Source organism: Erigeron canadensis, chromosome 7 (assembly GCF_010389155.1).
Source record: "Erigeron canadensis isolate Cc75 chromosome 7, C_canadensis_v1, whole genome shotgun sequence".
Lineage (NCBI taxonomy): Eukaryota > Viridiplantae > Streptophyta > Magnoliopsida > Asterales > Asteraceae > Erigeron > Erigeron canadensis.
The window spans coordinates 19474938-19547026 of NC_057767.1; the positions used below are offsets into that span (position 1 = coordinate 19474938).

Sequence of the window (72089 nt, forward strand, 5' to 3'; positions counted from 1 at the left end):
GGAATGAATTCTCATAAATAAGTACTCTCCCCCTTGATGTATGCACTGGAGCTTCTTGATAAAGTGTTGTTGCATGACTTGAAGATCTTGAATGAAGTATCTTGATGAAGACTCTTTTGAAGCTTTACTTCTTTTGACTTAGATCTTCTAACCAATCTTTCAACTTTTTAACGCTTCGATCTTTGTCACTTCAACTTGAACACTTTGGAGAGTAAGCATTTGAATGAAGTTTGGATAAGTCTCTTATGAAAAATTCATGCTTCCCCTCAATTCATGAGTATAAACATTTTTTAAGCATTTTTGAACTTTTGAACCATCTTGAGAGAATATCCTTTCATCGTTACTATTGATGAAACACAGACTATCATTCCATTCTTATCATTTGAAGACAATACCAAATTCATCTCCGAAGTAAAAGCTCAGTTGGCAAAGACTATGCCAAAGTCATTTTATAAGCCCAAGTCAACTGAGTCAAGGACACTCAAATATTCATTTTGGAAGTTATTTGATCCTTTTCAATTGACTGAAATATTTGTATTATGAAGACTTTTCTCTTTGACATCACAAAGAATTTTCTCCCCTTAACACTTTTTGAAACAACCAAACACAAACTTTTCTCCTTGGAGTCTTCTCTTAATCAATATCAACCATAATATTTCCTCCCTCATAATGACAAAGTTGGAAAACAATATCATTATGCAAACATTGATTGATAGAGAGTTAAAAGAAATAACACTATCCAAAGCTGGAATTTATGCACATGGAGAAATATCGACTATCAAAACATCAACCCAAACCATTGACCCAACCCAAAAAATCCTAGGGGTGACTAAAATGTAAGGTTGAAGTTGTTGGTACAAACGTTATAGCATGGTGTTGGTATTTTATGTGTTTGTGAGATGAGAAATGAAACCGGATAATAATGATCCGTTTAGCATTTTCAAAAATTGAAAGGATTAATGAAATGACCGATAGAAATATATAACATTTTTCGGATTTCCTATGTGTCATTGAGATATGCACAAAGCAAGTCTCTAACACAGTTCGGTCTACTGCTTTTCAACCACTAGATTGCTTCAAAGAATATAAATCATGGTTAGTACAGCCGAAGCGTTCGATAACCACATATATTATCCTTAAAAGACTTTTAGAGAAAACCGAGGTCACATTTAGACTTCTCGTTAACTCAATAATCACATAAATGCAATTACGAGACCTACGTTCAACGTTGGAAAAGATGTTAGCATTGGTAGGATTTCCATTTGATCATCGTGGAATATCAATTAAGATATCACTACAAATGTTCCGGCTATATCACAAAGATAAACAATAATATCACAAAGATATGACTTGAATGTGTCCTAAATAAATGAATAACGATCAAATGAATGACCAATCAAGATAGCTCTAGACACAACGTGATCAAATGAAGTCGGCGACCGGAGCAGAGTGTCGCCCTTTTCAATATCAAACATCTTCCAAATGAAGAGTTAATAGAAATGTGAAAATCTCCGTGAGAAATGAAGCAAGTATTTGATAAGAAACACTTGAGTGGTTAGGTAAAGATGTGCATCACTTCACTGGGTCCATGAAGACTTCTTCAATATCGAGATATCATCAAATGGCATCTGATAGAAACGTGTTTTACCCGACGATTTGAGAGTTTAGGGAAGGGTATCATTTCTTTTAACCCTTTTCTCACAACATATCACCTTAACCTCTCACTTTTCGACTTTACTCCCTCCATTCTATTTGCACGAAACCATCATCACTAATGACAGAAGTGAATACTCCGGGGTTAGAACTCATCGGTGATGATGAAGTTCATGGAGTGAATGAATCGCTCATGTACAAACTAATCACCGAACTTCAATTGATTTAAAATCATTTGAAAATTGGATTGAATTAAGAGTTTAAGAAAATTGGAAATGAAACTGAAATTTGGTGAAATTTGGCTATGTATGAAATGAAACTGAAATTGAGATTTGTTTTTGGATTGAAGTAAAGGAAATGAAATGAATTAATGAAGATTGTTTTGATTTTTGAAAAATGAAAATGAAAGTCTTGTGAAATGATCTTGGCAAGATCGTTTTAGGGTTTGTTTGATTTTCGAGAATTTTCTAAGTGTTTTGGGATGATTTGGACAGAGTAACAGTATGAATTGGAATGAAAAGAATTGAGTAAAACCAATCTAGAAGATTAGTTACCCAAGAAGTGTGTGATTTCCAATCACAACAACCTCAAATGATCAACCAAACCACACCAAAGTACAAGAACAGTGGGACGGTCTTGAAAAGAAATGGGACGGTCTTGGTCACGATCGTCCTATTTCACATTGTTGGGCGATCTTGGTCAGGATCGTCCTAGGTTCTTGGCTTAAAATCTTCAAGTATCAAACACTTTCCAAGTGTTTGAATTGACCAAACCAATCCGAATGGATTAATTAGCCACAACAAACACTTCTCCAAACACAAACACTTGTCAGAACGATCTTGTGAGGATCGTCCTACAAGCCACAAAATACTAGAAGGAAAAATGAAATGTTCAGAGACTAGGACGATCTTGGCAAGATCATCCTAGGGCAGAATCGTCCTTGGGTCTTCATCTTCTTCAACAAAACAGTTTTACACATGAACTCCATTAACAACTTCAAAAAGCTTCAATAACTTTGATTTACTAGGAGTTAGAACTTGAAATCACTTGCAAAATGTTTGTTTTCACCTTAGCAACACACCGATTAACAAAATTCAACACAAAACACAACATATTCCAAACCCAAATTTTGAGCCAAAATCCAAAAATTCAAACTCGAGATTTAGATCGAATTGGAACTTAAAATTTGATAAGATTATGTTTTCAACTACTAGGAATCTATTGGTGAACAAATATCTATGATTTTATGTGATTTGGAACGTGAAAATTGATAGAACAGTGATCAAAAAATAACGAACAAAAAAACTTTTTTAATTTTGATTTGTGACTGAATTCAGTGATGGATCGAATCAAAACGATGTTTTGCTCTGATACCACATGTGATAACACGATTTCTAGCACCGAATTCACGTCATCAATGGCGGTTTTGGTGAGTGTTTGTTCTTGGTGTTTGTGTGTGTTTTTAGAGAGAAAGTGTATGCATGTGAAAGTAAAGTTGCTGATTGGAATTAATGTGTGAGTGTAAGGCTTTCAAAGGTTCTAATTCTTAAGGTTATGAGGGGTATTTATAGGCTAACTATACAATTATGCTAATTATCACAATTAGCCCCTCAACCTTAGTATCATACACTTATGACTTAACTACAAGAAAGTCCTCTTGTCTAAATTACAATTTATCAATATTTTGGATTTTCAACAACAACAAAACTAATAGCTAATAATAACTCCTGTTAAATCAAAATAATTAAGAATTCACTTTACATACGTTTACCATTGACTATTATTTCAAAATCTATCTGAAAAATTATAAATTAACTCTAAAATATGTTTAATTAAAATTCTTAATATTAATCTCCATAAACCAGCCCATATGATTAAGCCTATCTTAAGTAAAAACAAATCCATGGACACTTACAATATTACTACCTATTGAAAATTTACATACACAACACATTACCCTAAAATTTATACGAATGTCTATATACATAATAAAAACAAAAAAAGAAAAAATATATATACATGTACATTATGAAGCGACGCCCGTTTCTAACTTTTCCCTTTACATACTCAACAATTTAGGGTTTTCATTCTCAAACCTACAAAGATAATCAATTCAAATTCAATTTTTACATACTAAACCAATGTCATCTTCATCATCGTTCATCAGCCCAGAAAATAAAACCCACAAAAAATCCTCACACAAAAGACAGTAGACTAAGCAGACAATTCTGGAAATTAAACCAAATATGCAACTATCAAAATCAAAATTCAAGAGCACGAACCTACAGGAAAAGGTAACTTGATGCAAAACGCCTAAAAATTATGATTCATATTTCTTTATATATAAAATCAACAGATATATGACACTCTGTATATGGTTAAATTACCTGCTCATGGACTCTTCAGTGTCTTTAATAGTTTCAATGTTTTTTTTTTTAATCACAAGAGTTTGTAAAATTAAGTCTCTTTTTTGAGCATTAAATTACAACAGATAAGATGATGAAGCATGACTTACATGATGCTTCATCAGAAGACGAAGAAGACAATATCCCATTGAGTAAAAGAAAGTCTATTGTGAAACATACAAGAACAATCAATACACCAGTGAAGCTTGGAACTTAAGAAATCAAATGAGAAAGGAAACGGTATCAACATCTAACCCTATTGGTTGTTTGATGTTATATGTGAAACAATGACATAGATATAAACCTTTAATTAATTATGATATTAAGTGAAATTTGGTACTTATATTAACTTAAATAGGAACCGATAATCACTGTTGTTTTGAACTTTAAAACAACTTATTATAACGTTTGAATGTGGTCATGCATAATAAACTACCAATGCAGGAGTCAATTGATAAGTGTACATACCTGAAATTTATATACATCCTCAATAGAAACTGAGATTAATTAACCATTGTGATGGACATAACGTTCCATACATGACCAAGTCCTATGCGGATGCATGATATGAACATTCATGGAGAAGATTCTGAAGACGAACAAGACAAGATGATAAAACGATTCGTCCTCATGAAGCAAGAAAACAAGAAAAGTAAGTATTCTATATGCATCCCCACAATCTAAGTAAATCATATAATTATATTCCCACATCTGAATTAGCAATGCACTGAATTCGAAATTACTTGATGGAAATGTTTTCTATAACTTAAAAGATAATACTTAATCTCTTTTGCACATATCTTGGTATATTGTATAGAAACTGAAGATCGGCCTAACAACAAATCCATTAACATCCCCCAAATCAATGAAGATGAAGATCTGGATACCGACGTTGAAGAAGTTGACCAACCAGAGACTGAGGTGGAAGAAGAGAATAATGATAATGATCAGCAAACCAGTTCTTCAAATGCTAAACTCTCCGTGCGCAGGCAATACCTTTTGAGGCCAAGAAAATTCAAAGCTCGAAAGATGGAGCCAAGCGAAGAAGGAGAATCGTTATTCAACCCCATTATTATCATTTAGTAGGTATTGAATGATACGAACAAACAATGCAGTAGGCATCTTTTGGTTTTTTGAAGCTGTTTTACTAAGACTTTTTTGAATGGTAGTATATTATAATTTCTTTTGTTATGACGAAATTTTATCCTAAATCTACACAAAGCTTATATAACCAAATTAACAAAACAAAAACTTCTTATTATTAAACATACATTGACACATATAACCCAATCACAGCTAACATCATTTAATCACATTGACGATCATTATCAACTGCACCTGTGTTAATTGCCTTAAGATTTCCAAATCATAAGAACTTAATAGATTAGGAACTTCGTAAGTATCAGAAGCTCCATCGCCCCAAAAGATCTTAACACTATTAATTTCCTCTATGAAACTAAATCCTTTACACTTTCCTATTATAATATCTTTTGATATCCTGTTACATTACAATGAACTTTAAAACTTTACGTCATACTAATTCAAATCAACTTCTTCTTTCAAAGGACATATAATCAAATTAAGATACAAATACTTCTTATTATTAAACATACATTGACACATATAACGGACTACATACCAAGAAACAATCAGTCCTAATATGCAAACTTTAAAAACTGATCTTCCAATTTGTTCATACGACCATATGCATATTATGTTTAACCCAACATCATTTATGCTGAATAACTGTAACACCCCGACAGCGGCGGAAAACTCGGGATGTAAGATAAAGCACATGCGCACATGGATGTTACATAGGAATACTAAATGAGTGCTTAGGATAAACATAAATAGTCAATTTCATAACCCAACAAGCATAGTAGTAGTTATTACACACACAAGTTCAACAAAGATGATCAAATCAAGTACGAAAGGTTCCCACGCAGGGGATACGATTGGGCATATTGCCACCCAACACAAAGTACAAGCATGCAAACTCCAACCCTAAATCCTGAAGTCTGCTAATAGTCCCATGCTACCACTCCTAGCCACGATTAGCCTGATTACCTGAAAGGAATACTTAAAAGAGTCAACACAAAGGTTGGTGAGTTCGTAGGTTTGAGTATAAACAAGTAGTATAAAAGCATTTTATACCGCCAATAGATCTCAAGTATTAAGTCGTATGTAGTGGCTAGTGACCAACTTGCACATAAGTAAGCGAGCACACACAATCCTCGATAGAACCGGCTAATAGTATCAATAGAGCACACACAATCCTCAATAGGACCGGCTAATAGTATCAATAGAGCACACACAATCCTCAATAGGACCGGCTAATAGTATCAATAGAGCACACACAATCCTCAATAGGACCGGCTAATAGTATCAATAGAGCACACACAATCCTCAATAGGACCGGCTAATATGTAACAATAGAGCACACACAATCCTCAATAGGACCGGCTAATAGTATCAATAGAGCACACACAATCCTCAATAGGACCGGCTAATATGTAACAAGTAGTCAAATAGCCAAAGAGTAGTAAAAGTAGTTACGGCATGTATAAAAGCATGAGTAGTATTCCTTTCACCACGAAATAAGTAAAGAAAAAGGGCTACGAAGACTCACAGTGATCTACTACAAGCGTAGTTCTACAAGCACAGGGTATAAGCACAGATATAGTAAAATATATCTACTCGAATCCAAGTATGTCTTGATGTCAACCTAATCACAAACCATTGAGCATAGATGGATACATGTATTAGTTCTCGTGATTATTTATTTACTAAGTGTCCTTGATGTACTGATGATTTGGTTCACTAAAGATCCTTAAAGGTTTGACTCAACAGTGTTTTTCATACACTAGACTCGTAATGAACGTCTTTAAACTCGCACTTTGATAAAAAAGATCGAATATGTATTGATTATACCTTAATTAGGGTTTCCTTGTACATGATAGACTTGGATTACAACGAAGTATAAAATCTGATTTCTACAACTAACGAAAATAGACTTTAAATTCGTAAGGTGTATCTGAACGAAGATAAACCTTAAATTCGTAAGGTGTATCTGAACGAAGATAGACCTTAAATTCGTTAGGTGTATCTGAACGAAGATAAACCTTAAATTCGTTAGAGGACTTAAGTTTGTTTGGAGCTTAAGTTCGTTTTGAAGCTTAACTTCATTTTGGAAGACTTAAATTCGTTTCTAGGATACTAAATTCGTTTTAAGTGTTTTTAGGACGAATTTGGGACTGTTCAACAAAAACGAGGGTTTTGAAGATTAAGACACGTTTACGACCCAAATTTGATCACGAAAAGGTTACTAAACACTTTTAGACACAAACCCACTAACTTTTAACACGATTTTTACACCAAAAATGGACCAAATCATCAAGAACATACACTTGAAAAGTAAACTTTTATTTTGATGAAAATCTCAAAATTTGCTGTCATTACCTGAAAATCGATACTAGAAATATGTTTTGATTATCACAAGGAAGCTAAAAATGCAAGAAATCTTGGTTTAACAACTCAAAATCAAATGATGAATTTTTGTGGGTGAAGATGGTGAATGTATGTGTGTGTTTTTAGAGAGAGAGAGAGAGAGGTGAGATGGGGGGGGGGGAATGGTGAAGAAGTAGAAAAATGGGGTTTTCTAAGGCGGATAGATCTTCATGTGAGCACATATTCGAAACTAGAACATATCATGGATTTATTTAAATTATTTCTAAGGCGGTTGTTACAATAACGTTCAATGTCAACAGCACCACCTATACCATCTGCCTCCTTATTCAATAGAAATGTCACCCTATTCAGGATATCTTGACGCAACTGTGTAAACAGGGGAGTTTCATCACCATTATTTGATCTCACCTATGTTAATTGCCGTAACAAATGCAAATCATATGAACTTAACAAATCAACAACTCGATACAAATCAGAAAAACTATCTCCCCTAAAAATCTGAACACTATTTATTTCTTCTAAAAAAATCCATCCTTTCACAATATTATATAAGTGTTCATTACCATATACACTCATAATAAAGTTCATCATAATCTGCTGCCAAAAACATCGTCCTCAATACACTGAGCAACCTTACTGACTGACACATCTATCTCGCGCTTGCAAACCAATACTTTCAACATCTCTTAAGATATTTTCGTCTAATCCAAACACCCTGTCAATTGTTCTAACAAAAATACGTCTTCGATTCCTCAAAATAAACACATAACAATGCCACTTTCTACTATAATTCCATCTTAATACAAATCCTGCCATGACACTTTGTCTTCTCCAAACAGACTTAGCTTTCAAAAAGCTTAAGATTATAACAATGAAGAACTAAAAAATGGAACTTACATGACTTAGCTTACAAAAACCTTAACATGATAACAATGAAGAACTAAAAAACGGAACTTACATGGTAACCTCTATGACAATAAATATATTCATTATGCAAACACCCTTTTATTATTCCTCCATGCAATATAATTGAATTACTCCACTATTGATTCATATCAACTTTCTAAACGAAATTTAGAACAATGTACTACAAATACACACACGTTAAAAAAACTTACATGTACGCCAAACCAATATGATCAACAACACAAAACACGAACCATCAAACTTTACCAGCAAAGCCGTGCAACGCATGGGCTCTGCACTCTAGTTAGGAAATAAAAATGGTTTCAACTATCCACAATAACTTTAAAATCATAAGTTCTCATATTGTTTTTACTTATTAAGTTATTAGCTAATACTCATGAGCTAGTTATGGGTATGTGCACTAGGTGTATCGGGCAAGCTATGGAGTACAGCCTGAGTTCTTTTGACCCGTAAGGACAACGAAAGTTACCCTATGTTTTTTAGTAATATGACTTTCAGCTAAATAAGCTTACCACCCAAATCTTGTTTTCTTTTTCTGGCTCTATCATTTGACATATAGCAGAATCATTACTCTAATTCTTTAACGTACGGTAGTTTCTTCGGTAATCTTTTTGTATCTCTTTAGCAACGACATTAACCACGAGGGTTTTGCTTGATCCCCTTAACCAAAGTTTCATACTCGTTTAATATCCATTTAGAATATATATATATATATTTATAGGGTAAAGTTCATGTAAGAACTATTTGAATTAAAAGAACCATGAGAACCTACTGTGTGTATATATATATATTATACTTCCATATTTATCTACAATGAATCTACTGTACATCTTCATACAATGTGATCTAAGACCACTCGATCTGCTTACATTAACAATTATAATATACAATAATTACTAACAATTCTATAAAGGTCAAAATCTTTTATTTCCATCCCCAGCGATTAATAAGTACTACATTATATTCAATTATAATTATTGACCATTGTCAAGTTAATTATATCCTTTAAGTCTCAATAATATAACTTCTATATATATATTTAAACAAAAACTCTATTAATAAGGTTTTAAGTTTCTATTTGTTTTAAATTTTAACATTTAAACATATAATCCTTATTATTCTCCTACATTCAAACATATATTTTCTTACAATTTTATTAGTTGACCGGTTACGAAAACACATTTTGGATTCACGCGGACACCAATAAACACTAATTAACTAGTACTTGTATTTATGTCTTAAAACATCTTAGTGTGATCAAAACTCCACCATCCCACATCAGTCACCACAAGCATAGCCACATTGACACTTGTGTCATGATACATTTACAATTATGTTCCGGACCATAATTGTAACTATATCCTTTCACATGCGTATTTGTTTCATGACTTGTGTATCAACGGTTTTACCACCTCCTTTGACAATTTCTTAAATCTAATATTTTCACACTTCATCTTTATCAAGTTATTGTTGCTAACCTAGTGAGCTTGATAATAGCGACGACAACACATGTCACAATAATAAACTTCATTTACCACCTCTAAGACCTACATGAAACAACATCAAGTCACAACAATAAACTTCATTTACCACCTCTAAGACCTACATGAAACAACATCAAGTTTTTAACGGTCAATCTTACTACTTATTTACTCCTACAAATGTACAACTTCAACTTTACTCATCAAATTTCATAGTACATGTCTTCTAAGCCAGTGACTCGACAACATTGACCTCTAATCACCTCTCATCTAACATTCTTTCAAACTCCAATTAGCTTTATGTACATCATTACTAATCATCATAGAAAATTTACCCGACTATAACTTTTCACCGTTTTTCACACATATCCATACACTAATTCCTAAAATTTCATGAGGAGCAATTTGTCACTTTACCTCCAAGAAGCGTTTATCACATTAGGGAAAGATTTAACAACAGAATAAGCGAGAATTAGAAGAATCAAAGCTACTTGAAATAATCATATAATAATACATGAAACACATAATACAAGTACTAAAACCTATCATGTCTCATCTTACGGTTTAAGTCTAAATCCTATTCAATAGTAATTGGTTCACTTAAACCATTTCTCTGATATCAACTTGTAACACCCGTCATTTTAAAATCTGGATATTCAAAAACTTTTACCTAACGACGTTTAGAAATACGGAAAACAGAATCATTAAAACATAACTAACCCTTAATGGATAATTCAATTATAAAAGTGGTGTTACAACAATCATATCATTAAAATAGTATAAGATAATCCAGATTTGACACCAACATAAATGCCAACTTAAACAATACATAAGTCATATTAAAAGTAGCCAATAATCATAAGGCTAACATAAATGACTAAGCGGGAATACTAAATGTCTTCTTCATAACAATTACCCACCTCACCAAGCTAAGTGTTTCACTAGCTCAACCTGCTGAACCTGAGGGAACAACGTTTTCCAAATAGCAAGTGTTAGCTTTAAAAGCTAAGTAAGATAACCTGAGTTTATGAAAACATTGCCAATTCATTATATATTACTAAAAGGATTTCATAATTGGTAATATCACATATTCGTCATGGCATGTTAAGATCACCACATTACTATGGTGTCTATCATATCATACATTAGCAAATCATATCATCAACATTTAGACAACATACATAAGTTAACACATTAGGAATTCATCGTAGTCCAAAATGTGCCTATCATCATAAAGTTTTACTATCCATCTTTCCTTACTTTCTTTATTTCTTATCTTTCTTTACTCTCTTTTCTTTTGCCTAGACGTAGGCTATGTGACATAAGCCACACATACTTAGGGATGTGGGGTTGTGTGTAGGCGGCCATAAGACCTAACAAGGGATGCTCACACCCGACTAGATGGGTAGACCTTATGGTGGTCCATCGTCCTCGTTAAGGAAAGACAAAGTTGATCCAACCGAGTATACCGTTTGAACTTTGCGTGTGTAGTGGTTAGTTACTCCACCCGGATACACTCAAACATAACTATGCCACGGGGAGGTATCTAGATTCCCACACCACGTGATCACATACACACTAGCTCCAAAGAACTAGCATAGGTTAAGCTTAACACAAGACTTTACATATGCTCGAGACTTCTTTATTAAATTAGCTTAGGCTACACTTTTACCTAAACTAATCACATGTATCTTTCTTTACTTTATATTAGCTTAGGCTACACTTTCACCTAAACTAATCACACACATCTTTCTTTACTTTCGGACCCTTATTCATGCACGTGTCATGGCAAACCTATAGAAGTCTAGTGACTAGGTGTTCAAGTCATGCAATCAATCATATGACATATATGCATCAACATATCGTTATAACATAATAACATCATATCATCATGTTATATAAGCATCATATCATCTTAAAGTGATAGCCACATATTGTCATATCATTTCATAAGCATATACATATCATCATTTCATCATAGCATGCATAAGATTACCAATCATCATATATGGTAATAATAATCAATCCCGTAGCAACCTCCCAATTATTCCCGAATACATATAAACATTCATTTGAGGAAATTAACTTATGAAAACTATGTTTTATTGTCCCTCATTTGATAAAAGATGTTATCTTACCTCAGGGCATGCAACTCCACTAGTTACATCTTGGTTTGGATACCTAAACAAATATATATAAATAATGACAATATGTCAACACCAACTAGTATTGTATTCATGCTTTTACTCTATAAATTCTAATGAATATAATATATATTATATGAACGATACATACTTATCATTAATTCATTACTAAACATTATTTATGCATGACACAATCTAGATTCCCATGCAAGTTCTTAAATCAAAATCCACGTGTAGTGTAGATTGAATTACTCTAGTTCCCATGTAATATAACCATGTGATTATTTACCATTCTTTTACCTCTTTATTTTCTAAAACTTCGAGACCGTAAATCTGGATGGAAGCTCCATACTTTCATAGTCTAAACTACCTCTCATGACTTTTATGCTTTTTAAACTAAATGAGAACTTGCCAACCAATCATCAACATGAAATTTCTAACTTCCCTTCGACATATGATAACAAAACTAAGATTTGTACGTAGTAGTCGATTTTTATGACTTTCAAGCAGTAAGATTAACTAGTTTGATACGATGAAACTCACCTCTAGCTAGCAACTGTTTCTGTTATTGACGCCATGACCAGCTTCACAAAAAGAAACCTGATCGTCTTTTTCATCTTTCTTAACGTAACCGTATCCGCAACAAAACTACATGCCGTATTCTATTTCTTATCGCGTAACAGGATGACGACTACGTCTTTCGAGCTAGATAACCTGTAGAATGAAGAAACACCATCATCGACCTCCTATTTAAGCTCTCTAGCAAGCTATCTCACACGCAAACTTGATGTCTTAAGACTAATCACCAGATCACTATCGACTTCCATGTATGATAAGAACATACTCGTCATGCCCCAAACACGATCAAACACGAGATCGAGTACTAGAAAGTATTCATGCATCTCACTACTATGTATCAAGAAAACACGATTATACAACGCTATCATACTAGTCGTATCTTGCGCCTACTAACGAAAAACCCATTCACTTCGAAACGATGGATCTCTCCCAACTCCTGACTAGATGCAAGATTATACCATAACATAGTCGTTGATCAAAGTAAAACTCGTCGTCCCTCTTTTCGAATTTTATGTGCGGCGCAAATCATCAAGCCACCGTTTCTAATATGTCATACTTTATTACTTTAATTAGTTGTTTATAAAAACCAATCACCTAATGAATCCCATATATAAAAACCGACTTATTACGTAGACTTAATACACCGACTTAATATTTTGAGGTTATTTACTTTTTATACCGATTTACAAGTGAAGCCCTTGTACAATCTCAGTAAAACATGAAAGAGACTCATACATAATTTAATAAATTTTTATAAGCATGTTTCATCAAAGACATTTTTCTTCATTATGAAGATTAACATTAAAAGACTCTTGTATATAGTAAAACATGCTACTTTATTTAAACATATATTATTTTAGTTAATAATGTTAAAATTATGATTTTCAGGATGTTACATAATTGGCTCCAATTTTAATGCTGGGGATGTTTTCTTTATTCAATATTTCTCTTCGACTTCAACTGAAAAGTGCTTAGTTTAATGGCAGATCTCAACTAGAGTGATGTTCCAGTCAACTTCGATGTACACTGTCACTAGTCTTCAATATTTTTGGACAAATCTTCTGGACTCTAGTTTTCACTAGAGTATTGGACTAACTTTTGTATAATGGAGCCTTAGGACCTGTCTTAAAATACAAGTATGAAACACGGAAGAACAAAGTAGGGTAAATCATCCAAAACAACTTTAGCTTCATATATTTCTCCTAATAACTTATCGATATTTGGAACGAGGTATTTTTCAGCTATTGAGATTATATTGAGGGCCCGAATATCCACACACATCATCCACGAAGTATCTTTCTTTTCCAGGAGTAATACTGAGCTTGAAAAATGACAGGAATAAACTAAAGAAATCTGGAATCAAAAGTGGTTGTCTTGGTCTATCTCTATATTAGTTTGTTAAAAATAAGGGTTATTTGCTTGTTAATAGCTAGGTATTGCAAGATAGACGTTTTTAGGAGGCCACTTTGTTGATCAATTATTCTATAAACTAAACATATAATAGATTAAGGATGTGTACCCAATCATCCAGTAACCACGGAAGAAGAAGAAGACACCATCACTGAGTTGGGGGACGGGTTCTCATTTAGGATGTGCTCTAAGGATGGGGTGTATGTGACAGAGGTAAGGCCACAAGAGTCTAGAGAGAATTTAGAGGGATGATTTAACTTATGCTTTTAAGCCCTAATGTTCTATATTTATATAGCACACCCAAGGGTTAAACCTAATTAATAAGTGAGGTAATTACGTCCATCAAATAACTACTAATTAATTATTTAGGGATAGTTATGTCATTGATCATATTAATTTGATAAATGATTATAACGGTGATGAGTGGTTTCTTCTTGTGTTTAAATTTATAAATGTTGTACAAGTTATTAACTCATAACACACACACACACACACACACACACACACACACACACACACACACCTTAACGGACATGGGACCTGATCAGATGTAGTATCGTTTAGAGATAAGAACAAGATCGTTCGTAGGGACGCGTTACTTTGCCTAATCTAGTAATACATGTATTCTAGCAGTTGTGCGGTTGTCACGACTTCCTATTAAACTAATTAAAATACTGAAAAGTAAATAGAAGCCGCAACCGCTTATTCAGCGAGAAGCTCAGTCTGAAAACAGTTTGAAAAAGCGAATAACAGTAATTAAATAAAAATACTTGTTTGGCATCTCAGATCTCATGGTATGACCAAATATCATTCTACTTACTTGATAGACGGTTGTAAACTTAATCACGGCTTGGATTCTCGTTAGATTCACTTTTCCTAAGTAACTAGTGTTGTCGCTGGACTCACACTACCCTATAAATAAATTCTCATTAGATTCATTGTTTAACCATTAATGACCTAAAGTTCGTGTTAACAATTCATCTTTTAGTTACCCGACTCTTAAGCCATCGCCAGATAGTAATTATCTCTGGTAACCACAGTGCTCATTTCCAAGTCAAAGGATCGCGTTTGATATTCTTAAGCATCATGTTCTATTCATCCTAATTACTATGGTTCTTGATCCCTCGGTTACAAGTGAATCACCTTTTACATCTAGTTAACATGTATTATTAATAGTGCAAGGGATAAGAAAACTTCCTGGGTCTTCCGATGCTTGTGGTAGCTAAGTCATGTCATCCAGTGCTTCAGGATCTGAATCAATAAAATTGTGCAATCCTTACATATTATCTCACTTCATCAAGATAAATGAAGAAAAGATTAGCTACTCATATTCAAACAAGAATAACAAATCAAAATAAATGAATTCATGATGTACCGAATACAAGAAATCAAAAGATAATTGATGTAGCAAGTCCAACCGAGTTCTTGATCTTCAACGATGATGTTTCGGGTCAAAAACCTCCTTCAGATGGCTAAAAAACGGTTGGTATATGTGTTAGCGTTTAGAAGTGATCAAAAGTTGTTTAAAATTTGTCCAAAAGAGTTTTTATATACAGTCCACGCATAACTACCGTTACAGACTTGTAACTCCTGTTACACGGGTTAACTCCCATTCTTTGCGGATTTCGTCCTTCAGATACTAACGGGCGTTAAGGATTTGTAACTGCCGTTAAGGCATGCTTGTAACTCCCGTTAAGATATTTGTAGAGAGTCCATGTAAATGCCTTGATTTTCCTAACGGCCATTAAGGATTTGTAATGGGATTTAGACTTTGACGATTTTATTTTCTTCAAATTATCATCTTCGGAATTCAGATGGAAGCATCCATGAACTCATCTTATGTCATATTTAGCCATTTTTTTCTCCATAAAACCTGTTATGAACCTGAAACCAATCGTACATACCATAAAGCATCGAAATAAAGGTGCGAATGACTATAAAACATAACATAAATGGCATAAAACGATGTGGGAAACATAAATAAAATTGGACACATCAGGATCTTGAACTGCATCCTTTCTGTCAGAGTTGTCCCCGTCTTGGATTTTGCATTTTGAAGCGAATTGGGTCTCGACGTCTCCTTGAAAAACAGCTGAAAACAAAGTTACCCACGATTCTGGACTGACGGAGCCTGGAGCGGCGCTGGGAGGGTGGTAGCGGAGTCGGGCTCACCTGGGTGGCATCCAGCGGTGCTGGTTTGCACCTAAAGGTCTTCCAACGGCATTGGGGGATTCTAAGCGGCATTCGGCAGTGTAGCCAGCGACGCTAGTGGTGTTTCGGCAGATTCCAGATTTACTTTTTTGTTTGTTTCCTCTTCGTTTTGCTCCCGTATGACCTGTACCTGATTGAAAACTTCACAAGAATCATTAGAAAGCTTAGTAGAGTCATTAACTTCGAGGAACACAATGTTCACATTCTCGTTCCGTCCGATTGGTGGTTGGTATTTTTGACTTGGGTTTGAGCTTGTACCGCCTTGGATGATTTGCGTTGGAGGGTGGCTTGTTCAGTCCATCTATCTATCCTCCTCTTTAGGTCCTTGATTGCGGCTTGTTGATTTCTTGCTCCCTCGTTAACCTTTTGATTGAGATTGCTTATTTTCTCATTGAGCGACTTTGTATAGCTTGCTAGGGAGTCGTGCCTCTTGTCATTCATTTCAATGTACTTCTCCATCATGTTGGTAAGCTTGACAACCAGATCCTCCTTAACTTCATTCTCCACTTTTGGTTGCTCGGGTTGACCATTACTTATTTGCCACCTATTTTGAAAAGAACAAAAGTTATTTCTAGCATAGCTAGAATTAAAGTTAGAATTACTAGGGTTTCATTGGAATAGTCCTCGTTGATAGTCTCCTCGTTATTGGTTCTGGACAAAATTGACTTGGTAGCCTATGAAGTTACAAGACACAAGGAAGTGATTCGGGAGTCAAACGAAGACGCACAAGAAGAAACAGAAACCACCAGCGCCACTCCCAGACCACCAGCGCCACTGGAAAGCCCAGCCAGTGCTGCTGGTCAGCCCAGTTTAGCAAACGACTAAAATCACTATTTAAGCCAAACTAACCCTCAAAACCCTAAGAGAGAACCGATTCAGTAGCCCTTACCGCCCACTATCAACCCTAGTTTGTAGTTGCAGATTCGAAGAAGGTTTTGAAGCTTCCAACGACTTCCGATCTTCATCCGCAGTCTAAATCTTATATTTTATTTACTTTCAATTTGATAAACAATGTCTTACATATTTTCATACTTTGTTATTCCTTTAATAATGTCCGGTTAGTAGGCTGAATACTTGTTTGGATCAATGTGATCATGTAGACGTTTATTGTTTTACTTTATTTGTTAGAATCTGTTGGAGTGTGTTTTATTGTTTATCGTAGATCCCTGTTTTCCTAGTTCTTCATATTATTATTGGTTTTATATCCGAAAATATTAGTTTAATTCTGATGGTTGTCTATGATCATACACTAGGACTAATATGCTAGGACAGATAACGACTAGTCCGTCTATAACCAAAAGTAACAAGTGATTCACTTGTAACCGAGGGATTTAGAACCATAATAATTAGAACGAATAGAACATGAAGTTTAACAATGTCAGACGCGATCCTTTGACATGGAAACGAGCACTGTGGTCACCGGAGAGAATTATTATCTGGTCATGGCTTAAGAGCCGGGTAACTAAAAGATGAACTAGTAACACAAACTTTAGGTCAATAATCCTTAAACAATGAATCTAACGAGAATTTGTTTATAGGTTAGTGTGAGTCTAGCGATAATACTAGTAATTAGGCAAAGTGAATCTAACGAAAATCTGAGTCGTGATTAAGTTTCCAACAGACTAACAAATAGGTAGAATAGTATTTGGTCGTACCATGAGATCGGATATGCAAAACAGGTATTTTAATTTAATTATTGTTATTAGGTTTTCTATAATTTTACGTTGTTTCTTCAGAAACGGCCTGCCCCGGTAATACCGGATATTTAATTAAAGTATTAGTTATTTAGGAGTTAGTGACAAACCCCCAAAATAACTAAAATTACACATATTATTAGATTAGGTAGTGCAAACGTCCCTGCGAATGATCTTGTAGCTTACCACTAGACTATACTATGCTCGTTAGTGAGTGTTTTCTAGATAGTTACTTGTACAACATATAAATTTAAAAGCAAAAGGAAACAACACCATCAGGGTCTTTGTCCATATTGTCCAACCTATCTTCGAAAATAGAAAAACGGATAGATAAAGCTTTAAGTTCATGAATTACCTCATTGTTGGAGCTGCTCTCGATGCTAGTCACGGTTGTTCTCGTCCTCCTATCTCGATCCTTATTATCTATATCTCGAGCTAAGATAGCTTGCACCATATCTTCCATTATCTTATACGCGTCATTGGTATACTTGTACAAAAAGTTACCACCGTCGGCTAGGTCTAAATCCTTGTGGTAACTCTTGGTTAAACCAAAAAGTTACCACCGTCGGCTCGTCCTTGTTAAGTCTGTTCCCGTGACAGTTTCTGATCATTTCCCTAAGCCTTTTCCATGTATCAACTAGTGATTCTCCTTCATCTTGCCTGAAAGCCCTGATGTCTCGAAGCATTTTCCTAGCTAAACCTGGGGGGAAAGAATCACGAGACGAACTGTTTGCGAAGTTGATTCCATGTAGTGATGGTACCTTCATCGAGCTCATCGAACCAAGTACGTGCCTCTCCTGTGAGAGACGACAGAAATAAGCTAAGCTTCATATCGTCATCAGTGACATCTCCTCCATATTTGAACATTTTGGACAAATTTATGAACTTGCTTACATTCTTATGGGGGTCGGATTTGGCTAAGCCGTAATATTGGTTGTCTTGGATTAACTTAAGGTGGTGGCTTTTGACTGAAAATGAATCTCCTAAGTTTGGTGGGACAATAGCCGATCCCGGTGTAGGTGCAATGGCGTCTTTCCCATCATAAGTCGGTCAAATTCGTTCATTTCGGATCTTGGTGAATTCGGTTGTGATAAAGTATCGGTTGAGGTGTCGGATGATCCTAAACGGGTTTCTATGCCGAAAAGGTTTGCTAAGTTAAATGCTGGTGGTGGAATTGGTGTGCTGTTTCTCTTTCTACGTTTGAGTTTACCTAAGCTTGTAGAGAATGGCTTTACAACCGTTCCCGATATTAAACGCATCAACTACCTAAATAATCTTGCAAAACTCAAGAAAAAGATCAAACGCACCAATATAAAAATAAAAAGGAAAATTAAACTACCTAAACTAAAAATGAAATGAAAATACTACTAAACCTAAATGGCTTAAACCTAAGTACTGAAAGTAACTACTTCGTGTCGAAACACAAACTAGGGTCGAACTACACTACTAAACTAAGAATGAGTCGCGTCCCTGGCAGCGGCGCAAAACACTTCATGGGTGGTTTCTTTTTTGTGTTTATATTTATAAATGCTGTACAAGTTATTATCTCAGAACACACACACACACACCTTAACGGACAGGGGACCCGATCATATGTAGTATAGTTTAGTGATAAGAATAGTATCGATTCGCAGGGACGCGTTGCTTCACTTAAATCTAGTAATACGTGTAATTCTAGCGGTTGTGGGGTTGTCACGACTTCCTATAAACAAAATAAAATACTGAAAAGTAAATAGAAGCCGCAACCGCTTATACAGCGAGAGACTCAGTCTAAAAATAGTTTGAAAAAAGAAAACAACAGTAACTAAATTAAAATACTTGTTTGGCATCTCAGATCTGATAGTACTACCAGATATCATTCTACTTACTTTCTAGCCTGTTGAAACTTTATCACGACTCAGATTCTCGTTAGATTCACTTTGCCTAAGTAACTAGTGCTCACACTTCACTATAAATAAATTCTCGTTAGATTCATTGTTTAAGCTATAATGACCCAAAGTTCGTGAAGTTCGTGTTACTAATTCATCTTTTAGTAACCCGGCTCTTAAGCTATGGCCAGATAGTAATTATCTTCAGAGGCCACAGTGCTCGTTTACAAGTCAAAGGATCGCGTCTAACAATGTTAAGCATGAGGTTCTATTCATCCTAATTACTATGGTTGTGAATTCCTTGGTTACCAGTGAATCACCTTTTACATCTAGTTAAAGACCGACTAGTGTTTTTCATCCTTATATATTAATCCTAGTGTATGATTATAAACCGATCATCAGAATTAAATCAATACATGCAGATATAGAACCGATATTAATATGAAGAACTTGTAAAATATGAATCTACGATAAACAGTAAAACACACTTCAACAGATTTTAACAAATAAAGTAAAATAGATAGACGTTACATGATCACATCGATCCAAAGAAATATTGAGCCTACTAGCCTGACATTATTAAAGGAATAATAAAGTCTGAAAAGATGAAAGACAATGTTTACCAACTGAAAGTAAAGTAAAAGAGTAGATCTAGGTTGAGGTTGTAGATCATAAGGTGCTAGAAGCTCCAAAACCTCCTTGGAATCTGCAAAGTCGACCTAGGGTTGAATATGGGCGGCTAGGGCTGCTGAATCGGCTCTCTCTTAGGGTTTTGAGGGTAACTTCGACTTAAATAGTGTTCAAAGTTGGTTGCTGATTTGGGCCGTCCAACGGCGCTGGATGGGTCCCAGCGCTGGCAGTTGCTGCTGCTTCTCGTACTTCTTCGTTCGGCTCCCGAATCACCTCCTTGTGTCTTGTAACTTCATAGGCTTCCATCTTTAGTCGCTTGATGTCATTCGCCCTTACTCGCATCTTCCGTGAACCTGCGTAAACATAGAATCCATTAAGTACCGATAGTTCCGGAATATTAACTCATTTAGACATTGAAATGAAGTCTTTCGATACGGGTTTTTATTATAAAATGGACACTCATCAAAGGGCCATTTACATATATGAATACATAAGTATATGTATTTATTCTAACAGATTTTAGATTATTCCTTTTTTTAAGAACATAGATTATTCCTTTTAGTTTGTATCTATTCTCATGATGGTGAATATCATAAGGCTAAAAGGACTGGGGTATATTTAGGGGTGGGGGATATCAGCCATGTGACGCCACGTAAGGAAGAGAATTTTGGTGGGAAAAGGGGAGAGTGAGGCAAGATTTCAGGTAGGGGGGACTTGTGACACTTGTCACATTGGAAAGGAGTAGAAAAGGAAAACAAGGCTTGGTCAAAGAAGGATTTGGGCGGAAAAAAATTCCGCCTGGAGGGGTGTTGGGGCGCAATTGGCAAGCAGAGGTGGTGTGGAGGGCGAAATTTGGGCGAAAAATAGGGGTATCTCGCCCCACTCCTTTTAGTCTAAATTACTTTTTCCAATTGGCTTGAACCGTATTTATGGCAGCTAGCCATTGAACACCGAAGACCAAATCTGTCCATCCAATGGAGAATTGGTAAAAATCTTTGATAATGTTTAAATCATTAATCTGTACAGAAAGGTTTTTGCAAATTAGATCACATCGAATTCCATCTTTTTTACCAATCTGAATACCAAAAAAGGTGTCATCGGTTGTGTAACAACTTTAAGCTCATTGACAAACACATCTGAAATAAAAGGGCAGAGACCCCATCAACTAGAATAAAAAATTCTTTGGATTTATTTTTTATTTTTTTTTGTCAGTAAAAGACCGTCACTCCTGATTAGTATAACTTCTTTGGAGTTTAAGATGTCGTGTCTTTGGAGTTTAAGATGTGTGTATCTTCACCGTTATGGGATGTCATCTCCCAAAAAGGGCATGTAAACTAATCTCGGCTATTCGGACCTGTTATTATCAGAACCTGAGTTACCAGCCAATTTTGATGTGTTTGCAACCTCATTAGCCTCTAAAAATTTGAAAGTTCCAGTTTTGCATCTATGGCCCGACCCTCATTTGTCCCCACAACGGAAGCACTCTCCATTTTAGGTATCTGGTTTATCTTTCACCCTCTGATTCGGAAGGGGGTTTCTTGGGTTGTATGGATGTTTGGGTTGATGGAAATGTTTTTGGGATTAGACGTAGTGAGGTTATTATCATGTTTCAAAGAACTCTTATTGGGCCGAGATGAGACAGTTTTTGTATCAAATTTTAGGTCAAGACTCGTTGCATTGTAAATAGTTCTAGGTTTGTGAATTGTGCCCTTGATTCCTCCTTCAATTCGTTAAGGAAGACCCCGAGGAGACAGTGCTATGGCGAATTGGAGACTCGAAAAGATATCTTTGCAAAATCTTGTCACCCTTGGACCAAAGGTTTTTGTAAATTCTTGCACCAAATTCACTGATAGCCAAAATTACAAGTCTGGCACATCACCCTCCAAATTCATAGGGACAATTTCAACTCTCTTCATATTTTTCAGCCTTCATCACCCGGTCATCCACAAGATGGGAAATATGAAACTGAAGATAGTCCGCTAGGGAAAGAAAGGTAGTGTGCTTATAAAGACCCAACATTTAATAGTTTCAAGTGAAAAGTAGGCATAAAAACAGCTCCTTTGCTTTTCATCTTCCTGCTAATAATGGGCATAGTAAATGCCCCCCACTCTTCCAATTTCTCCATAATTTTCTGACCAACTGAATCCAGCTTGACCCGATAACATAATTGAGTTGCCCCATGTTGACATCTTTGACCCGTTTTTTTTGTTTATTTCATGATTATACTTTTACTTGGACTCCAGTGTGAATTTCTGTACATAAATGTACAGATCAATAAAATGTTAAAAGATGAAAAAATAATGACAAAGTAATTAGACGTCATTTTGATAAAGATATATTAGTTGTGTCACAATAGAGAAGTATTGATGTGATATTAACTAATGAAGAGAGTGATTTAGGAGAGGTGTGGATACGTGCCTAACTATGTTAAATTTTTGTACACCACCCCATGACTGATCGATACTAGTAAATCTTTGTGTTGATAAAAAGTACAATACCGTAGTTGTCTGTTTCTTTGGATCTACCGACATGACAAATGTTCTCAATGAAGCGGAGCACATTACAAAGCCCGGCTATACTCGACGATGAAATCATAGTATCAACAAAATGCATATTTTTTTTTCTATCTAATTAATGAAACCGGCCCCATATCACATCAACCCTTTTACTCCATCAAATCGATCTCCATGGATGACACTCCCGAATCTGACATACTTTACGTCCATTCTGTTTCTAACGCTGGCCGCCTTCTCCCATCATCTAGCCGCTGGAATTCCATTGAACTCGAGTTCAATGTTTTCCCAAAACCTAGAGACTTTGCGAGTTATGAGTCTCTCCCTTCAAAATTCACAAAATCCGTAGATTTCAATCTGGTTGTCACAAATAAGAAGAACGTCAGAGGCTTTATATACGCGGCATCCATCCTTGTATTGATCACTGTATTTCTATGTATCTTGTTACATTTCTTGATTAACAAGCAAAATAATCACCATGCTGCAACTAAAGACCTGACTTTTGCGCTTAAACAGGCTCTCATTTTCTTTGATGCTCAGAAATGTACACATATTTAGTCTCTAAAGCTTTTGTGACACTTGTGGTGATCATCGTTTAAATTTTCTTACATCTTTTTTTCTATTTTTGGCAGCTGGGTTATTACCAAAAGACAATAAGGTGATGTTTCGAGGTGATTCAGGATCAGACGATGGGAACGGAACTCTTGTTGGTGGTTTCTACGACTCTGGGAACAACATCAAATTTAGCTTTCCTACCGCTTATACAATCTCTCTGTTGAGTTGGTCTGTGATCGAATATCATACGAAGTATGAAGATATCAGTGAGCTTGATCATATCAAGAGCATAATCAAATGGGGCAGTGACTATTTGCTGAAGCTTTTTGTCCCTCCAAATGGAACTTCTCTTAGTTCAACCACATTGTTTTCACAGGTACGTAAAAGACAGACTAACAATTGCTACTTGTTTTAGTGACAGACAAGTTGAGCTCATAATATTAGACATTGTAATCACTCGATTAGATAATAATGGTTACAAAATAATGTTAACATAATTATTGTTTAAGGTAGGGGGAATAGGGAATAACATCATATCAAACGAGAACGATATAAGTTGTTGGCAAAGACCCGAGGACATGAGATACAAAAGGATTGTCTCGAGTTGTGATGAAACAGCCACCGATCTGGCAGGAGAAATTATTGCAGCACTCTCAGCTGCATCATTAGTTTTCAACAATGATGATGAGACATACTCAAAGGACCTCATTAGAACAGGTACCGAGTTATTTGATATCGTGACTAAAGAAGACCCTGGATTCGTTCAAGGTACGTACACAATGAAAGATAAATGTGGGGGACAAGCAAGACAATTCTACAACTCTACAGGATATAAAGATGAGTTAGTATGGGGAGGGACATGGTTATTTTTCGCGACAGGCAATATGAGTTATCTCAAATATGCTACTGATCATTTTGTTTCAGCTGAAGAAGAAGAAATATCCGTTGATAAAGGCATTTTCTATTGGAACAATAAGCTTGCTGCTACTGCGGTATGTAATCCTTATATTTAAGACCAATGATAAATACTTTTTGGAAGTTAAGTGGTTTGGCCAAATTAGTCAGCTTCAGTTTACTAAGCATTATCTTGGAACTGGCCGGTTTGTCCTTTTTATCTATAGGTTTTGTTAACAAGACTCAGATTCTTCTCTGATCTTGGATACCCATATGAAAATTCCTTCATGCTATCAACAAACTATGTTGACTCGCTCATGTGTTCATATCTGTCTCCTACTACACATAAAACACAAGGTTATATATACATATATAACATCTTTATACATTATATATACACAACGATAAAGCACAAAATTATTATTACTCTAACCAAGTTCGCTTGATACAAATAGGTGGACTCATATTGTTAAAGCAGGATCCCTATGCACCCCTTGAGTTAGCCGCCACGGCAACCTTTCTTAGTAAACTATATAGCGACTATCTTGCTCTTCTGCCTAAGTCTGGTAGCACTTGCATTCATGGCAATAGTTTTACGGTCGAAAATTTGCAAGGATTTTCCATGTCTCAGGCAAGTATTAGAACATATGACTATAATTTATGTTGTTGAACAAAGAACCGCTAGTCCTAATAACCAAAAAGATCGTTACACATTTAGTGGGAAACCACATTTGTGATGATTTTGTTCGCTAATTTCCTCTTCCTATTAGTGCATCAGTGTTATATTGACCCTTATATACTTTGTTTATTATCTTCTCTTAGATAAATTACATACTTGGAGACAACCCGATGAATATGAGCTATGTAGTAGGATATGGAAATAGCTACCCAAAGCACATCCATCATAGAGGAGCATCAATCCCATTGGATAATCGATGGCATTCTTGTGAGGAAGGAACTACATGGTTAAACTCAGAAGAACCAAATCCTAATGAACTATTGGGAGCCATGGTACGAGGACCAAATGAAAATGATTTGTTCATAGACGAAAGGAATAAACCAATGTTCACAGAACCAACAATTTCGAGTAATGCTGGTCTGGTTTCAGTTCTCATTGCTCTCCATGATCCACCACGTTGGTCTTCACCTCCAAATGGTGGAGGTAATCTGTTAGGTATAGATAAGTTTGGTATCTTCCAAAATATTAAGTAACTCAACCTCATCAGTTACAGTTCGATTTGTCATGGTAAATAATAGCATGAGTTTCGATTTTTTTCTTCCATAGCTTAGATATAAATTGTATGAATCATTTTCTTATAGCCCTTGGCATATTTTGTTTCATTTTTTAAAGTGTTGCTTTTAAAAATATCATTGTATTGATACTGTATTCGCTAATAGACTTGCATTTACACAATTCATGTCGTTTAAATTCTTAACAACTGGTCATAGAACACTATATCAGGCTTTCATTAATATAGTAAAACGGTATCTACTATCTAGGGAAAATAAAGGTAATGAGGGAACCCTAGCCCTGGTAGGACAACTGGATATCCATCGACTCACCCTTATGAGCCTTATGATGCTGGTTCAATACATTCATCCTAATCCACACATGATCTGAGCACCAAGAAATATGACAACATATACTCGTATACCAGCATAATATTTGTTGCCATAGGTACCTTTTTTAAGAGTATTATACAGTATTCTTTACGCACCACGTTCTATGTACATACACATGTATTTGATTTCCAGCTTCTTTATGCTGCCTTGAGCCGGTCCAACCCATAGCTCACCTGCATGTGATCAAGAATTGAACATTAAGTTTTCATGTTGTTCTTTGTTAGCTAGGGATCTGTCTAACCAGGGTAACCCTTATTACCCAAAAAAATCAGTTACCTAGCTAGAGATCATTGACAATGTAAAAGAACAATACATACCAAAGTTGAGTGTATCTCATCAAGAAGTGGCACTAGCAACGATTTAAAAGTTTTTATATCATTCTTAAGAGTTTCTTCATCTTGTGCTTCGGATATCAGAATATCTATCATGGTTTTGTTATCAGGCACTAGTTTTAGTGCTACCTGAAATAAGGATTTGAGAAAGCATTATTGAAATCCATTGAAGAGAATGGTTGTATCATTTTAGTTAGACGCAATTACCCAAAGTCCATATTCTGCAGAATGTAATAGTATATATATTCAGTTCATCCAATTCGGTATTAATTTGACACGATACAATAATTTTAATATATATTTCTGCATCAACAGTCTCTTCTTAAAAACTAATTTACCCATTAGTGATTCATGAAAAAATGATCCATACAACATTTTCTTCTTTGCCGTATACCACCAAATATGATTATTGTACAATACAATACCATAAAGCACGTTTGGTAGTATACGACTAAAAAAAGTGATGTACATATCATCACCCAACTTTAGTTATATTTAAACACAAGTAGAGAAACACGAGCAATATATAGTTAAATTGTACTCTATACGCCGTGGAAGAGATCCATCCATGCCATGGTTTAAGACTAGTTTCATATGCTTTCTCAACAGCTTGCTCCATTTCCACCTTGATATCTTTTTCTATCAAATCCAGTAAATTTACCGTAAAGTCTAGAGATCTGTATATAAGAACCATAAGGCAAAACGAAAGAGTGCTAAATATTTAGTTAGCCAAACGAAATATAGGAAATTCACATTCGGTTAAATTATTGTAACGAAAGAGTGCTAGCTAGATACCTAGTTAGCCAAACGAAGGCTTTGCTGCAGCTAGTAAGTTTTCTTGATGTGCCTGCATTCAACTCTTTCTTTACTATCTCCACAACATTTGAATTGAGTATAGGGTCTAATTCTTGCACCTTCTCTAGTCTCTATGGGCCAAATATGAAACAAAACAAAAAAAAAAAAGATTAAATTACTTGATTAAACTTCTGTTATACATAATATGACAATAATAATAAGGTTAATATAATGGCAATAGATTAATACAATTAACAATTAATATTAATCAAATTTCATCAAAACTTCTAAACTTTGTTATGTCAGATTGAAGATTCCAATTAATTTTCAAGCTTAAACCAACAAAATTTGTCATAGGGATAGTTGACGTAAAGCGCTAAATCCTAAAAGTTCTTTTTTCGTTTAACTATGACTAAATTCTATACATGAAACGACAACCAACTTGTATATAATATGGGGATATAATATACATAAATAATTTAGCAAAGCTCAAATATATATGTATCTCAGGATTATAAATTACAATATGGGAAGTTAGTGGCCGATTTTATATATATAAGCAAAACGATACGAATAATTAATAATACAAAGGTAATTAATATTCCACGAAAGGTCTGGGTTCAAAACTAAAAAAGTACCTAAGAAGTCTTTCTATGAATATATGTTTGGGTATACCTAGGTTAAGTATGAGAAGACAGGGTTTACCCCTATTGATCGTCGTTCCTTCGGGCGGATTAGTAGGGGGTTTTCTCCCAATTGGGTATTTGAAATAGGCATTTCTACTTCGAAGGAGTTTTCTAACGCGGACCCGGTTAAGACAACGTATGTTAGACCTCCCGCTGTTGAATCGCAACACGAAGTTCTCAAGCGAAATTCACCTTTTAAAAATTAATCCAATAGTCTAATCTAATCCTTAAAAAGTTACTGATCATATTATGTTTGGAGATAAGAATAACAGATTAAAATTTCTAGAATAGACAAAGCCAAAGTTTACCTGTATATTCCGATGGATGTCTTGTCTAAGAACAGTCATTGTTGGTCCTATCTTATCTACAATCAATAAAATAAGAGAAAAGAAAAACGAGGAAATAAACTCTCCATCAAACTAACACTACTACAAAAATGTTTATAAATCTTCACATGCTAGACAAGCATGGATAGAAAAATGCAACTTTATTATGTAATTTGTCCATGCATAAAAACGTAGAAGTATAAAAGTTCTAGATTTAACATATCTAGATTTAACACCAGCAGAAAGAAACAAACCAAGAAGATGTAGAAGGAAGTTGCATAGAGAAAGGAAGGGCTTGATGGGGATATAAATGTCATCATCCTTTTGTTTATATTTAACAACTTGATCTTGAACTTTAACTTGATCTTCATGACCATGATGATGGTCAAGCTTCTTGACAGAAAACAAGGAAATCACTTCAATGGCAGATCTTAATTCTGATGAGTTAACTTGTTTCTCCATTTCTCTTCTTCTCTTCATGTTTATGTGTTGACTTTATTAATTATATGTAATTCTGTAGTTGATGGGGCACAATATTTATACAGACATAAACAGCTGTTGTATACATACTAGGGTTAAGCATAAGGGTGTAAACGAGTCAAGCCTGCTCGCGAAATACTCGAACTCGATTCGTAAAAAGCTCGTTATGAGCTGAGCTTAAACGAGCTCGATCCGAATTCGAGCTTAACTGTTGACTCGTTTACTAAACGAACTCGAGCTTTGAATCCATAACTCGATTAAGCTCGCGAGCCTAAACGAGTTTTCATATATAATATAATAGTAATATATATACATTTTATTATATTAATCGAGCTTTCATATACTAATCGAATCGAGCCTAAACGAGCTTTTTTTCACGAACCTCTGATAGTCGAGCTTAGTTTTTATCACTTACCGAGCTTTCTTAACAAATCACGAGTCGAGCTCGAGTTTACATACCAAGGCTCGAATGAGCTCGAGCCCCAGCCCCTTAAACGATCTCGAGCTCGAGCACTATCAAGCTCGGGCTGGGCTCGGCTTGTTTACACCCCTAGTTAAGCATGGGTCAGTTTGGATTCGATTTTCGGTTCGGTTTAGGTCGGTTTTGGTTTTAATTTCGGTTTTTATGTTACTTTTTTTAAAAAAATACTTTTAGTTTATTATGTTATTAATTTAACTTCAATTATTATGGAAAAAAAATATGATATTACTAAAATATACGAGTGTTTTTTATTACCTATTTATATCTTTAGGTGCTAAAATTGGTATAATTTTTTTATAAAAACAAATCAATTTGTTATGCGTTTTCATTTTAAACAGAAACTTTATATTGATTGTTCACTAAAATAAAAAATAGTTTATATATATTAACATGTTACTAATTATAAGTAATAAATATAATTTTAATGTGATATATATATATAATAAGTTAAGTTATATTTGGTTCAGTTTGGTTTAGGTTTTTACTGGTTTTTGAAATATGAAACCGAAACTCAAACCAATCCGTTCTATTTTAGAAAAATGAAAACCAAATAAATCGGTTTCGTTCGGTTTTGATGGTTCTGTTTTCTCGGTTTTTTTCGGTTTTCAGTTTTTCGATTCGGTTTTTGCTCACCCCTAATACATACATACTTTTTAATATGAGAAAGGCTAAAGACAACTCTTAGGCTGGGCTACACTTAACGTTCATTAAAAATTTGTATCTTTCATATCAAAAGTTCAGCCCAAAGTTTTATGGTAAGTATACAATTATTTAATACATCATATCTGCCGCCTTAAAGGGTACGTTTAACAAACTTTTACAATATATATACTTTCTTCATTTGTAGATAATAACAATGGGAGAGGAGGTGGGACCGTACATGGAGTATGATGGGTGTTAAATAAAGGTTTATAGCCAGGCTCATGACATCCCAAGTAGTTATCACAAAAGTTTATAATATTATTATTGTATCATGTTAACCATCTCATTTTGGTGGGATGGCCACAAGCCGTCATTTTCTGAGAAAACCCATATTCGAATCTGGTCAAAAACAAAATTAATTTGTGGGTGAATTACCTTGATACTATCTTTGCTCGGATTATGTGGGTACCAAAAAGGTATATGGACGTAAAAAGTTCCCATCAATTTACCCTTTATTATTGTATCATGACACATTAATAATTTCAATTCACAAATTTGTATAAACTAATTGTCATCGTGATAGAATATTAAAAAATTTTATAATTAAAATAAATATATACAATTAAATCATGGTTAAATAAAAAGATAAAATAAATTTAATCTATGAGACCTAAACATGTTATGGATGATCTAAGTCTAAGTAGATGATGTCATTAGTTATTATTGTTTAATTTCGTAGTTCATCGCTAGATTAAGCGGTTGGACACACTCCTTCTTCGATTTCATTAATCATTAGTTATTTTAATCATTACAAAAACTTCGAACCAATCTTAGTATTACATAATCTTGTGTTGGTAATGTTTCTCGGTGACAAGAGCATTCTAGATGTGTGATGTATATTTATATATATTCAAGTCTTATGATTTATCTTGTAATTACCGATTGTCAATAATATTACCTTGACGTATCTTGTTGATCATATTGAGATCCATTTTTTGTTTATATGCTTGTTTATTATTTATAATTTGCAGGTACATAACATAAATATAGACATTACATGTAAAGAGTCATTAAGTTAATATTGTTTCTGCGTTTAACAGTAGTTGAAATATTAACTTAATGTACTTCCAAAGGGAAGTTAAGTTAATTGTGTTTCTGCGTATTAACAGCAGGAGAAACATTAACTTAATCAATACTTCCAATGGGTAATATAGACGATGTTGTTTTTGCGTATTCACAGCAGTAGAAATGTTGTCGTAGCTAATGTTGGTTCTGCGTATTTACAGCAGTAGAAACATTAGCTGAGTTGATGGTCCACGAATGCACAACTTATGTTATATTTAAATTAGACAAGAAAGTAAATAGAAGATTAATAACAAGAACAATGACAAGTTCAATTGTAATAAATCAATGCAAGTATAATCATATGTATCATTGATTAAACGATGAATACATGGTCGATCTTACAAACTTGACTTACAAGAATACAAATGAACAAGGTAATTGCTAAGTCTAGACACACTATAAACTTGAACAATTACAAGTGACACACACTTTCAAGGTGACTAACACACACGATACAATGCGGCTGTGTTGCTTTATATAGAGAAAGAATTAGGGCAACACAGCCTTCCTTTGATGGTGATAGATGGTGGTTGTCGACATCCCATTGGCTCCTTTTACTTCCATGCAAGAGCCCTTGTCTTCTTTACCAAAATGGGTATGAGAGAGAAGACCCAAGTTTTGGTCCCACCATGTACCTTTACCATGTAAGGTATGTTCCAGTTGGAAGAACCACCATGTAATTTTTGTCTTCATATGGTTTGAATACTTCCCGCCATCACACATTTGGGCAGCATACACCCCGCTGAAGGGAGTCACTGGACTCGCTGAGGATTTGCTAACGATACATGTCAGCGAGCAAGTCTGGTCAGCGAATCCAAGACTCAACAAGCTCCCCCTATTCGTTGGAGAGACTTGCTGAGTAAGTAAAAGAATGTAGTATGAAGGAAAGATTTCTTTTATATCATTAAAGAATGTTACAAGTTGAAGCATAAAGTTTTTACAAATTAAGACATCTAAAGATTAGCAGCTACGATCTCCCAAGCATCCTCCTGCTTGGCAATCCTCAGCACTGGATCATCTCTTCTATGAGGCTTCAACAGCTCTTCATCAATCTTGCTGATGAACCATGTGGCACTTGCTAACTTGGAGAATCTCTTTCTAATGCTGATGAGAAACCCAATGGAAGCTTTTTCTATTCTGCCAATCTGAAGAAGAGTTGATCATTCTGGAAGTTTTGGAAGAATATGCCAGCAGGGGACTCCAATGTCTTTCCTTCTTCAAACACACTTCTGGAAGGCAAGCGAAGATTTAAGGTAGCATCACCGGCTAGAGGAGGAAGAGCTGCTAGCAAGAATTGATGCATTTCTTTCCTTTTTCTTTGTACTTTCTTGCCAGCAGACGTTGAGATAGTTATTGGAGCTCCAAACACTAGCCTCAGCATAGGCAGATCACACTTGAACTTCGTTTCAAAACCTCTTGCCTTCTCAAAGTACTCCCTCAGCATGTTCTTCAATTGATCGTAGCTGGGAGCCTTTTTGTCTTTGATTAGCATATACACTTCATCCCATTCAGATGCACTCGGAGTATTTGCCTTGACACCTTCATATCTGACTGGCTTGTCAGCACCTTCTCTTAAGAACTTCAAATTTGTCTTTAGGCCCATGTCAGCACGAAAGGCTTCAGTAGCCACGATTCTTTGAGGCCTCCTCCTGTCATTCATGTATTTCAACCATTTAGCCTTTTCAACTTCAAACTTAGATCTCTTTTCACTCAGTTGTTTCTCTACTTCATCATGTTTATGTCTGTAGAGAGCTTCGGCACCACCAGTTTGTAGAATCATCTTCTGCTCAACATCCAATTGATCTTTTTCAAGGAGTGGCAGCTGTCTTATGAATTCCAAGTTTTTCTTTTCATTTTCTTGGTTCTCATTGATTCTGTTCAGCTCCTTGATGGCTTCTTCTTGAGTTTTTCCTTTAGCAGTCAAGGCCAAAATGTCAATCATTTGATGTTGATGACCTGCTGGAGATTGGATGGTCAATGATTCAGTGGAGAACGAGGTGGCAGCAACTTGAGGTTTCTTGAAGAATCCAGACCTCGTGAGCTGTTTCCTTTGACTATCAGTCATTGGAGTGATTTCAGCATTTGCCAGGTATCGTCTGTGAAAGATTGGCAACATTTCACGGGATCTGTCTTGAGCCATTTCCTGAGCGAACCCAGCTTCTCATACAGCCTTCATGGTTTCTGGTTCTAACTACTCAGCTTCAGAAATTTCAGGTTGGGGAGATTTGGCAACAATTTGCTGCTCCCCTTCAGCATCTACATCTTCAGTCTCCCCCTCAGCTCCAGCAGGGGGAACTTCAGTATCAATTTTTGTCTCCCCCTCAACACCAGCAGGGGGAGTGTTCTCACTGACAGCCACTATTGCCAGTTCATCTTGTTTTTCAGTGACTGCAGCAGTGTTTTCTTCACTAGCAACCTTGTCAGCAAAAGCTTCATAAATATCAATCACCGCTTTGTTAACAGCTTCACTGACAAGTGCCATTACAGCAACATCAACTTTCTCCCCCTTGGAGGTAGTATCATTAATAACTACCTCCACCGTTGCTGTTGGGGCTGCCTGCTGCTGAAGAAGTTGGGTTAGCATAGTCTTTATTTCCCCAACTTCTTTTATTAAGTTCTCTTGGCGCTTACGATCTTCCTCGGTGAATGAGACATGAGGAGGAAGACTGGCCACTTGAGTTTCCAAGGCATTTATGGCCTTGGTGTTGCATTCAACCTGGGAGATGAGAGGAGAAACCCGGTCAGCAACCCTTTTTGCTTCAGCTGCAGCAGATTCACTACTGCTGGATGCCTTCTTTGCTGAAAACCGTACAGCAGTCCCAATCTTGCACAACGATCGCGAGAAACCTCGAATAGCCTGCTGATCTCTTTTGATGACGTTAGTATAAGTGCGTAGCTTCTCTTGATCAGCAGCCATAGAAACAGATTTTTCTTTAAGAGTCTCGATGCTGGCAGTGTTCTCATTTTGCTTGTTGTACCAGCTCTCCAAGATCTTCACCAAGCTGTCATCTTCATGACTTTTGAGTTGAACAGCGAGTGTCGCAGCCTTGGTGAGATCATTTAGTTGGTGTTCCACCCTGGCCAGCCTATCAGAAGAGTTAGTAGAGTAAGAGATACCCAACTCTTTGGCAGTTTGAGAGATGATAGGCTTGGCAGTAGATGAGCAGCCAGGAACACTTTGGAAGGAAGAGGGCATGCCAAGGGAGAGCATGGTGTTCACTGGTTGCATGGGTGGAGTCTGAGGTCTGGCAAAAAGAGTCAGCACCTCAGTTTCTTCAACATTTACTACTGCATTATCATCAACAGCAGCTTCTTCAACATTTTCATTGATGGCTGCTGCATTTACATCAGCAACAACCTCTTCTTCAGCATCAACCTCCATGTCACTCGCTTCAAGTTTATCAGCCTGGTTGGAGGAATCCAGCTGGAAGTCATCAACTATGAAATCTTCCAACTCCAAATCACTCTCATCATCAACATCAATATTTTCAATTAAATTTTCTTGTGCGATAACCTCAGCACCTTCAACCAAACTTCCTTCACCACAAACAACATCCTCAGCATTCTCAAACTCAACACCCATCTTTTCATCAACAGAAAAATTTAAAGGGGTAGGGGAACCGGGTGCCTCAGCTTCAGTGTGTTGTGTCACCAAAGCATCATCGGCCATAGATTTTGTCGTCTCTAGCAACACCTGTGATATGGCTGCTGAAAACGACTCAGAGGGTTGAGAACAAGAGGGAATTAATAGTTCGGTTGACTCAACTCTAGTGGGCTGGGGTGGCCCTTGAACTTCACCAACCTCTCCTACAGAAGATTGAGGTGGCTGCTTGCGGTTACCCTTTTTCTCGTCATCAGCCTTTTTTGAGACTGCTGATGGGCTGGCTGGGTCTCAATTGTCCTTGGGCAGTGAGGACTTCCTAACCTTAGTAGTTTCGCCCTTTAGTACTCGCTGCTGCTGTTTTGGGACAGCAGTAGGAGGTGAAGTGGAAGAAGTTGATGGTGTTTTCTTGGGAGCTTTGGAGGTTGTTGAGGGGATTATCAACATACCAGCTCCAGCAGGGTAAGGTTTGTAAATATCAAGGTATACAGAGTAAAGTACCTGCCTCATTGCTAGAGTGAGCACAACATACTTGGAGTCGAATTGCTCAAGGTCACAAGCCGGAGTTTTAAATACAGAGCTCGCAACCCTTGGAGAGAGGAGATAGTGAGCACCTTCAGGAAGATATTCTCCCTTTCGCTCATGCTTGAAGATTAGAGAGAGAAATCTGGAAAATGGGACAGAGCTTGTGACCTTTCCCTTAAGGTTTTCAAAAATGACACTGGCAAAGTCTACGTTTCGACCATTTGCCAATGCATAGATAATCTGCATTTGAGCAGCAGTGGCTTGATCAAATGAGCCACTGTTTCCGCCAAGACATTGAATAACATGCGTGAACAGCAACCTCCAAACCCCAGGCAAGAACTTCTTTTGAGGGTTGTTGTGTACAGGTGTGGGTGGAACACTATTAGATCCGTACCCAATGGACAGCAGCCATTCCTTCCACACATTTGTTTCTACAAGTCCAACAAATGGTCGTTCTTCAGTCTGATTGGGAAGATGAAGAACTTGTCTCAGTGGATCCGCTGAGATAGATATTGTACACGTCCCTTTCATGATGGTACCAGTAATGGTGCTACTTGCAACCTTGTAATCACATGTCCACCAGAACTCCCTTAGGAGGTGGACAGCTATTTCCTTGGGATCGCTATAAATCGCTCTTCTAACTGGGCATCCCATTATGAAATCAAGCATGGAGAAATATCCTTTGATTTTAGATGGGATCTCTTCAGATCCCATATAGTTGTTGGCCTTAATGACCAGTTTAGAAGCTTGAAAAGATACTTGATTAGAAGGATTAATGCCTTCATTATCAAATACCTTGGATGAAAGATAGGAGAGATTTTTAGAGAGTTGTGCTGGAACATTTTCAGATGATGAAGCCATTTTAGATGAGAAAAGATTAGAATATGATATGAGTGATACTTTGAGATGAATATTTTGAAAGAATAAAGAAGATTTGAGAGAGTTTGAGAGATTTGGAAGTTTAGAGAAAAAGAAATGAACGTAAAAGGAGAAAAAGAGGAAGAGATTTGCATATATATGGCATGGATATGGGTCCCATAACTGCAAAAAGTGAGTCGCCATATGTACTCTCTTTCATACGTGGCATAAAAAAGAATTATATTAAATTATAGGACACTGTATATATGTACGTATGTGGGTTGTAGGATGTGACTATATGAACCACGATTTCAACTGTACTCGAGTTCATACGGCGCATACAGTGTACAAGTTGCCTATTTGGGAGAAAATCGAGGTAACCGTTTGAGATAAATATAATAAAATATTAACAAAATACGTAGTGGAATACACTCAGATAAATTGAGGTATCCACTGAAGAGTCATTATTTTATTAAAAAGTATGGTTACCAAGTTTTTAATCAGCAACACAAAGAAGGAAAGAGTGGTTGCTGATGAGCATTAAACAATTTTTGGCAAATTGTCAGCCATCAACGGATTTTATATGTCTTTACCAGCAGCCGTTTGCTACTGGACTAGATAGGGACTTTCAACACCCTATTATTTTTGTTATGCTTTTTCCCAAAGCATCAGGGATCAACGGATTTTAGATGTCTTTACCAGCAGCCGTTTGCTGCTGGACTAGATAGGGACTTTCAGCACCCTATTATTTTTATTATGCTTTTTCCCAAAGCATCAGGGATCAACGGATTTTAGATGTCTTTACCAGCAACCGTTTGCTGCTGGACTAGATGAAGACTTATGGCTCTTCATTGCCTTGTTATGTAACAAGTAAGACACACTTGAACTTGCTGAAGGATCTAGATATAAGTCAAGAGATTTTAACTTACAAAAGATATGTAAGTAGCAAAATCACCATTTAGCATTCCCAACCTGCTGATGAGATCCTTGAATCTCTTTTCATCTAAAAGTTTAGTGAAGATGTCAGCAAGTTGATCATAAGTGGGGATGAAGTAGATTTCAACATCCCCCTTCATGACATGATCACGAACGAAGTGATACCTAATGTCAATATGCTTAGTTTTGGAATGCTGAACAAGATTATGTGTGATGGCAATAGCACTAGTGTTATCACACATAATTGGGATTTTAGAAAAATCTAAGTCATAGTCAGCAAGTTGGTTTTTCATCCAAAGGACTTGTGCACAACAACTTGCTGCTGACACATACTCTACTTCAGCAATGGAGATGGAAACTGTATGCTGTTTCTTACTAGACCAACTAGTCAGCCTTCCCCCCAACAGTTGACATCCACCACTGGTACTCTTTCTATCTAACATGCATCCAGCATAGTCAGAATCAGAGTATGCTACTAGATCAAAATTTGAATCTTTGGGATACCAAAGACCCAATGAGGAAGTCCCTTTAAGATATTTGAAGATACGCTTGACAGCGAGAAGGTGAGACTCCCTGGGAGATGCTTGATATCTTGCACAAAGGCAAGTAGCAAACATAATGTATGGGCGGCTCGCTGTGAGATACATCAGCGATCCAATCATCCCATGATAGAAAGTGGGATACATGCTTACCATCAAGGTCAGCATGGAGATTATTTGGAGGAGACATAGGAGTAGACATAGGAGTGATATTAGACATATCAAATTTAGCCAGCATGTCTCGTATGTATTTTTCTTGGTTTATAAAGATGCCATCAGTAAGTTGACGAATTTGTAGACCAAGGAAGAAGGTTAGCTCACCCATCATACTCATTTCAAAGTGAGAAGACATTAGTGAGCTAAACTTATTGCAAAGTTTCTTGCTGGAGGATCCAAATATGATGTCATCGACATATATTTGCACATATAGGACATGAGCACCCTTTCTATAAATAAAGAGGGTGTTGTCTATAGACCCTCGCTGAAACTCATGAGAAAGAAAAAATTCAGAAAGAGTGGCATACCAAGCTCTGGGAGCTTGTTTAAGACCATATAATGCCTTATAAAGACGATACACATGGTTTGGCTTGGTTAGATCTTCAAAACCAGGTGGCTGCTCCACATAAACTTCTTCTTCGAGTTTTCCATTTAAGAAAGCACTCTTGACATCCATTTGATATACAGTGAAGTTTCGATATGCAGCATGTGCCAAGAACAAGCGTATTGCTTCAAGTCTGGCCACTGGAGCAAAGGTTTCGTCATAGTCGACACCTTCTTCTTGAAGGTAACCTTGAGCAACTAACCTAGACTTGTTACGTATAACAACTCCATCTTCGTCCATTTTATTTCTATAAACCCATTTTGTTCCAACGGGTTCTTTGCCAGGAGGAAGAGGAACTAAGAACCAGACATACTGTCTTTGGAATTGTGTTAGTTCTTCTTGCATGGCAACAACCCATGATGGGTCAACCACAGCCTCTCTAATATTCTTAGGAGTGATCATTGACAAGAAATTTACATATAGACATGTATTTCTAGTCGCTAATCGTGTCACAATGCCCTGCTGAGGATCACCAATTACTTGGTGAGCAGGATGACTTGAAGTCCATTTAAGTATTGGGACACTTGATGAACCGAGAAGAGTGGCAGCGAAAGATATTGGTATGGGATCTGCAGAAGTATAAGAGGAGAGATCAATGGTTATTGAAGGTTCAACTTGAGTTTGATCAGTGGAGCCATTTAACTGATTTAAGTTATCATCAATGATGGGGTCATCAGCAGACTCCATATCTTCAGTATTAGCTGAAGTATCATGAAACTCTTCATCAGCAGAGTCATCAACTTGCACATCACCAGCCAGTGATCTAGGTTTGGCTGATGCAGCATGGATTGATCTTAAAATAGGCTCAACTGGCTCAATCGTATAGATATGAGCAGCAATTTGCTCCAGTTCAAGTTCTGTTGAACTGTCCTCAGTGAGTTGCTGATTGACAAGAGGCAGTGAGCAAGAAGCATCAATAAATGAGTCAGCATCCTCCATAAGAGGATTAGTGAACTCATTGAAGATCTCTTCAGTAGAAGATGGCTGGATATCTTTAGGAGCAGAAGAGCTTTCATCAAAAGTGACATGAATGGATTCATCCACCTTTTGAAGACGAGTATTAAATACTCTAAAAGCTTTGCTGATGGCAGAATATCCAACAAAGTAACCATCATCAGCTTTAGGATCAAATTTGCCAAGATGATCCTTGTTATTTAGAATAAAGACAGGTCAACCAAATACATGGAAGTATTTGATTTGAGGTTTCTTCCCTCTCAACACTTCATATGTTGTCTTATCATGTCTTTTGACAATGAGACAGCGGTTTTGAGTGTGGCAAGCAGTGTTGACTGCTTCTGCCCAAAACCAATTGGGAAGAGAGGACTAACTGAGCATTGTACGTGCTGCCTCAATGACAGTTCTATTTCTCCTTTCAGCAACACCATTTTGCTCAGGAGTTCTAGTAGAAGAGAAGTTTTGTGAGATCCCTTGATCAGCACAAAAAGATTCAAGAGTGTGGTTTCTAAACTCAGTGCCATGATCACTTCTGAGTTCTTTAACCCCTATGCTGTTGAGATTTTCCATTTTCTTAATGAATTTGGTAATTTCATCAGCAGCATCACTCTTAGAATTAAGAAAGATTGTCCAAGTATATCGTGAATATTCATCCACAATTACTAGAGTGTATTTACTACCCTTTAGACTTTGGACATTCATTGGACCAAAAAGGTCCATGTGGAGAAGATGAAAACAATCCTTAACAGAATTGGCTTGTTTTGTTTTAAAGGTAGCTCTATGGCATTTGCCTTTTTCACAAGCACCACAGAGTCTATCCTTTTCAAAGGAAAGAGGAGGAAGACCACGAACAAGGTTCTTTTTAGCCAGTGAGTTTATGGTTTTAAAGTTCACATGCGACAAACGCTTGTGCCATAACCAATTTAACTCAGATGCTGACTTAGCAGAGAAACAAGTCTCACTATCAGTCTTGATAGGAGTGAAATCTACAAGATATACATCTTGTTTTCTTGGTACTACCAAGACGACTTCCTTGTTGATATTTACTACAGTGGCTTGATGTTTATCAAGGATTACCTTGTAGTCAGCATCACACAGTTGACTTATGCTAATGAGATTATGTTTTAATCCATTTACATAAGCAACTTTTGAGAACCCTTCAGTTTGTCCAGTAGAGTTATCACCAAACACCACAGTAGGACCGGGTGCCTCTGTATAGTTATCCAGCAAGGACTTAGAGCTAGTCATGTGTTTTGAACAACCGCTATCCAAATACCACACTCCTTTTCCCAGCGAGCCCTGCATGGATGTAAAGAAAGGATTTAGGCGAGTTCGCTTTGTTCATCCATGGCCATGTCAGCAGGATTAACTAAAGGTACTTCAGAGGAGGTAGTTGGCTCTTCAGAGACAGCCTCCTCAAGAGTAGTATGATTTCCCACAGAGACAAGACCAAAGGTGTTATCATCTTCATTGAAGGGCATTATATTAGTTTTATTGCTACGAAGATATGCATAACTGCTTACTACCTCAGGAGCACTATACTCAACTAGCATTGAAGGTTATCCCCAAGCATTTGAAATAACCCTTTGAGAACGGGGAAGTTCAATGCGCTGAGAAGCTATGTATTCAATGATGTTTACATTAGTGACAGAAGAGGTGTCACTGGAACAGGTTCAGTAGAAAGGTTCCCACTGATCCTAGTAGAAGAAAAAGAAGATGTTTCAGCAGATATAGAGATGGTTGGTTGAACTACAACCCCTGGAGCATCTCTTGAGCTGACGGAGTCACATTCAAAGGCAACATGTCCTCTGCTGCTACAACGATAGCATTTTTTTGTCAGAGGGGTTGCCTTTTTGATTCTGAATGAAGAAGTCCCACAGCTGAGAAGAAAGGTCATTCATTCGCTAAGTAAGCTCATTAATTTGAGGAGTGGAGGAAGATGAAGCCTTGCTCTTTTGCTTAGACTTGGATTTACTCCTTTGTCTAAGTTTAGGAGGGGGCAACTGAGGAACAGGACCAAGGATGGACTCACCATGATGATTTTGAGGTCCTCTAATCATGGTCCATGCTTGCTTTCCAGCAGGGTAGGAAGAACAGGGACCCTGTTGAGAATGATTCACTCTGTTTGGAGTGAAAGGTCTAGACTGACGATTTGGAGTCACTGATCTCATTTGCCTATGAGGTAAGTACTCCATGTTTGACACAGGGGATTGACCACGCTGAGTAGTTATATGTCCTCTTTGTGGAGTAGTGGGTCTCATTTGCTGATGTGGCAAATGTCCCCGCTGAGGAGTTATAGGCCTCACTTGCTTATGTGGCAAGTGTCCTTGCTGAGGAGTGGTAGACCTATTTTGTGAGGGCAATCTTTCCCTTTTTGGAGTGTTATGCCTTAGATTGGATTTTATAGGCATAGGTTGAGATGCCATATGAGTTTGAACATCAGCAGGTACAGTCTTTGTGGGAAGTACTTGCTGATGTCTTGCATCAGCGAACCTAACTCGTCTATTCATTAGAAGATCATGTTCAATCATGGGATTAGCATGAGTAGGTTCCAGCTGAGAAGAAGATTGAGCACTAGAATGTTGCTGAACGACATGATTAACTCGCTGAGGAGTACCATAGTCATAGGGAGCAGCAATAGTGCTTCTTTTAAAGGGCTCAGCACCTTTTACTGATAGTCGCTGAGGAGCAATGGGTACATATCCATTACTTGAAATATCCCCTTTAAAGGTTCTAGGTGGAGAATGTTGAATTCTACCTTCATGTGGCATCATGCCAACAATGGGAAGATGAGAGAACATGTCATAAGTACTGGTTGAGGGACTGGTACTTTTAACATTAGAGGAAGAGGGCACACTGGTGGAAGATGTAGCCTTAGAATCCATCTCAGCATGGTAGTCATTTTGCCCCTTGACAAAGTACCACTTTTTCATCTCTTCAGGAGAGATGGAAGCTGAAAAGGGTGGAGGAATAGAGATTTCAGGCTTTACATCATATTTAAATGAGTCAGCAAGTGAGGCAGCAACATCAAAATTACCACCAATCACTGCTTGTACTTGACAGGGACTTGCTCACTCAAACATTAATGATGAAATTTGGAAGCCTTTGACCAAGAGGTCACAATCTTCTTCAGATTAGAAACTTCAGCCTTGAGAGTTTCATTCTTAAGTTGGAGTTTCTGAGTCATTAACTCATGAGATTGAAGTTCCACATGAACATTTTTCAATTTCATAAGTTTTTCAGATTTTTCACTTAACTCTACTCCAGCAGAGTTAAGTTTGGATTGAAGTTCAGCACGTAGACTTTCTACGAACTGAAGATCACACGACAAAGACTCAATAATTTTGGTCTTGTCATGATCAGAAGAAGAGGAAAGAAGAGAGTGTACCTTTTTAACAGTGATGTTTACCCACTGACTAGAGGAGACTTGATCCTTTGTCAGAGCATCACTGTCAGCAAGTGCCATAAGGCACATGGCATCAACATAATCGTCATCATCAGACTCATCTAAGTCAGCCCAATCATGTTATTCAGCAACTAGTCCTTTTGCTGGAATTTTGGCCTCCTCTGTTTCAGCCACCTTTGCCTTCAGCTGATAGTATTTGTTCCTTCATAGGTGCTGACCAGTCTATCCCATACTTCTTTTGAAGAGGGATACTTGATGACTAGCTTCATGATTTCAGTGGGAAGAGTGACAATAATCATGTTTTTAAGCCTAGCATCAAGATTTACCAGCTTCCTTTCTTCATCTGTCCATTGAACCTCTGGTTTTACCAGGTCAATGACTATCTCAGGAGCTTCAGGTGTAGCTCCTGGAGTCCTTTGGACGTACATCGGCACGTATGGACCCTCAGTTAATATTGTCATTAAATAAGGTTCCACACTAGAGATGTGAAGAAGCATTCTTTCCTTCTAAGAGCCAAAATCTTTGGGCTCGAATTTTAGAGGTGTCGACACATAACCAAAGTCACGTGTGTTCACAAGGCTGGGAATAGAAGACATATTCTTGTTTTAGAAACAAAATTTTCAAGAAAAGTAAAGGAACAAAATTTTAATGTAAACACAAGGAGGCAAATAGATCTTGTTCCAATGATTTAGGAATGGTGGCTCTGATATCACTTGATGGTCCACGAATGCACAACTTATGTTATATTTAAATTAGACAATAAAGTAAATAGAAGATTAATAACAAGAACAATGACAAGTTCAATTGTAATAAATCAATGCAAGTATAATCATATGTATCATTGATTAAACGATGAATACATGGTCGATCTTACAAACTTGACTTACAAGAATACAAATGAACAAGGTAATTGCTAAGTCTAGACACACTATAAACTTGAACAATTACAAGTGACACACACTTTCAAGGTGACTAACACACATGATACAATGCGGTTGTGTTGCTTTATATAGAGAAAGAATTAGGGCAACACAGCCTTCCTTTGATGGTGATAGATTGTGGTTGTCGACGTCCCATTGGCTCCTTGTACTTCCATGCAAGAGTCCTTGTCTTCTTTACCAAAATGGATATGAAAGAGAAGTCCCAAGTTTTGGTCCCAACATGTACCTTTACCATGTAAGGTATGTTCCAGTTGGAAAAACCACCATGTGACTCTTGTCTTCATATGGTTTGAATACTTCCCGCCATCACACATTTGGGCAGCATACACCCCGCTGAAGAGAGTCACTAGACTTGCTGGCGATACATGTCAGCGAGCAAGTCTGGTCAGCGAATCCAAGACTCAACATGAGTTAATGTTGTTTCTGCGTCTTGACAGCAGGAGAAACATTAACTCAAATATTCCTAAGTGTTATTTGAGGGTTCTTGGGAACGAGCAAAAGTTTGCTTGTGGAAAGAACACTCAAATGGATTTGAGAGTTTCTGAGGAACTAGCAAAAGTTTGCTTGTTCATAAGAACTCTCAACTGGTTTGAGAGTTTCTGTGGAAACAAGCAAAAGTATGCTTGTACACAATAACTCTCAAATAGGCCAAAACCCTAATGGGCTTGACATGAGAACACTCACATCCATTGAATTTGAGAGTTCTTGGTCATTGCCAATACATAAAGGGTGTGTGTATGCGTGTTTCTCAATATGAGTGTAGAGAGAGAAACAAGCAAAACCAATTGAAAGAAAACCAAGAACACACACGGTTTAATCTTGTGGGTGGTACTCGACTCACGCACGAACTGCAAACACACACCAGGTTTGGACGACTCGTAGACTTAGATTACCACATTGGTTGGTAAGGTTCGTCCGGAGAGCCGTTGAACTATAGTAACCAAACACGAGTGTTTATATTCGCGCAAAAATATATATATATATATTGGGTAACACTCCGATAATAACACTTTTAAAATAAGAACGGTGAAACACTTAAAAACATCATTTTGATGCATTATTAGTCCATAAACTAACATGGTCCATAACTAATTATCATTATTTATGTGTTTAACAACACATTAATCCATCAAAATTGCAGAATTCACGTTATTTGTTGGATGTATCATTTTGATGAATATGCATCCAAGATGGATGCACAAAACGAAAAACATGATTTTTTCGATTATGACTGACGAATGTGTTGTTAAACACTTAAATAATGATAACTAGTTTATATTATGCTAGTTTTATGGACTTTTAATGCATCGAAATGAGGTTTTTAAGTGTTTTCACCGTGTTCTTATTTTAAAACTGTTATTATTTGATTGTCCCTCTATATATAATGATATATATATATCATAAAAGGTAGATATAGAAACCATGGGTTATCTCGAGTAATTCCACACCTCGACAAATCCTTAAGTCAATCTCGGTTCGATAGAAGAATAAGACCCGAGGGACTTACATCTTGCTTAGTTCTTAAACATATACCCTGTGAATGAACATGGTCTTACCACTAGCTATACTACAAACGAACGTGAGTGTGTTTAATTTGGTATTTCAGTGACTTTATAATATTAAATCTTGACCGTTTTTCACTATACATAAACGACATATCAAGTTTTTCGCACCGCTTCCAGGGATTATTTAATCTCAGAATTTTGTGAGATGTTGTGATTCGATCCTTTTTTTGTGTTTACGCACAAGATAGTTACTATATGGCTAATAGACGTCATGTGGTCGTTAAGTCTGGTGATGTGCCAAGCACGTGAACGTGCAAAAGACTATTTTGCCCCAATTCACCGTCTATCATCTAGAAAAGAAAATAAAAGGAAGATCCACACCCACACGTGCGCGCGCGCGCACACACACATATATGAATGAATAAGAATATGCTAGTGTCAGATACCTAAGCTTTTGTGTAAAACCCCTTACATCTTGATTATTTAATCTATAAAAAAATTGTAAATAATTTATAAAAAACATGGGGAGGCCAATCATATATATATATGTGTGTTATACAATAAATATTAAAAAAAAATGTATGTGAATAATTCAACAACCAAACTTAGGTATCCAACGATCACATAATCACATTTTTCATATATGAGAGAAAGCTAATTTGAGTACACTGATTGGGGGACAAATCTCAACCGTTTACTTTCTTCTATTCTTCTGTTCACATATACAGTTATACCTCTGTAAGTGATATGGTAACATTTTCGTAAATTATTTCTTTTATTTATTTACACATGTGTAAGTGTATTGTCAAAATATACAATTTATACATGTGTAAACACATGCATAAGGTTCTTACACATGGGTAAAACAGACTCAAAATCAAATTCATTGGACTGCGTATTTTTGAACAGCAGTGGTGATTGAACTAAGCGGCATGCCTCTTCATCATCCGGTAGATATCGAACACGTCACCAGCACAGTCAATCCGAGGGCATGACTGGCAGTGGAAGTCCCACTACCGTTTTGGAAGAAACTAGCTAAATGCTAGAGAAAACCCGCATGCCCTACCTTATTGGCAAGGACTTCCCAATATGTCTTTCAAAGGTTTTGAACCCGTGACCAACATTTACGACAATGTTACCATGTCACTTACACATGTGTAAGTGAAACAGAAAAATGAGAGAAAAATAGGTAACTGAGATTTGTCCCCCGTCTCTTTAGAAAAACTGTCATCAAATTAACCCACCGCTATATATGTGTGTTTATATATGTATATACCAATAATATTTATCTTTTAATACATAAGGAAGGAATTACTTTTAAGAAAAAAATTTAGACACCAAAACACAAGTTTAGAAAAAATGTCACATATTTCTTCGAAAATGTCCCAAAAAATATTTTAATCAGGTTTAATCCCAAATGACATTCAATGTTGTAGATATCGTACCATTTAACGATCTATCCGAGAGTTTTTTTCTGTGAACTATCGTAATGACATCTTACCCGATAGATGTAGAGACCACATATGAGTTGAACAGAGTCTTTGACCAAAAACCGGACGTTAAAAAAAAAATCAAAACTTCAGTTATGAGAAGCTGCAAATAGAAAAATAGATTTCGGACTATTTTGTTCAACTCGCAAAAACAAATGATAAACGGATAAGCAAAACTCTTTTTTAATTAACGAGATGGGTACCTACACAATGCGGCAGTGGTGGCAGCAACGGGTGGTATTAGTGGCGGTGGTGGTAACGATGTGATTATTAATATAAAAGTAATTAACGTAAATGGTAGTGTAGTTTTTATGGTTAAGGAATGTATCTTTTGTAAATAACTTTATTAAGAATATTATAGAGATATTAGGTGAAAATATTTAAATTGATTAATAATGGAGATAAATAGTTTGGATAAATATGGGTGTAAGATATTTTAGGAATATATTAAGTAAATATAGTGTGTGAGTTAGGAATGTGTTGAAAATTAAGGATATTTTGGGTATTATAGAGTTAGATAGTTGAAAAGTGGGAGGGTAGTTTGTTTATTAATATAGATATAGATATAGATATAGATATAGATATTAATTGATGTATAATTATGATTAGAAAATGCTTCATTAGTTCGAGTAAGTCATTGCTTACATAAGATTTTATGTAATTTGATTATATAAACAATTTGTGTTGTAACATGCCTGTCAACTAGTCTAGGGTCAGAGAGTATATAATATGTTAGATGCAAGTCCCTATATTATCATAACAATTTTGTATCTTCCAACTAAATATCCAACTATCTATCTATCTATTTTTTTTTAACAGCAATATATATTAAATTAACAAAGAAGAGTCTAGCAAATTACCAGACCACCCGAATACAAAGATTATTTACAAGTACATTATCTAGAATCAATCGATACACGACCCTACATATTTCTTGAGACTTGAACTGCGAAGATTATAAAAACGGTCAAAAAATTCGCACCACTTACAGGTAGCCCAAGTTACGAGAAAAACCCTCACAAAACAGGGGCCGAGCTACCGGTTTTCACCTTTCGTGTTTTTTATGTAATCCCAAATAAGTCCCAAGGAACGCTAATGACTAAATTAAACAAAGAAGACCAGTAAGCCACTCCAGCCAAGTAAAACACCTCTTTTTACTCCTGTTAGCAATCCACATGAAAGATTGCGAGATAATTAAATCCATAAGCAGCTCCTTACGATGATTTCCATATTTGAAGACCTCGTCATTTCGGAATTTCCCAAGAAAGTTGCATATTATCAACAAACTCAATGATATCAGTAGGTCCAAAACTTGAAAAGGAAGAAATTTGAAGCCACTTAGATATCGAATGCCAAATATTAGAAGCAATCTCACACGCACCAAAAAGATGGTCGCGAGTTTCAGCCGAACCACTACACAATGGGCAGAGAACCGAAGGGATATCGACATCCTTCTTAGCAAGATTACAACGGGTAGGAAGTCTATCAAGAAGAATCCGCCATGCAAGAATGTTAACTTTACGAGGAATAAGTTTGTTCCATCTAGTCGCGATCAGACTATATGGAAGTAACGCCTTGTCAATCATACTACGAACTCCTTTTACTGAAAACTCACTCATGTTAGGGATTGAGACGGTCCATTTATCTATGTCTCTCTCTCTCTCAATATATATATATATATATATAAAAGTTAAATTAAGAACTCCTTATTTTAAGGACTGTTAGGGACTCCTTCTACCTCTTTCTCCGGCCACCACCACCACCATCATCTCTGACCACCATCATCTCTGACCACCACCACCATGATCATCTCCGACCACCACCATGATCTTCTAGCGACATCGACCATCTCCGGCGAGACTTACACATGTGTAAGTCATCGACCATCTCCGGCGAGACTTACACATGTGTAAGTAACTTACACATGTTTTAAGTACAATTATTTTTAGGTAGATCACTCATCACCGGTCACCCCTATGACCTATCACCCTCTATGACCTATCACAATATGACCTATCACCCTCAATGACCTATCACCCCCACCAGCTTTGGTTTATGAATATCCTTAAGCACGAAGCCCACTCTGAATCATAATTTTTATTCAACTTACACATGTGTAAGTTGTACTTATTTTACTTACACATGTTTAAGTCTCACCGGAGATGGTCGCCGTTGCCGGAGGATCATGGTGGTAGTCGAAGATGATCATGGTAGTTGTGGTGGTGGTCGAAGATTGAAGGAAGAAGGAGGAAATACCTTGTACTTTTTGAAACCTTTGTACTAAAAATAACTTTCCTCTATATATATATATATATATATATATAGAAAAAGATAAAATGAGTATAGCTTATTTTGAGTCCAATTTGAGTCCATTGATCGATTGTCTTCCATTTCCTCAAATTCCAACCACCTCCTACCACCACTACCATCATCTCGAACCACCACCATGATTTTCCGGTAACAGCGACCACCGCCACCACGACTTACACATGCATAAGTTTACAACTTACACGTGTAATTTACATGGACTTATTTTGGACTCAAATTAAGCTGGACTCAATTTATCTCACCCCTATATATATACATATATATAATATACATATATGTATATAATATTTTAATTTCTAAATGGATAAGTTTGAACCTTTAGATAAAAATCAACTTATAATTAGAACCATTAGATTAATACGATGATGTCATATGCCTTTTTTTTATAACTTTTATAGATTTAAACTTAAATTTAAAAATTCAAATATAATTATTAATCATGGAAAGTAAATTCCTACAAATTATAACTATAGAGAGTAATTAGTTTAAAATATAATAATGGAAAACAATTTTTAAAATTCTATATTATTTTTTTAAAATCACTTTTTTCATTTTGTAGTTTATAAGATTTCCTTTTGTTTTATTATTTATAACATTTCCTTTTGTTTTACATCATACGTTGTGACTTTCTATGAGATTTTTATCATGCAACATATTCCCTCCGTCTCATATTAAATGTCCAATTTTGACTTGTTAAGTCTTCTGCTTTGAACTTTGACCGTAAAAATATTTGTCTATATTATATAACACTTTATATAAAATATATGGACGGCTTGAGTTTTCAATGTAGTTTTCATTGATATAACTTTCGTCAACTATTATATAACATAAAATAAGATATTTATGGTCAAAGTTGCAAGCAAAAGACTTGAAAAATAAAAATTGAACATTTAATATGGGACAGAGAGAGTAATAAATATAACATAGTTATAAATATTTCGTTTTACATAGTCAGTATTTTATGATATAAAATAAAAGAGATTACCTATATGTATTTGATGAAAATAAAAGATTTTGAAAATGACAATATCATCATTTCTCATTACCTTTTATTACGTTTATTAAATTATGTTATAATAATAATTTAACATGTCATTAATTGTTTCTAATATAATAAAAGTAGAAATTCATCTAAGAAAAACTAAAATTCTAATTGTAAGAAGTGTGAACCATTAAATGAAGATCAAATATTAATATATAATAACCATTAGATCACGGGTCTAATCTTAATTTTGATACAACTTAGACTAAATGGTATGAGGCATCCTCCATGAGAGGGGTTTTCCGACATGTGACGCCAAGTAAGTAGGAAGCTATTCCAACAAAAATAGTGGCATGAGGCATCTTGACACAATCGGGCATCTTTTGCCATTTGTCAAGACCAAATGATTGATTTTTTTTTAATACTTTTTATTCCTTTATTTACATTTTTATTTTCATATTTTTATTATTAGAATTTTTAATTTATATACTTTTTACTATACTTTTAAAATAACATAAAGTAAATAAAGTTCCATAAAATCCATTACATAAAAAATACAAAATTAAACTAAAGAAGTACATAATTGAAAAAAGACATAAAACCTTAAACAATTGTAAAAAACTACTAGTTGCCGCTGTAATACTTTTCTCGAATTTCTTTTTTCATATCCTCCATTATACTTCGTTCGGGCTCCTCAAGATAATTATAATCTTTCACCATCATCTTCAACTCATCCCTTTGATCCCTTTTCTCTTTAAGTAACAATTTTCTTTCACCCAACTCCGCACGTTTATTACTTAATTCCATTAAACCATGTAACTCGTTAGTAACTTTCTCAAATACTTCCGTGTAGTCAATACGCCATGCCAAACCCGAACCCGAAGCCAACCCCGATGTGGCTGCCCTTTTGGCCGTGTCTCGGCCTATGGGTCAAATGTACCGACCTTCAACTTCCTCATCCTCGTTTAAATCAATGTTCATCCCAGCATCGGACCCTTCACTTTGTGGATCAACAGATTAGGAAGTTTTTAACCTTTTGGCGCTTGGTTCACCGCGTGTAGCCTTTCCATCAAACTCGACAATAATATGGAACCTTGAACTTTTCTTAACAAGTTCCCAAATAGTTATGTACGGGAACGGTTTGAGCATTGCTCCTTGGTACTCGGCTAAAACTCTTTCCAAAATTTGAGCGTCGTTACTACCACTTTGATGGTTGTTTTTGTCTTTGTGACAAGTGTAAATTTGGTTGAACACGGAAACTTGGGCTTTTATCTTTTGCCATTTTGAGCCGAGTGAGTCATGGTCACGGTAGTCATTTCCTTTATTTTCAAGAATGCGAAATTTCTTGATAATTTTTCGTCGATACATCTTGTCTTTTTGATAGTTTGCTAAAAAATAAAAATAAATCCGGGTTACACAAATACTACAAAGCAAAAAAAAACATATATACAATGTTTAAAAAAAACCGAAAACAAGTTAAAAAAAAAAAAAAACAGAAAACGTTAAAAAAAAAAAACAGAAAATTTAAAAAAAAAAAAATCGAAAACAGAATTTAAAAAAAAAAAAAAGAAACAGAAAACGTTTAAAAACAGAAAACGTTTTTTTTAAAAAAAAAAATCAAAAACAGAATAATAAAAATAATAAAAAAAAGGAACCGAAATAGTTTATAGAAAAGTACCAAACTTCGGGTCCTCCGTCACGTCGAGCCAAGTTTTGGCTAAGCAAAGTTCTTCTTCTTGTGACCAAGGGATGGGCGCAGCTTTAGCCCTCGGTTCGTCGTGTCATTACGCCGTCACCGCCACCGCCACCACTATCGTCGTCATTACGACGTCACATCGCGCAAGTAACATTTTGTATATTATCAAGCATTGTTGAAATTTAAGTCTACCATTCAACAATGTATCAAAACAGTGCACATTACATCAATTACTTACCTTACATGTTGCCGCCACCGCCACTGCTAATCGCGTCTTCACCACTAGCCACCACACCAAGCATTACCATTGTGCATCACCACTACCGGTTACCACTACTACCGCCGCCACCATTATATCGCCACCATCATTGTCACATCCACCGACGCACGCCATCACCACCGCCATCATTACACTATCGCATCGTATGGATACCCTTTTAATATATTATAGCGCGCGAAATTATTGATATCAGGGTGTAAAAGATATATTGAAGTTATCATCCATCATATCTTTTTTATAATTATCCTTAACTTGCTTACTTTCTTTATACCTTACTTATACTAAACTTTGAATCTTTGATTATCTTGGTTCACTGTTTCAGAAGCAACCAACCAGGCCAGCACTAGCCTCGTTTGTTTTAAAACATGGGCCTGAAATTTTATAAAGTTAAAAAACGGGCTGAAGCCCACTATTATTTATTAACTTTTTCTTTCGCCCAAACCAACATAAAATTACACATGTTTTTATTTTTTGAATTTGTTCAGCCCATATGTTATAAATCATTTTTTTCTAATAAAATAGTACGATTAATAAAATTTGAAATCTTTCATTAGCAATCATTCTATAACTTGTTAACATCACCTATTGAAACTCATAATATCTATTAACTATTAAAGTTTTGTTTAACCTAGCTAATCGACTAGCACTGGGAGCCGACTAATCTCAAAATAACCACCTGTTTTGCAAATAGCCTAAAGTCGTTGCTACTGAATCATCCGTGACCACAAAGGTATATATTTTTTCTCCTAAACCAAAATTTTACCGCTAGACTTAATTTTTTTAGCAACTAAATATCAAAAATAATCTAGTATCTCATGCTAAAATAAACTTATGAGAAGTTATAAGGGTTGTAATGGAAAAATAAATAGAACCATTAAAATGCAAAGAACTCAATAGAATAGTATATCTATAAATGTAATATAGGATTATAGGTTAGTGTTTACCAAGTGAGTTTGTCCAAGTTCTCATATTCGAGTCTTGGGGTTCTTATCTCAAAGGTATTTTTCATGAGGATGGGGTTGTAGGTCCAGAAAATCTCTAGTTAAAATTGCATGTAATACTTCTGAATCGAAACTTATTTTGCAAAAATACAAAATGAAAAATAAGTATCTTTTGCAATGTTAGTTTCTAAATCTTATTTGAGAAAGAAAAAAAACATGCATTTAAATAAGCTTTTAGGGATGGTGCTTGACTAACATCAACCGTTACCATTACTATTGGCAATTTAGCATGATCGTTTCCAATAATATTATTACCTACATTAATACCTAGTCGGTAACCTGGTAAACCCACCAACCTATCAAGCCATATGGCTCGAAGTCAACCCATAAACTCATTTAGCTTGCCAACCTATAGCCCACCAACATAGTTAACCCGTCAACCCGATTTTTTTTTGTTGGTAGTTCGATACGGGTTGACAGATTGACAAGTTTATTTGAGATTTTCAATTCGATTTTCATACTTTGAAGATGAGTGACTTACAAAGAAGAAATTTATGACAATAAAAGTGACATTAATGTACACTATTTGTTTTCCTTTTTGAAAGGACCAAACTCGACTCGATCATTTTATAAGATTTTTTTTTAAAGGAATGTACTCAATTATAAATCTAGACAAATACATTTACCAAAACTTGTTATAAAAGACAACTCACAAAAATTAGAAATTTCGGCATGACCCGTTCGTAAAATCGACATCAAAAACCTGTTACGGATAATAATTTTTTCAAAATACACCTAACCATAATCACTACATTACCATTACAAATGACCTATTTTAAGTAAACGAAAACTCTTTGAAGCTAACAGTTGACTTAACAATAATTTTAGCAAAATGACATATCATGAGCCAAGATCAAGAGGGCTATTACGGGTTCTATGCATCAATACCATTTTTTCCGTCATAGCTATTACATCAATAATCTTCAAAGCATTAAATCTTGTTTACACAACCGGGGCAACCTATAAAAAGGGTAAACAACTAAAAGTAAGCAAGCTTAGTGAATAATCTTGCATACGTCTATACACACGAAGGAAGGCAATGCACAAAGGTCTATTGCATATAGACTATGACACCGTCGTGCCATATCTATAATACTCACCTTTATGCCAACGCATTACATGGATACATATAACCAAATGATTACAAACTCAATAAACAATATCAATGCTCCACATGAGCTATGTCCCACATGGACTATGGCCACTACTTAGGCCTGTAATCAAAGACGGCCACTACTTAAGCTTAACACCAAATCAATTACCACACACGGAATCCACCATCGTATGGTAATTGACCCAAGGCATATGGTAAATGACCCAAGGCATATATAAAAGTATGCAAGAAAACTCACCTCCTCCGCACAACCAATCAACAATCAAGATGACGACAAGAACACAATATATATAAGCTTTCAACCTAGCAATAAATCACAAATGCATATAAGATCATCAATCACATACTAGGCCGTCTAGCCATAATCACTAGCATTTCAACACCCAACCCATCATTTACAATCTTATATTAATCATGGGTTAGTTCACATAACATGTATCTCTTATATCATTATCATAATGTCAAACTCACTTTTATAACAAAATCCCCATTTTTATATTTGACTAGGTTGTCTTCAAACGAGCATAACCCCAGTTATATTTGACTAGTGGCCAAATTTATATGACACATAAACCTACTTTTGATATTTAGTGATTGTCCTTCAAAGATGACTTCTGGTCGTTTTAAAAACTATTATTGTTGTTGTTTTCATTAACAAAACTGTTTTGACCTTATTGACGTCAAATGACCATAACTTGAGTTCTACACCATATTTTGACATCATTCCAGTGGCCAACAGGTACATTTTATCTTCAGTGATCAACATAATATTTGACCCGTATAAGTGTGATATACTCGTTTTAAAAACAGATACAGAATCGTTTTTGCTGAAAATTCAGAATGACCACACTGACTTCAAAAATTCATATCTCGAGTTCTACACCACATTTTAAACTCATTCTAGTGGCCACTTTAACTTAACAAATATGCCTACATTTTCTTTTTAGGACTCAACAAGTGAAACATCTGCCACAATAGTGTTTTATTTGTCACAAAATCAGGGACATAATCTGTCCAAAATTATGTGCCACTAACACTCATCAAAATCATTAAAATTAAAATGGGAAATTACAAACAATCTTGTTTCGTCATAGTTTAGCCAACAAAATAGGGTTTCAAAACAAAAATACTCATTTACCCAAAACCCCTAATTTAAACAAGACAAGAACCCTAATTTTTAAAAAGGAAATTAAACTATTGTTACCTCAAGAATTCAAGGAACTAATTTAAGACTTTGATTCACAAATTCTTCTTCCCCCCTCTTCCTCTCTTGTATTTCAGCCCACAACACACATGAACAAACCCTTACTTTTGAATTTTATGAGATATAAGATGATTATTATTATTATTGTTCTTGATTAAGGATTCTTTGATTGAATTAGAAATGGGAATTAAGTTTTTTAGTTTAAGAATTGAGAAGAACTTTGTAGAAGAATAAAAATGGTGGAAGATAACTAAGAGGGGAGGGAGGGATGGCTGTGTTAGGTCCAGATTTATTGGACTCGCTCTAAACGAGACTACTGGAGCCCTCTGAAGATTTGTCCAGAAATTATGTAAAGATCAGTGAACCATTTACTTGTACAAAAATCTGGATTCCACCAAATTGGTTCACTGGACTTCACTCTAGTCAAAGATCATCCTACTGAAGAACATTCTCACTGAAGTCGAAGACTGAAGTCTGAAGAAAGAAGTCTGAGAAATAGCGGAGCTCACTGCCAGACTTACCAGATCTCCTGACTGGAGTCATTGACAGTGTTCTAGATCTTACTAGTCTGAACACTGATTACGAGGAATTGACTTTATGCCTTTACCCGGACAATCCATTTCTCCTTTGTTAAAAGCCTTACACGCGTGTAAAGGTGGTTGGTTAATTAGAAGACAAGTCACTATCAAGTGACTTTATTCTTGTACTTTAACCAATGCATTTAAGGAATTAAAGTAGTTTTTTTAAATGCATGTAACCATATTTGTACTGCAAAAAGAATATTATATTTATTCTTTTTGCCTATAAACACCAAGTCATTTCCCTCGTCCAAATCACACTTTTGCAATTTGGTGCCTTTGCTTAAATACTTTCGATCTAAACAGTTATACTTCACAACTTTAAGTATTTCGATTAAAAGAGTTTATTTAGCAAATATTAGATCACTTGTAATTCATAAGGTTGTTTAGATACTTACTTTGTAGTATCTTAGTTCCGCAACAACCTTGTATTTTATATAACATCAATAAATAAAATACACTTGAAAATTACATTGTGTCTCACCATTTACTTTACTTGCTTATCCTTATATTGCTTAAGTTACGTATTACTTTATATATATTCTTGCATTTATATTTATTGTAATACTAGTCCAATCTAGTGCTTACTTGACTTGTCGTATTCAACACTTGTGGGTTAAACCATCAAGTGAGGGACTTCACAGGCTAGAACTTTCTTCATGTGTCACGCCCCTTTCTCTTTTGTGGGTATTTTACTCGCTATCCGCTAAAGTTTCAACTAATTCAACCTTGTATTTAAAAATAAAATACTAGGAAACTATTTTAATGTCGAAACTATAATAAATGTATATTTTCATTGGTTTTAAAATTTTAGGATGTTACAATTTTTTCGGGAAAAATTACAAATATATACATTCTTAAAATTTAAAAATATTAAATTGTAACAAAATTGGAGTGGGGTTGTTGTCTGGATTGCCCCCAACGTGGATTTAGCTCATTTTTTAGCTGTAAAATTGAATAGATTTTGTTTATAAACATAAAATTAAGAATTTGACATATGTTTTTTTTTAATCCAAATATCATTATCTTTCTCTATTTTCAAGATTAAAGTGTATGAAAAGAAAATGAAAAGAAAAAGTGAGAGGAAGGAGGAGTTAGTGACTTTTCTAGCCTAACTAAGTTTGACTCTTTTTCGTACCATGTTTAACTTTTGCAAATGAAAAGGTTGGATAGTTGTACAAAAGTTTATCGACTTCAATGAATGTATTTTGAATTATCTTTCCAATGACAAACAATACATACGACTATGTTTAAGTTCGTTTATTTCCTTTTTAATTATTTTCCAGTTATTTGACATTTCTACTAGATACAATACTTAGAACTTAAAACTTAGTCTGATAGTCAATCGAGTTTTTTTTTAAACATCAAAGTTATTATTATTAACGAATATCAACAAGCAAGATACTAGCCGCCAAAAGTACAAACACAATTAAAACTATAATCTAGAAAAGAAACCAAGAACAAAACTTTCTAGGCTCATCCCCAAAACTTTCTCGATAGTCAATCGAGTTGGTAATCTATTGGTAAGGTCTTTGACCTTGGGAGGATCCACTTGGGTTTGACTCATACTTCCCACATTTGTGATGATGGATTAATAGAAGGTTTTTCGAGAGTTTTGATTTTCAGACATACGTGTAATTTAGAAGTAGGATAAAATGTCGTTTAAAAAAAAAAACTTAGTCCAATAACTATGCAACCACTATATAGAACACCTATAAGAACCTTAAACCTTTTATTTATTATTTAAATAAGTCAAGTACCACCTTAGTACACGATCAACTTATCCACTAAGGTCAGAGCAGAATGTTAGAAGTGTGGCTCAGATTCTTGAATGTTCTTATATTTGTTTCGGGCAAAAAATTAATTTGAACTAGTCGAATCTTTTAGGCATTGGGGTTGAAAGCTCCGAGGTGGCCAGAATGGCAGCAATGATCAACTCTAAACCAAGGGTGTTACCTTTTGTACATTTGGGTATTCGGGTGGGTTCAAATATGAATTGAGTGGTGAGTTGGAATTTCATTTTCGATATTTAGAATCTAGATTATCTAAATGGAAAAGTAATTGCATTTCAATCGGGGGTCGACTTACAATAATAAAGTTTGTATTGGAAAGTCTCCCAACGTATTATTTTTCGCTCTTTAAAGCTCCTGGTAAAATCATTGATGGGTTGGAGTCAATAACTAGACAGTTTCTGTGGGGTGGTTCGGACACGGTTTAAAAGATCAATTGGGTGGCTTGGGATAAGATCACACTTCCCATTAAAATAGGTGGCCTGGGTTTAAGCAAGTTGAAAAACTCTAATATAGCTTTGCTCGCGAAGTGGTTGTGGCGGTCTCAGAATGAAACTAATTCCATTTGGAGGAAGGTCGTTAAGGCGATACATGAAACAAAAAGAAGTTGGGGTTCTCTGCCTTGCATAGGTCAAAGTCATGGATAAAGGGTTATGGATAAAGGGTTATGCCAGACACTTAACGGGGAAGTTGGGAAGGGTAACTAGATTAAGTTTTGGATGGACATATGGGTTGTTGTATTTCTCTAAAGGAAAGATTTCCGCTTTTAAATAAATTGGAGCTGGAAAAAAGATAAAGTGTAAGTGAAAGGTACAAATTTAGAGAACAAGGTTTCGTTGGATGCTGGAATTGGGGCAGAAGTTCATTTGGGATGGGGAATTGGCGGAATGGTTGGAGTTGATAAAACTGTTAGAAAATGCAAGTTTAACCAATAAAGAAGATCGATGGTCTTGTATGGGGGGAGTAAACAACGAGTTCGATCAAGTTTGTTAAGAAAGCTTTGATTAAAAATCTTGAGATCAGTAACTGTGTTGTTCTCAATTGGGGAAAATGGGTACCGAAAAAGTGTAACATATTCATGTGGCGTGCGGTTTAAGATCGTATACCTACGCTTACAGCCCTTGATGCAGGAAATTGTGAGTTTGGCAACCTCATGTGTGTTTTTTGCAATATTTGGGAGGAGACAATTGATCATTTACTTTGCCACTGTGAGTTGGCAGTGGAGAGGAAATAAGTAAGTGGGTCAAAGTAACCACATTGTTTATTTTTGGAGTTAAGGACTTTATTGACATTCATAGATACATGGGTTGATTAAAGAGGAGAAAAAGGTATTGAAAGACATTGTAATGGTTACATATTTGTCCAAATGGAAAGCAAAGAATAATAAAAGATTCACAAAAAAAAAATGCTTGCAAAGACTCGATAGTACAAAGTGTGAAAAGCGTTAGACTATCTTTGGTATAAAAATAGATATAGAAAGCAAATGATATTATGAGAGGATTGGTGTAAATTTAAATTGGTGTAAAATTTTTTGTATAAATGTTCCACCTGCCTAATTTGGAGATGTAGTGTTAATGAAACTCACTTTTAAAAAAAACAAAAAAAACTAAAACTTAACCACTATCTTGGCAATTGTCACATGCTGACTCAAACTTTTTCGGTAAGAAATTTCGTTACATCACCCTGTGGTTTGTCATATTATCAATTTTCGCCCTTGTGCTTTTCTTTTTTTATCATTACATCACCCTATGGTCAATTTTTGTATCATTACATACCCCTCACCCTAACGTCCGTTTATAGGTATCCGTTAACCCCCTTATATGCACTGCACATGAGGGTATCTTAGTCTTTTCACAATAAAAGTCTTCTTCTCCAAATCAAAGTCTCTTTTCTTCCCAACCCATTATTTCCGAAAAGAGATATACATATCCATTGACCTAAGCAACAACTAAAACACCTTTTTTCCAGACACCTTTACTCTTTTTACAACTAATTCATAACTCTTTCTTTGAGCCTCTTTCTCTATAGGAATACAAATTCCATTTCAAATAGTATAAACATAATCGTCCAATTTCAAAAATAAAGAAAGGAAAAATAGAAAAATAAAAAATTGATCATTGTTGTAGATCTCCAGTAGCCGTGGTCAAAGAAGATGCAAAGCCATCAAATCATGACCAAAATAACGGAAAGATAAAATCTCATACACTTATTATTACATAGGGGTGAGTTATTTTGAGAACTCACGAATAAAAAAGAACTCAAGTACCATTCTAGACCACACGATATTTCTTTCTTTCTCTCTTTTCAATTAAATAATAAAATTCACCCAAATTATTCAAAGTGCTTTATCTCACAAACCGTAAATCGTTAAACAAAACAAAAAGCATGGGTAGTCTTAAATTTTCATCCTCTTTTATTAGAGATCCAATTCGCTATACTTTTGACCTATTTTTAATTTTCGTTTTCGTTTTGGTACTTACACATAACTTACACATGTGTAGGTTGAACAAAAGTTATGATTCGGAGCGGCTTCGCCCTTTAGGATATTCATAAACCAAAGTTGGTGGGGGTGATAGGTCATTGAGGGTGATAGGTCATAATGTGATAGGTCATAATGTGATAGGTCATAGGGGGTAATTGGTGATGGGTGATCTACCTAACGGGCTCCGCCCTTAGCCACTATGGCTCCGCCATGGACTGATGGTGTAACATCCCAATATTTTAAGGTAATAGAAAATTAACCCTTTTTGTAGTTTTGACATTAAATTAGTTTCCTAGTATTTTGTTTTGAGTTAAGGGGTTAATTTAGTTAGAACTTTAGTGGCTAGTGGGTATTTTACCCATAAAATTTTGTAAGGGACGTGGCTACCAAGGAAGTAAGCCAGCCAACTTGAATTATGATTCATCTTTTTCCACTCACTCAATTGAACCCACTTCTCACTAGCTCATCTCTCAAATTCTTCAAATCCATGCAATAGAAACTCAAATTAAGAATCTTAATATTGAAACAACATCAATAACCATCTCCAATTGTACAAGAAATTGAAAGTTGGGGTTTTGTTTAGAGGTGGTGGTGGCCGAATTCTTCAAGGAAGAAAAGGGGGGAGAATTCTAACTTTGAAAATCCTAACTCTTGTTTCTAATTCTTGAGGTAATGATTTTTCCATAACCCTCGTTCTATTTTGTTATTGAAATTAGGGTTCTTAGCCTTAGAATTGGGGGTTTTTGTTATTGGAGATTTTCAAGTAAAACCCTAACTAAATTGGATTGATGAATGATAATTTGATTGAAAGAATTGTTGTTAATGAAAATTCCCCCTTGGTAAGAATATCACATTTTATGGTGTTTGGCTAGTGATTATGAAATAAAGCTCTATATTGAGAATTTGGAATTTTGCTGGAAAAGTGTTAAGTAGCCAAACACCATAACCTTAGAGTTGTTGAATGCAAGTAGATGTTTGTAAGAAGTTGAGTCATGGAACTCATAGATGATATGTGATTATTATTGTATAGGTGTTGAAGATTAAATTGTTGAACTTGTAGCCTTCTAGTGTCAAGTAGCTATATTGAGGTGAGTGTATATGCATATAATCATATTCTTGTTATTTGAGGTCATAGGTGGGTAAATTCCTATGACCCTTAGTTGATTGTTTGTGAGAACTAGTAGGTGGGTAAATTCCTACTAGTCATACTGTATGCAAGAGCTAGTAGGTGGGTAAATTCCTACTAGCCAAATTGTCCATGACCATGATGAAAATGAATGTGTATTGCTTGTTATGAATGAAATGGCTAGCTTGCTAGGCTTATTATGGTGCTTGATGCACAAAGTTAAACGGCATGATTATGATTATGTGTGTATGCATTCACTAAGCGTAGCTTACCTTTTAATTGTTTAACTCTTTTATAGGAGTTGGTAGTAGCAAGAGCAAAGAAGTGATAGAGTGAAGACCAAGTTGGAAGTTCTTGCCATCTCAAAGGTTGGCATTTGGGTAATTTGGGTAGATAAATCCCTTTTGACCTAATATGGCTCTTGGTACAATCTTGGTATTTTGAATTATGTGTGTAGTATGTCAACTCCTAGTTCGAATTCAGATTTGATGTATTTTGGAAGTTGTATTGGAATTTGAAAAAGGTTATAGGTTGATTTTTGGTGTCAAAATGCTTTTCCTAGTCCACTTTGATGACTTATATTTTGAAATGGGTCAGACTTTGTTGAAAGCTAATATTTTTATTTGAAAGTAGACATCTTTATCTTCAAATCGGTGTAAGATATGTCTGGTTTTGAAAGAGGGAAAGTCGTTAAAATGGGTGGTCAAAATCAAAGTTTATGCGCAGGAAAAGCGGAAATTTTTGTACTGCAGAAACATCATCCACCGATTCTGCACATCGTCCGTAGTTTCTGAAACATTGTCCGCAAATTACTGTACTTGGTGAACCAAGCTTGTTTGTTTGTCAGGGCTTCGTTAGAGCTTTCCGTGACCTGAAACTTATATCGTACATATTATGAAGATTGCATTTGCTACTTTTCAAAAATAACAACTTTGGTTTTTGGGAGAAAATTTAACCGAAATTTTTCTAAGTATATATATATATATAGAAAGAAGTTGTTCTATTTTTCTTCGGTTGAGTTTGGTCCTTACAGATGGGCTCCGCCCTTGGCCACCATGGCTCTGCCATGGATTGACGGGGCTCCACCCTTAACCTTCATTGTTGTGTACATATGTTCATTATTAATTTACATGTGAAAACAATGATCCTACACATGTGTAGGTACACAAGTACAGAAGGAAAAAATGAAAATTAAAAAGTCGTCAAAAGTATATCGAATTGGATCTCTAATGAAAAAGGACGAAATTTTATGACTACCTATGTTTTTTGTTTCGTCTAACGATTTACGGTTTGTGAGATAAAACATTTTGAATGATTTGGGTGAATTTTATTATATAATTGAAGAGAGAGAAAGAGAAAAAAAATTGTGATCCAGAATGGTTTTGAGTTCTTTTTTATTTGTGTATATATTATATATATATATATAAACTTCTATACTTTTATACTATTTTATAAAGCAAATCCACTTTTCAACTTTCAACATTCAATTTCAACAATATACACATATTAATGCATGATGTACCATACATCAATGCATACAACTTTCTCTCTTCTCCATAAATTATTTTATTCCTCTAATTCTTTCAAAATATTTTATCTCAAAAACCATACATCGATAAATTATAAAAATTATATGAGTGTTCTTAAAATTTCATGCTTTTTCATTAGAGATGTCATTCGATATACTTTCGACGAATTTTTAAATCCGAGGGTGGAGCCCGTACGACTAAGTCATTTGGCTATGACAATCTGTGACATATAACCTCCTATGACCTATCACACTTTATGACCTATCACCTCATCATTTTAACGACGCAACGCGCGAGAGTACTTGCTCTCGTGTGTATATATATATATAAGTGGATTTCATAATGAAAATGTTGTTTTAAAGGATTGCTCATATGTGCTATTATAATTCGAAAGATATCAAACGGCAATAATGGCCCAATGGCATATGACACTATTTTAAGATCTGGATTAAAAAAATGGAGATATAAGTATGGCTGTATATGTATAATGATTATAGATTTTATATAGATAGATGGAAATGTTAAAGTTCTATCTTAGATATGAAAATAAGAGCGAAAGAATGGAAAGTGTGTCAGAAGTAAAAGTACAAAAATACCTCTCATGTGTAATGCACATGAGGGGGTTAACGGAGACCTATAAACAGACGTTAAGGTGAGTGATATGTAATGATACAAAAAGTGACCATAGGATGATGTAATGATAAAAAAAATAACAGGGACAAAAATTGATAATATAACAAACCATATGATGATGTAATGAAATTTTGTCGGTTTTTAAACTATCTTGGTTATAGCACAAGTTTTTTTGTAACCCACTTTTAAGATTGTAGCTTCAAGTCTTATTTTTATTTTGTAATTTTCATTTGTATTTCTTGAGATTATGGTTCGTGAGAAGACACTCTTATTAGTCCTACTTTTTCTTGACAAATATTAATTATCTTTTCGTTTTACCAAAAAATTAATAGGAGTATTAGTTATCTTTTCATACATTTTTTCTCTTCAATATATTTTCATCCTTTCCAATTCTTAAGACATGCTTGGTTCAAACAAAGGAAAGGAAAAAGCAAAGGCAATGAAAATAGCCAGGAATGCAAAGGGAAAAGCAATGGACATTTCCATTACTTGACAGTTACTATATAATCAATACCATTATCTTAGGAGGTGCTTGATAATTCCCACGTTAATTTATCTATGTCTTTTATAACTATTCTGAAATCCTTTATGTTGATAAACAAAAATTATTATCTACATATTCATTACATAATCCTAATTTATATTTATACGACAATGATAAAAACAATAAATTCATTAATTAGCAAAACAAAAATATAATCATTTTTAACTACTTTCTTGTGATTTCAATGACATAACACATAAAGGTAGAAAACCAAATTATAGATTCGAAAAATCCAGTTATTAAACATCATTCGTAGTCTTTTATACCAAAACAACATCTAATAAGATACGATTCATGAACTAAATTTTTGGATGTAAGAAACCCATAGCATAACCTTTCCTCATATATGATGGCAAGGTAAACAACGTCTTCACTTTGGTTGGATCATTGTAGCAAGCCTCGACAACCTTGCCAATATCCAAGTGGGAAATCCCGATGTTGACAAGTTCAGTCATTACCTCCTGCATCTTCTCTTCGCTCACGGTTTCAGATTTATTACTATCCACGATCAAAGCATTAGCAGCAACACCAATCTTTTCTACCATTTCACCACAAACAGACTTAAAATCAGAAGCAAAGGAGTCTAACTTTGTATCCATGGTTTCTTGAAGTGTCATTGGTTTCTTTTTCTTGTGAGAACTTTCTGTTGGAGGTGATACTTTCTTTCATCTCTTTAGGCTTGGAATGCTTTGTGTTTTTGTGACTTTAACAACTTCATCTTCACTATCAGAGGAAGACGATAACACTACATATGTGTTGTTATTGGTATCTTCGCACGCTTGTGATATATCTTCGGCTTGTAGCCCTGTTGCCCTATCTCTACCCCACACATTGTCCAATTTTTGTAGATAAGGGAATTTGAAGTTCCATAAACCAGCTGCATTTTTATGATTCTGTGAAAAGAATACCAACCTTGAGATATATAAGGAATTGTGTTTAAAAATGATACTAGTAATAAACGCTTATAGCTTACATCAATCATCAATTAAAATTACGTGTGAGGGTCCTAATATATACCATGATCAAGGCATTGTGATATGATTCAGAGGATTCAAATTTATGGTCTCCTAATAGGCTTACAGAGATAATATAGCTTTTTGCATCTAAACAAATTAATCAACTTTTGACAACTAAGGAAATGTAACATTGATTAACTATTAGTTAGGAACTGATTGCTATGTGACAAAGAGAATGGCATGTAACACTACATGTGATACCTCTAAAAGGGACCATTAGCACTAGCTGTTTTTAAATACCATATACTTACCCTATAGAATAATGCAACTTTTAAAAACACTTTCTCATTTTAGCAATCAAAAAACATGTTAATCTAGTGGCCCAAAACCAAACTTGATTTAAAGAGCTAACATAGTGCCATTGATATTGATGTTATTAGTTTAATCATCCCCTGTATCTAAATATACATCAACATCTCCATGTCAGTCGCCTATGATAAGAAGTGTGAGCTTTATTATGACTTTGTTCAGTAGTCTTTATTCCAAATAAATAGAATATCGATATATATAGAAGTCAAATAAAAACAGATTATTCAACATCAAAAGTAAGCTTCTAATGACAAGTAACAAAAATGTGCATACGTTATAGTAAAAAAAATGTGCGTACCTTACACCAGTCATCGTACCGTTGCCTCTCAAGCAATTTTGTTCTCAACAGTATCCCATTGACACCCACTTTGCATCAACATCTCGGAAATAGGATTATACTTGTTTCTAAGATATTTGATATGAGGATTAACGTCTTTATCAAAATTTGGAATTCTTTTGACCATCCTTTTGAGTACTTCAACCATGTAGTTATTTTTAAATCCTCCATCTACCTTCCATAAAGGATCACTTGCAAGTTCTTGCAAAACATCTACCAAGACATCAGCTTCCTCGTCCCTCTGAAATTGTTTGTTTTTTCCCCTACCACGGTCTACGCTTGAAGATGTCGCCATTTCTCACTGAAACTATTCATGAATATATTAGTGGTATTAACTTGATAGAATTTGACAAATAAACAATGAAGAATAAGATCAGACTAATATTATATATAAAATAACAATGCATGCATTTATAGATATTTTATTCTACTTGTAGTTTAGAAACATACAAGAAACCTTCTCAGAAACTTGAGTACACTAACTTATACAACACTGTATACTTGTATAGGTAGATAAATTTATCTATTTCTCCATTCATTGAACATATTGGTTGACATGTTATTTCTAAATTCCGACCACTCGTCACTTGGACTGATGTTGGTAACATATTCCACATCTTCACTTTCGTCCTCCGATCCTGATTCTTTTTCTTCTTCTTCCTCTTCATCTTCTTGGGGATCATGGCTCATATATTTACGAATCAAGTTATGTAACAAACAGCATGCCATGATAATTCGAACTTGAGTTTGGATTGAGAAGAATGAAGGGGATGCAAGGATCTTCCATCTTCCTTTTAACAATCCAAAACATCTCTCAATCACATTCCTTGCTTTAAAGTGTTTCATGTTGAAATATTCCTGAGGAGTCTCTGGTCGATGACCATCAAACTCCTTAAGATGATATCGTTGTCCTCGATAAGGAGTAAGAAAGCCATTTGCATTGCAATAACCAGAATCAGATAAATAATAACAACCGTATGGGACTTGTAGACCTTGATTCATTGAGATTGCATCTCGAAGCACACGGCCATCATGTGCCGAACCTTCCCAACCAGGCAAAACATATATGAATTGCATGTTTGGACAACAAACACCTAAAACATTAGTCGAGATGCAACCCTTTCTTGTGCGGTATTGAGACTTTTCATCACTAGGAGGTGTAACTTTAATTAAGGTTCCATCCAAAGCTCCTAAACAACCCTACTAGTTCAACAAAAAAGTATGTAAAGATTATTTATTATCATATCTAAAGCATATTTTGACCCTATAATAACTGTATAAATGAGCTATAAAATTATTATACCTGAAAACATCTCCATTTTGCATCTTGACAATCTTGGGTAATAGGGGCGGGTTTCTTTAGTAATATATGATGTAATCTCAGTATTGCTAAAAGAACTTGATGAAATTGCGGACTCACAGTCTCCCTACTGCGTAAAAAGAGATGTCCAATTGTCCTACTCTTTTTGTGGTGGGCCAAAGTATACAAGAACATTGCTACTACCTCTTCTATGGAGGTGTTTCTAGTAGGTTCTAAACCACCGATTTCTCTTACCATATCACATAGCACCCTAAAAGTTGCTCTATCCATACGAAGCTCACTAATGCACACACAATCACTCTCCCGAGTCAAGCTCAACAAAAAATTCATTCGCTCGATCCTTTTTTCTTCCTTTGTTTTAATGCCACAAATTCTAGCTCGAAAGGAATAAGAAATAACATAATAGTAGAAAGAAAATATCAACACTATCATAGTAGTCGCTATTTGTTGAATCAACAAAAGTTTCCTTAATTTGGGTTGTCTTTTGTTAATAGGAAGACGGGGCATTTTGATCTACAAAAGTATAGTGATACTACCATCAACATCTCTTAAATAAATTTAAATATTTAACAAGATGCAAAAAGCGAATCATATGTATTTTTTAAATTTCAAACATCAGAACCTGGTAAGCTTTCTTGAATATATAAATCTACTAATCAAACAACATGTAATAGTGAAATAAAAACTACAATCTGGCAGCCCATCACACATAAAAAAAAATAATCTCTAAAAGACAACAACTTTATAATACTACTACATTGAATTAATTCATCAAACAGTTGGAGGACATTAGGAAATTCATAGCTTCAACAAACTAATTGCCAGATGTAATAATTATGATAAAACTCATTAATAATAAAGAAAAATACGTATCAGACATAATTTATAAATTAAAAGACATACCTTATAATTTGAGTGATATTTATTAATTTGCTATAATGGGTTTGTGATATATCATCGTAGGAATATGATGATATTTTTTTAATGAAGAAAAGTAGATGGATGAGAAGAGAGATATGATAGAAGAGGGGAACACGCGATATTAATACCATTCCCCCCAAATTGGTGTATAATGACCCATTACTCACTTTTAGTATTGATTAACTGCTATTTTTTTAACCAGCCATGTTTTTTTATTATCATAGTCATTACCCACCCTTAAATATATCCAACCAAGCATGCCCTTACTCCCAAACGCCCGATAAAAGTCTAATATAGATGATCCATATGTCCCATACAAACCTTTGAGTGAAGAACTGATAATGACGGACCTTTGAGTGATGACGGCAGATATGACGGTTTGCAACACGCCCTTTCGAGGGTCATATGTATATAAAACAAAGTGACTTAATTATTACCACCTGTCTGTCTGTCTATATAATTACTCTATATATCTCTTCGCCATCCATTTAATATCTGATCTCATACTTTAATTCAATTCAGGTACTCTTTTCCTAATAATCATTATGTTAAAGGGTGTTCATGATTGCATATTTAATTGCTTATTGTATACATCATTAATGAGATATTCCATCTTTTAATGAAACAGACAAATCATTGATGACTTCTGATACTGGTAATGAGAACTGTATTGGGTGGGCAGCAAGAGATCCTTCCGGATGTCTATCACCTTACAAATTCAACCGCAGGTTCGCTCCCCTTTTATTCTTTCAACACGTCTTTTGGTTGTGGTAGCGGGATTAGGATTGAAAGTGACCTGTAGTACCAATTTGTTAACACTAGCTTGGATCCACACAAAGTAACGATAATGATTACATTGTTCCAATTTTTATCGGGTTTTAACAGTTTTTCTTTTTTTCTTTTGACAGCTTCCATTACCCACTTGGTTCAAATACGACTTTATACTTTTCGTTGCAGAGAAAATTGTTTATAAGTTTATAGTTAGCTAAATTAACCGGTAACTCGTATTTCTTTTTAACCCGTAACACCAATAGATCACAATGTTATTGCACAATATATAAAGTACATGCGTTTAACGAACCTATAGCCGGGGGTAATCCTACTTTCACTGTAGTTTCGGTCCTAAATAGTTGATAGTCCTCATAGGTTTTTCTTGGTATGCCACCATGTCTGTAGTGAATGAGTTTAAATAGGTGGTTTCTGACATGAAAGTTTTATCGGTAGAGGTTATAATGTGTTAGGTCCTAAAAAATTCAGTCCTTTGTTGATATGTGTTTCTTAATGCCTTTGCTTGTTTTTGGAAAGTTAATAAACACAAGCATTATAGTCATTCATTGAATAGAGAGGATTGAATCCCGGAACTTTAAGGTATTACGATCTAGGTAATGGGTCAAGTAAGCACGAAGTTAAATCCTTGATAGCAGAATCTTAAAAATTAATTATTTGGTTCCGATGATAGCTAAGGTTATGTTGATTTTCTAAACTTGGTCTACAAAAAACTATGTTTAAGGGTTATTTACAATCTTCCCAGGGATGTCCTGGTTGACGATGTTTCACTAACCATCACCCACTGTGGAGTCTGTTATGCGGATGTTGCATGGACAAGGAATATACAAGGGCACTCCAAGTATCCTCTGGTTCCTGGGTATGTGTCTATATCTGGATATGTATATAAATAACATGATACCATTTTCTTACTTAATGCTTTCTTAGATAAATTATTTGTTGTCCTTGCCAGTCATGAGATTGTTGGAATTGTCAAAGAGGTTGGTTCAAATGTTCAACGCTTCAAGATTGGCGATCATGTTGGAGTAGGCACCTATGTCAATTCTTGTAGAGAGTGCGAGTATTGTGATGATGGGCTTGAAGTCCAGTGCTTAAATGGAGCTGTACTCACATTTGATGGAATCGACACTGATGGCACAATAACGAAAGGAGGATATTCATCATATGTTGTTGTTCACGAAAGGTACACAGGCTATTCTTTTATGCCATATAAGAAATTCATAGGAATGTAATTAAAATTCTAATGGCACGTTGAATTAATGTACAGATACTGCCATAGAATACCAGGAAACTACCCATTAGCTTCTGCAGCTCCTTTGCTATGTGCTGGAATCACTGTATGGACACCGATGATACACCATAAAATGAACCAGCCTGGTAAATCTTTAGGTGTTATCGGGCTTGGTGGTCTTGGACACATGGCCGTGAAGTTTGGGAAATCATTTGGACTAAAGGTAACGGTTTTCAGCACTAGTTTGTCTAAAAGACATGAAGCATTGAATTTGTTGGAAGCAGACAATTTTATCATCTCGACCAATGAACAGGAGATGAAGGTAAATTTCGTATCCCTTAATGCTATATTGGCTCTTTTTAGTCTTGCATTGATACACATTCAATTATTTCCCAAGATAAAGCTAATAAGAATTCTATTGACTCTGCAAAGTTTTACTGGTTGACCTAAAAGGTCAAAGTGTAAGACTTTATTTGGAACAATTAATTAAAGAGTTGGCTTTTCATTGCAGGCAATGGAAAAATCTTTTGACTTCCTTATTAATACGTCTTCTGCTGATATTCCGTTTGATCAGTACCTATCATTGCTGAAGAGTGGAGGTACACTAGCTTTGGTGGGTTTCCCACGTGAAGTGAAGTTCAATCCAGGAAGCCTTATTCTAGGTATGATGCAATGTTCTTTTTTTCCCCCTCCGTTTCTTTTCTTGCAGTGACCCGTCTCTGTAAAAAATTGTTAATAGTGATCTACTTGTGTAATACATATAATCTGAAGTGCTAGTTATTAACCATGTATTAACAATTGTAATGTAATTGAATTGATAGGCATGAGAAACATATCGGGAAGTGTAACAGGCGGTACAAAACAGACTCAGGCAATGTTGGACTATTGTGCAGCCCATCAGATCTACCCAAATATTGATATTATTCCTATTCAGTATGCAAACGAGGCTCTTGAGAGGTTAATTAAGAAGGATGTCAAGTATCGTTTTGTGATTGATATTGCAAACTCCCTAAAGTAAGATGATGCCAAAACTACGCATACTTTAGTGTGATATACATTTTACCATATATTTGTAGTTCATTTTCCAAACTGAAATAAAATAGCACCTGAAACGGCTGAAAGTTACCATCATTATGAAGTATGATCATTCTTAATTGACACGATATTCAGGTTGCATTTAGCATTCTTTGCAAAACGTTTACAACTATCTGCATCTGCGATCATCCACAACTAATTACATGCCTATTGTCTATGTTTAAACATACAAGTTTGAATGGCTGAACTAATAAAACGATTTGAATATGATTCAAAATTTCAAATGACATGTTTGTGTCCTTAAACAACACTCTTCTGTTTTGTTGTGCAAAATTTCAAATGAGTGGGTTGACTTCCAGTAGGAATGCTAATGAAATGATAGAACAAGATCATTTGACAAGAATATAAATTAAGGTATCACAAGTATTTCAAGTTACGAATTTTAAGTTGAAATCATAATTAAATACATGCATTATAAAATTATTGTTATTATTATATATATAAGCAATTACATTCAGCAACAACTTTCTTATAGCAAATATCGAAGACCAACCTGACAGGTAAGTAGCCAACTTGAATGTGTTTGACTTGCAAGATTGTTAGGAAATTTAATTAAAATCTATTAAAATTATTTGTGACTTGATTTAAGCTATATAATAGTTTTTCTGACTATGAAAGGATCGTCTAAATATGATAGATCGTAAATATACAAATATGTACAAAATAAAGACGATGAAGAAAAAGGACGCAAAAGTAAATCTAACCTATGATACCGTTGGCTTAAATCCAAATGGCAAGAGATATTTTTTAAATCCATTATATGGGTCTTAGAGGTGATTTTATCTAAGGTCTCGGGTTTAAGCCTTGAGATTTTCATCTAAAAGGTATTTTCTATAAGAAAAAGGTTGGAGATAGTGTATTCCTGAACCTTGATGCTGCAACCAAAAAGTGTGCAAACGAAATTAAGCAAATAGTATTATCGAAGTACTTTTGTTATCGTATTCAATATTTTAGACTACTATATTGCAAAACGTGTGGAACACATTATGTCTTTTGTTTGTACAATCTAAGAAATTAGTGACTTTTGATTATATAATATAGAAAAAATCATGAATTTAATATATTTATTGATGTCAGCGATATTTACTACACATTTCAAGCTGTCGTTTTGTTACGGAAAAAATTAACGTACATCCAATGGATATCCATTTATCCATCTCATCCATTGGATATGGATATGGATGGATGGAGTTTTTTTAATGGATTAGGATATGTATGCTAAAAAGCTAAATGGATATGTGTTGAGTCTTGCTCAGCGAGTGCTCGTGTCAGTGAGTCTTGAGCGATCCTCAATTATCTTCATTTACAAGAATAAGTTCAATGACTCACCGCCTTGTTTGTAAGTCAAATATGGGTGTAAAAATGAAGATAAGAAGGTCGATCCCCATGCACACGTGTTGATCAAGCAGAATGAAGACATGTGACGTTGTACCAAAATGGTACCTTGGCGTTTCTCTTTCAAAGCCGATTTGGAAACAAACAAGATGGAGAAAGAGACTCTTGCAGAT

The 72089-nt window shown here is 35.3% G+C and overlaps 5 protein-coding genes across 5 annotated transcripts; 2 read left to right on the forward strand and 3 right to left on the reverse strand.

Annotated features, from left to right (window-relative positions):
• Positions 1-23157: 23157 nt before the first annotated feature.
• Positions 23158-25644, forward strand: LOC122609055 (endoglucanase 9-like). The gene is made up of 6 exons (XM_043782117.1): positions 23158-23527; positions 23616-23914; positions 24048-24530; positions 24660-24789; positions 24888-25063; positions 25255-25644. The coding sequence occupies exons 1-6, from the start codon at positions 23158-23160 to the stop codon at positions 25642-25644; spliced, it is 1848 nt and encodes a 615-aa protein (XP_043638052.1).
• A 548-nt stretch (positions 25645-26192) lies between these two features.
• On the reverse strand, positions 26193-28674 carry LOC122609056 (glycolipid transfer protein 2-like). The gene is made up of 6 exons (XM_043782118.1): positions 28449-28674; positions 28177-28232; positions 27183-27313; positions 26929-27064; positions 26373-26516; positions 26193-26228 (listed from the first exon to the last, which is right to left on the reverse strand). The coding sequence occupies exons 1-6, from the start codon at positions 28672-28674 to the stop codon at positions 26193-26195; spliced, it is 729 nt and encodes a 242-aa protein (XP_043638053.1).
• An 18848-nt stretch (positions 28675-47522) lies between these two features.
• Positions 47523-47897, reverse strand: LOC122609060. Its single transcript, XM_043782119.1, has one exon. It carries the CDS (start codon positions 47895-47897, stop codon positions 47523-47525), a length of 375 nt encoding a protein of 124 aa, XP_043638054.1.
• Positions 47898-65746: 17849 nt separating this feature from the next.
• On the reverse strand, positions 65747-66229 carry LOC122609061 (protein ALP1-like). The gene has a single exon (XM_043782120.1). The coding sequence runs from the start codon at positions 66227-66229 to the stop codon at positions 65747-65749; it is 483 nt and encodes a 160-aa protein (XP_043638055.1).
• Positions 66230-67837: 1608 nt separating this feature from the next.
• Positions 67838-70617, forward strand: LOC122606966 (probable cinnamyl alcohol dehydrogenase 1). Its single transcript, XM_043779871.1, has 7 exons — positions 67838-67991; positions 68098-68197; positions 69001-69114; positions 69208-69438; positions 69523-69808; positions 69998-70148; positions 70308-70617. The coding sequence occupies exons 2-7, from the start codon at positions 68109-68111 to the stop codon at positions 70502-70504; spliced, it is 1068 nt and encodes a 355-aa protein (XP_043635806.1). The 5' UTR covers positions 67838-67991; positions 68098-68108; the 3' UTR covers positions 70505-70617.
• Positions 70618-72089: the final 1472 nt, after the last annotated feature.

Coding starts and splice junctions, on each gene's coding strand:
- LOC122609061 (XM_043782120.1), bottom strand. CDS start 66,229: ATGAATCAAGGTCTACAAGTCCCATACGGTTGTTATTATTTATCTGAT.
- LOC122609060 (XM_043782119.1), bottom strand. CDS start 47,897: ATGAGTGAGTTTTCAGTAAAAGGAGTTCGTAGTATGATTGACAAGGCG.
- LOC122609055 (XM_043782117.1), top strand. CDS start 23,158: ATGGATGACACTCCCGAATCTGACATACTTTACGTCCATTCTGTTTCT. Junction 23,915..24,047: donor CAACCACATTGTTTTCACAG/GTACGTAAAAGA, acceptor TTATTGTTTAAG/GTAGGGGGAATAGGGAATAA. Junction 24,531..24,659: donor ATAAGCTTGCTGCTACTGCG/GTATGTAATCCT, acceptor TTTTATCTATAG/GTTTTGTTAACAAGACTCAG.
- LOC122609056 (XM_043782118.1), bottom strand. CDS start 28,674: ATGAAGAGAAGAAGAGAAATGGAGAAACAAGTTAACTCATCAGAATTA. Junction 26,517..26,928: donor TCTCTTCCACGGCGTATAGA/GTACAATTTAAC, acceptor TCCTTATTTCAG/GTAGCACTAAAACTAGTGCC. Junction 26,229..26,372: donor ATGAGATACACTCAACTTTG/GTATGTATTGTT, acceptor GATCACATGCAG/GTGAGCTATGGGTTGGACCG.
- LOC122606966 (XM_043779871.1), top strand. CDS start 68,109: ATGACTTCTGATACTGGTAATGAGAACTGTATTGGGTGGGCAGCAAGA. Junction 68,198..69,000: donor CCTTACAAATTCAACCGCAG/GTTCGCTCCCCT, acceptor CAATCTTCCCAG/GGATGTCCTGGTTGACGATG. Junction 69,439..69,522: donor TATGTTGTTGTTCACGAAAG/GTACACAGGCTA, acceptor ATTAATGTACAG/ATACTGCCATAGAATACCAG.